Source organism: Camellia sinensis, chromosome 5 (genome assembly GCF_055761805.1).
Source record: "Camellia sinensis isolate YWXY chromosome 5, ASM5576180v1, whole genome shotgun sequence".
Taxonomy (NCBI): Eukaryota; Viridiplantae; Streptophyta; class Magnoliopsida; order Ericales; family Theaceae; genus Camellia; species Camellia sinensis.
In genome coordinates, this window is record NC_138965.1 from 194610090 (window position 1) to 194682178 (window position 72089).

Sequence of the window (72089 nt, forward strand, 5' to 3'; positions counted from 1 at the left end):
GGTAAGACGCGTAGCCGAGACCTCCAGAACTCAAGACGAACACAAACATGGATGATCACCGAGTGTTCAAGCGGTGACGTCCAAGTCTTGAGGACGGTCAAAAATGGGGTGTCTACAGGAGGCAAGGACAATAATGGTTGATTATTTGTCAGACCCAAGTGTGGAACCACTAATCACAGAGTATGAAGCAATGTGTGTGGAGATGGATGCAAGTTGGATGGATGCAATAGTGACGTTTCTTAGGGACAGCAAGTTACCGGATGATCGCAAAAAGGCGCACAAGACCAGACTAAAGTCTGCAAGGTATAGCCTAACAACAGAAGGACATCTCTACAGAAAGTCTTTTACTGGTCCCTTTTTTAGGTGTGTGCATCCCTCCCAGGTTAAAGACTTCTTGTATGAAATACATGAAGGGATATGTGGCAACCATGCTGGGGGCAGATCGCTTGCTCATAGGGCCATTACTCAGGGGTACTGGTCACCCTACATACTGAAGGATGCTGAAGCCTACGTTAGAAAGTGCGAGAAGTGTCAAAGGTTTGCACCTTTGATACATCAACCAGCAACTAAGGGTGTGCGCGGTGCGGTTTGGGCGATTTGAGAGTAAAATTACAAACCGAATGGCGAGTTAGCGGATTGGCGGATTGAGAAATTGCAGTTTGGGCAATTTTTGGCGAATTGGCGGATTGAAGAATATTCTAACTAATTATCATACATTTGCATAATATATAACACTAATTTGTATAATATTTTTTAGATATAACACAAAGTAATTTTACAAAATATGTTTCATATATATAACCACTAATTCGTAATAAATTTCATATTTTAAATCTTTTTCACACTCATTTGTACATTGATATTTCATTGAAAGTTAAAATATATATATGTATTAACTTTAGCGGAGCGGAGCAGTTCAGTTGGCGGATTATAAATTTTAAAGTTTAAACTGCAATTAGCGGTTAGAGCGGTGCGGATTGATGCGGATCGGTGCGGTTTTAACGGATTGAGCGGTATTTTGCACAACCCTACCAGCAGCAGATTTAAACCTAGTGTCCAGCCCTTGGCCATTTTCCCAGCGGGGCATGGATCTTGTTAGACAACTGCCCCAAGCAACTGGGTAAAGGAAGTTCCTACTGGTAGCAACTGATTATTTCACAAAGTGGGTAGAAGCTGAACCCCTTGTGAAGATTCGAGATATTGATGTAAAGAACTTCATATGGAAGAACATAATCACCAAGTTTGGGATCCCAAGGGCAATAATAGCAGACAATGGTACATAGTTTGATAGTAAGCTAATCAAAAATTTCTGTGTAAAGTACAAAATCAAGAACTACTACTCTACTCCAAGTTTCCCTCAGAGTAATGGCCAGGCAGAAGCATCCAATAAGACTATCTTGGATGGAATCAAAAAGAGACTGGAAGCAGCAAAGGAAAAATGGGTGGAGGAGTTGCCCAATGTACTCTGGACATATCGGACTACACCGAGAAGATCAACTAAGGAGTCTCCGTTTGCCATGGCTTATGGCACTGAAGCAGTTATCCCACTAGAAATCGACATTCCAGGGATCAGAACCCAGAGAGTGGAAAATGGTACTAATGAGGCATTTCTAGCCCGAGATCTAGACCTACTGGAGGAGAAAAGAGAGAGAGCAGCAATTGGGCTGGGGGTCATATCAGCAACAACTTGCTAGGACTTACAACAAGAATGTCAACCCAAGAAAGTTCAAAGTGGGGGACCTTGTGCTGGGGAAAGTGATCGGCAAGAAGAAGGATCCTAGGGAGGGTAAACTAGGCCCAAATTGGGAAGAGCATTATAGAATTATCTCGGTCGCCCGCAATGGGGCATATCGGCTTGAGGACAATGATGGCAAAAAGTTGTCGAGACCCTGGAACACTTGCAACTTGAAGTTTTTCTATCATTAAATTTTTGTTTTTTGAAGTTTATGTCATAATTTTATTAGCCGAAGTAATAATAAAATTGTAATTTCATAAATTTGAAATTTGTATGATAGGACTGACCAGTCCCATGGCGATATTTTTGAATGAAACATGACGAATAACTTAGACTTATTATATGGCAGAGTTGAATTATACTTGCATATAATAGAGTTGAAGTAAGTTGGCGATGTTTCTAAATGAAACATGACGAATAACTTAGACTCATTATATGGCAGAGTTGAATTATACTTGCATATAATAAAGTTGAACTAAATTGGCGATATTTCTGAATAAAACATGACGAATAACTTAGAATTATTATATGACAGAGTTAAATTATACTTGCATATAATGGTGTTGAACTAAGTTGACAATGTTTCTAAATGAAACATGTCAAATAACTTAGACTTGTTATATGGTAGAGTTGAATTATACTTGCATATAATAAAGTTGAACTAAGTTGGCGATGTTTTTGAATGAAACATGACGAATAACTTAGACTCATTATATGGCAGAGTTGAATTATACTGGCATATGATAAAGTTGAACTAAGTTGGCGATGTTTCTGAATAAAACATGACGAATAACTTAGACTTATTATATGGCAGAGTTGAATTATACTTGCATAACTAAGTTCGCAATGTTTCTAAATGAAACATGACGAATAACTTAGACTTATTATATGGCAGAGTTGAATTATACTTGCATGTAATAGAGTTGAACTAAGTTGACGATGTTTCTGAATGAAACATGACGAATAACTTAGACTCATTATATGGCAAACTTGAACTACACTTGCATATAATAGAGTTGAACTAAGTTGGCGATGTTTCTGAATGAAACATGACGAATAACGTAGACTCATTATATGGCGGAGTTGAATTATACTTGCATATAATGGAGTTGAACTAAGTTGAATTTACCTGAACTTGCCATATCAACAGAGTCAAACACAAACTGAACTAAGTTTATTAACAGAGAAACCAAGGTTCAAACACCTCGGGAAGTCTTTGTTTGAATCTGACTTTGGTGAAAGACCATAGACACATGTTTAATGTGAACTTAAGTGAAATTTAGGTTCACATTAGAGGGTAAGAGACTGGAGAATGGTGAATAAACTTAAAAGTTTAAGAGCTTGGGACCTGCTAAATTTGTTACAAGTTAGAATTGGCTTAACACTTGTTGAAATTTCAGGAAAATTTACAAGTTAAAGTTAGCTGAGGTAATATTGAAAGAATTATCCGAGTTATATATTGGCTGAAAAAGTCTTGGCAGAAGATAGTAAGTAGAAGTAAAGAAGCAGTACTAGACTGAATGAGTTTAAAGAAACGAGCATTTGTAAAAATATTTCAAAAATATTTTTAAATGTTAGCCGAAGTATTCTAAAACAAACAGTCAAGGTTTATATCCGAGGTGATCATATGATAAGTTATGCTTTGAGATATGCAAAAAATATTTTAAGTACAGAAACATGCATAGAAGAAAATGAGGCATATATTCAACATTTAGAAGCAAATATAAGACTTGCACTTAGAAGTTAGAACTTGTTCACAAACAAAATGGCACTTCAGCCTAGCAAAAAGACAACTTGTTTGGGTGCAAAAGAGGGCTCATCGGCTAAAATGAAACTTAAAATTGTTCACACAAAATACAACTGAAAGAAGAAAAGTTCAGAATTAAAGAAAAAAGTTCTAAATGTTGGAGGCATGGGCATCAGCTTTAGTTTGCTCAACCTCAGCTGTTGGCATTGTGTCAGCCTCGGTTGGCATTGTGGTCTCTTTCTCCGCCACTATCTCGGGATCGATTTCTCGCAGGGTTTGGTTCAAACTCTTCTTAGCTGCCTGGACCTCGGCCTCAGAAGTGGTTTGTTTTGAAGAGGCTGTCATGGAAACCAAGTCTTCCTCATCATGAGTCAAGTCCAGGACTTGATCATTCAAAGTTGGGGACTTGGCCCCCTTAGCAGTATCCTCCTCTTTTTCGGCGTCGTCGGATCCGGATTCCTCTTCCTCAGCTTCCTTGTCTGACTCTTTGGAAATCAGTGGCGAATGGCACTTAGAGTTTGCTTATATCTCGAAGGTCAGAGTCCATAGGGACAGATAATTTATTGAGGGCTGCAGTCCAGTCGAGATAGAAACCTCGGTTACAGGTTTGGTTGACTTGATCTTTGTACGCGTCGCAGACTGCAGCTTGCCTTTCTGAGAAGGCCTTCTCATCGATCGCCTTGATCTCGGCTTCCTTCGCAACCAGCATTTCTTGGAGCTCCACCTTGACCTTGGCAATTTTCTCCCCAGCATCCTTGATCTCGGATCTCAACACTTCGGCTACAATCTCAGTTGCCTTAGCTTTTTCCTCGGCCTGATCCTGGGCCTGTCTGGCTGCCTTAGCCTGATCAAGCAGAACCTTGACTTTTGCTTCAGCGTTGTTTAGAGAAAAGAGAAAACCAGTAGCTTCCTTGGTTTTGTACACTAACTCCTCTTTGAAAGCCTTGGCTTTCGTGGCGAAAGAATGGGCATGTTGGATAGCCTGCAAGAATGCAAAGAAAATTCGTTAAGTATGAAATCCAAAGTTAAAACAAGATAAAAGAATACCAAGTGTTGGGTGCTTACCAAAATGGAGTGCTGCACCACTAGAGCAAAATTTGCGTATTCATTGATCTCGGCCATACGAGTGAGATCAGTTGGAAGGAGCACGACTCTTGAAAGAACGACGCCGACCTCAATACTGTCGATAACATTGTCACTAGCCTTCACTGGCCGATCCCTAATCATGATGGCTGTAGACACCCAATTTTTGACCATCCTCAAGACTTGGACGTCATCATTTGAACACTCGATGATCATCCATGCTCGTGTTTGTTTTGAGTTCCCGAAGGTCTCGGCCGCGCGCCTTGCCTTAGGATCTCTCAACTCGTCTGTTTTGTGCTTGGTTGTGAACCAAGGACTTGTGGTTTTGCTTCTGAGGGAAGAGGGTGGCTTGTTGGCCATCCCTACAACCTATCGGCCAAGGCCTTGTGCCATCAACCTTGTTTTCTTGCCATCGGCCATAAGTGTTGGCCGATCGGCACTCCTTTTGGTCGATCGGCCATATTTTCTGGCCGAGACCTTTCCACCTACTTTTGCAGATATTTTCATGCTAGATGTGACAGCTGGCGAGCACAGTTTTCATCCTCCATACATTGATTCAAGTCCTTAGCTTGCTCAACAAGCTTAGGAATTGAATTTCTATAAGAAGGGAGACCCCTCTCCCTTTCCAGAGGTTCTGAAAAATTGAGATAGAAGTTATATATCTCTATATATATATATATTTCCTCTCTCTCTCTCTCTCTCTATATTTGCTCTTGTTTGTTCTCAAAAGTGTAATTTCTTCACACTTTTGTACTAAAGCACCTACTAGAACACCATACTCTTGTTGCTGAGGTACTTGAGGGTTTTGTTTGAACTCTAAGTTTGGTTTTTAGCTCAAAAAGTTGCTAGAGTTGCCTCCTTGAAGGTGTTCTACAAGGGTGAGTCCCTAACCCTCTTTTAAGCTTTCTCTTCATTGCTTACTTGGCCTTATTTGCATGCTTATTTTGGCTTAACTATTTACTGTAAAAAGCTTCATTTTCAAGTGTTTGAAATGATTGTTTAAGATCTTTTTGGTGTTGGGGGTGATCTACCCCCTTTGATGCCTTGTTTTGCCTTGTTTTGAGCCACCCCTTTAGGCTCTTGTTTTTGTCTTTGCATGACCTTTTTACCACTGAATTCTAGAGGAATTTCAGTGGTGGAAAGTGTATTTTGAGGTCATAAATAGGAGAGGATCATCTCCTCTCCTTGTGTCATGTATGCTTGTATAGATGGCTCATCAAAGTAGCATGTTTGTCTAGCATGTTTTGGTTCCATTTCAGCAAGTTTTTGGTGTTATTTTAGCATACCTCAACTCTATTTTAGGTTGGTTTGATAGCATCTTGCATGCTTCACATACTTGTAGTGCAATCTTGCATGCTAGCATAACATGCATCATGTGTTTGGACCATCATTCTTGCATGTTTTGGCTAAACTCCAAGAAACTTTTAACCTTGTTTTACCATGCTTAAGCTCTGATTTGTGTTGTTTTGGTCATGCATGCCACCCTTTGTATAGCCATAGTGCATTCTAGCTTGTTAGCTTTGAGTTTCCAAGCCACTAGCATGCATTACTTGGACTACTTTCATGATTTGGCATCATTTGAAATGTGATTTTAGTACATGTAGTGTGGTCATACACTTGCACTTGTCACTATTTCAATGCTTTGGAGAATTGGTGTTTCATGCTTTAAGAATGGGTCATTGTGCATGCCACCATACTTAGGTCTTTGGACTATCATTTCAGTGTATTTTTGGTCTTGTTTTTCCATAATATAGCTCTGATTTTTGTTGGTGAAGCCATCTCATGATTGGTTTTGTTGGGTGTAGTGCAATCCCCTTTGTTCGCCTTGCATACTTCATGCCTCATGTCCTTCATGCTAGCATGTTTTAGCCTTGGTTCATGCATGTTTTAGCATCATTTTGGTATGCTCTAGGACTGTTTTGGGTAGCCTTGTCCATATGCTTCATGTATTGCATAGCTATAGTGCAAGTGCCTATGCTAATTTCGAGCTTTGAGCCTTCTAGCATGCCATGCTTTTGTTGTTTGAATGATTTGGCATCATTTCATACCTGATTTCAGAGCACTTAGAGTTGTCACACTTCCATGTTTGTCACTCCTTGCTCATGCTTGAGAGTTGTTATCTCCATGCCTTGTTTGTGAACCAAAGTGTATGCATGTTTGTATATGCTTTCGTACTTCATTTTCATAGCATTATGGCCACTGATTTGGGCATGATTGAGATCTGTCCACTTTTGGTTTAAGTCCATTGAGTATATGGCTTGCATGTTGTTGCATGCTTGGTACATTACATGTTGTTGCATGCTAGTTGTATTGCATGTTTACATGCTTAGGTTGCATTGCATGACATTTGCATGCTTGAGTTGCATTGTATTTGGCATGCTTATGTTGAGTTGCATTACATTTCCATGTTGTGTGCTTTACATTGTGTTTGGTTTGGGTGTTAAGCCAAACACGAGAAACGAGGGACGTTTCATACTTGGAGTGATGAAACGTGCCTCAATTCTCGGTCGTCGACCCTCTTGACTATACATGATAGAGTTTAAGGCATTTATGTGTTTTTGTGCATTCATTTGCCATTGACTTGTGCAACTCAGCCTCTTTGGCCACCATGCATCGAGATGCGTGATTAATGGCTCGAGAGTCGAGCACTACACTCCTTTGAGCATTGAACATGATAAGGGGTGTGGTGGCACACACATTTTCTTGCAAATACATTGTCATGCCTCTATTTGTGCTCTGTTACAGCAAAAAGGAGAGTTTGCAGGAAGCAGTGGCCGATCAACCAGTTTGTCTGCCAATCGGTTATCAATGATTGGCCGATAGCCTCAAAATTTGGCCGATGACCTTTATCCTTTGGCCGATGGCCATACCTCTTGGCCGATGACCTCTCAGAATGTCCATGAGGTGGATCAAAAATGCTTTGGAGATTGGCACAATTTTCAGAAGTCTAAAAATAGTGCAAATAAAGGCAACATGAGGCATGGTAACGGATTTCCAAGCGAGACGATCGAGCATGCATCTTCGAACTCTTAGAACTGAGCTGAGGCTTTGTAATTTGTTATTAGCTTTACTTGATTAGTTAGCTTTTGAATTTGTAATTAAACTAGTTAATTTGTGTAAGAGGAGCTAAGTTTGAGCCCACTAAATTAATTAGGCCCAATAGTCCAAGGTTGAAAGGCCTGAATTTATCGCAAGTCCAAGACTGGTGGGCCCGGATTTATCGCCATCAAACGGGCCAAATCGCTCTAAGCCTCGAAAGGGTTCAGATCCAGGAACTTAGAGACTTACTCGGGCTCGGACTCAAAAGGGTTCGAATCCACGAACCTAGAGATCCGAAGGACTTGGCCTCGAACGAAGCACTTGTCTTTGAACGAAGCACTTGGCTTCGAACGGATTCAAACGCAATCTAGAAGTCGCTCCATTAATGAGTCCCAAAACACTTGCGGACTCGGAGCTTTTCGGGATCTACGCACCAGAACCATGGGCGTAATGGAGTTCGAACAAAGGACTCGACCCCGAGGACGGTGAGTGGAGATAAATTCACTCTTTGGTTAAACTAGCCTATATCCGGGTTGAGGTGGCACGACTCCGGGGGGTCCATAAGACTCGGCAATATTTAGCGGCGGAGGGGTCCTCTAGGACTACCTCGGCCCTTTGGGATGATTGGGGATCATTGGTTAGGTGTGGCTAAGAAGAAGGGTTCGCCGAGGGGTTGATCTCCTCTTCGGGGTTTTTTTCTCATCCTCGGAGAGGTCACCTTCTCGGACAAGGTGGTTAGAGAGAATATTCCCCATGTGCCTTGCACATGGGCTCCATCCTACATCATGAGGTGCCTATAAATAGCACCCACCCATAGCTTTACAAGGGATGGATTTTGGAGAATTAACTCTTGGGAAAGAACTAATTTCCCTTCTCCATTATCAACCTTGAGAGTGAAAGTGGGAGATCCATGGGAGAGCCTTGCCATTATTTTCTCTCTAGCCATTTTGCCTTCTTCTTCACCCAATCTCTTATCTCCATCATCTTCTTTCTTTTGTGTTCTTAAGTTGAGACTATTGAAGAATCTAAGCCTCTCATCATTTTCTAGAGAATTCAAAGTTGTTCTTCAAGGATCTTCGAAGATATTCGAATTTTCCAACTCCTTTCTTGAACCCTCTCCAACATTTGGCAACTTCACTGGGGAAGGCGGATTGGTTAATGGTCTCAACGAGATCTGGAATCCACATAACTCTAACAAGGATGGCGGGAGAAGGTGAAGTTCACCAACAAGGATCCTCTAATGGTGGTGATGACAGGACCATGGCTCCAGATCAACCACTTTTGCTTAAAGCCATTCAAGGACTTCAAAATACTCAGCAGGAGATTCTTACCACTTTTCAGAATCTCACTCACACCATGTTGGTGATGAGTTCTAATTTTGCACCGGCGCCAAACGGAAATCAAACGGGTGGTGGAGTTATTCCCGCCGAAGTGCAAAATCAAATCCAAGGAGAAGTAGGCCCCAATCTACCTATGGCTCATGGCAACACAGCCACAGTAACACATGCTCAAACCACAGTAGGCGGCAGCAGTTTGCCCATGCCCGGGCTCCACAGCGTGCCAAGCCAAGATCCAGTGGTGACTAGGGGAGGTTCTGGTGTAATGAATGCGCTCCGGCAACTGTTGGTGTCCAGGAAAACATAAGGGGCATGATGGCGCAAAATGGAGCTCTACCCGTACCTAATCTTGTTACGCCACCAGTAAATGTTACTCAAGTACCAGGCGGGCCTCCTTTGGTGCCAACAACAAATTTGCAAGCACAACCCGGTATAGCGGCGCCGTGCAGTGGACTTTACGAGCCTCAATTCAATGTCCCATCACCAACTGGCTTGTCTATAGGCGCTGATGGCCAGTATCGTCAAATGTCCTCACCAATGATGAATTCACAGCACCAGAATGGCCAAGTCGCCCCTAGCTCAGTCTTCGGGTCCATAAGCCAAGTTCCGGGAATACCACCATCAAACTCTCTGCCTCAACAGTTTCTCACTCTCGCCAATGTGCAAGCCATGTTCGATCTCGAACGGGGCAAGAGGACCTTACCCTCTTTGCCTGATCCAGACGTCAAGTCGCCTTACCCCATTGAGATGCTAAGCTATCCACACCCTGAGGGGTATACAGTGCCGAAATTCATCAAGTTCGATAGCAAACAAGGAAATGCTCGAGAACATGTTGTGCGATTCATCGAGACTCTGGGTATTCATGGTTCAAACCACGTCCTCCGGTTGAGAGAATTCTCTAAGTCCCTCACTGACCGAGCATATAGTTGGTATGTTAATTTGGCCCCAAACTCTGTCCGAAGTTGGGAGGAAATGGTTAACAAATTCCACTCCAAGTTTTTTCAAGTGGCGGAGAAGGTGACCACACTTACATTGTGTAAAGAGAAGCAGCAAGAAAGTGAAGACATCCTTGGCTACGTCAAAAGGTTTCAGGACAAGGCCGTGGATTGCCATGAAGCAGTGGAGGAGAGTTATCTGGTTCAAATCTGTCTAGAAGGGGCATTGAGCCGGTACAAAATGTTTCTAGTTAATCACAAGCTACCCAGCTTCTCGGCATTAATAGAAGCAGCTCGGAACATTAGCATTCCTCAGGCTCAGGAGTCCGGATTTAAGGCCAGTTATGAGACTAGCTTCAAATCGTCTCGTGGACCTATTGTTGCTGCTGTCTCTGGCCCAGATACCCGAAAGTCACAAGGAGGAGGTCACAGAGGCCAGAAGAGAAAGCAATATAATGGTGAAAAGGGGAATGTTTCTTATCCATGTGGAATCGAGGAAGTAAAAGCTCTAGTTAAGGAATGGGTGGCCGACGGAGAGCTAAAATTGCCTTATGTCAAAGAAATGCCATAAAAAAAGGACCATGAGAGCCCTGAATTTTGAAGAGACCGAGGCGATGGTTAACTACAAGCCTCCAAGAGTGGAAAAAGATCCGGATCACTATGCCAAAACCTTGCAAGACTGTGTAAAGTTCAAGCAGTTCTTTGACCAACTTGGACTTTCCAGGGAGGCAAGAACAGAAATCACCAAGTCTATCATTAATATAGCCAAGGCACACCATGAGGAATGCATGTCGACTGAGGGATCTATCCCGAGGAAGGCAAAAGAGCAATCTAGTGCCATTACTTTCTCTGAGGCTGATCGGAAGTATCCTTTTTCTCACAATCGCCCGCTTTATGTGACTGCTTTTATTAACGGGGTTGAGTTTAAAAGGGCCTTTCTAGATAGTGGAGCCTCTGTCAACATTATGACTCGCGCTACTCTAGAAAAGACCGAAATCTCTGAAGAACGCATTGTGAAGCAGCCGATAGTCATCACTGGCTTCGGTGGAGAAAGGAGAGTTACTATCGGATGCGTAACAGTTGATTTAGCCATCGGAGAGATTCGCTCGGCCACCAAGTTCCATATTATCGATTCTGAGGCAACTTATCACATCATTCTAGGGAGGACCTGGATGCATAGATATGGGGCTGTACCATCAAGTTATCATCAGTGTGTTAAAGCTAAATGGGGAAAGAAGACGGTGACAATTCAGGCTACAGAAAGGCCTTTCGAGATCCATGAAGCTCATTATTCTGATGTCATCTACTTCACCGAGCTGGCTGTCGAAGAAGTTCCCACCACCTCTAAGCCTCGGGGGGTCAAAATTCCTCGTTGGGAGGATATCAAAGATGACAAGGAGCCGATGGCAGAATCAAGTAAGCGGGCGATGTCTAGACCAGAAAGTCCGCCTATTCCTCAGAAGGTGATGAAAGTCCGAGAAGGAGGCAAGATGGTGTACTATTAATGAAGGTGCGGGGAGTCGGTTTCTTCAGTCACCAACTCCGAGTCAAAAGAAGAGCCTCCTGACAATGACATAGTAATAAAGCCTGAAGTGGCTCTAGAATACATGCAAGATGAGCCGAAGCCTCAGCCTGAACAACTTATTAAAATAGATCTGAGTGATGGACAAGATGCTCCAAGGCTGATATTCATAAGTTCGAGCCTTAGCCCAGAGAAGCGAGAACAGTTGTTAAAGTTGATAAGCCGGTATTCAGATGTGTTCGCTTGGTCATATAAGGAAATGCCCGGACTAGATCCTGACCTAGTCTCCCATTATCTTGATGTGTTCCCAAACTCCAAGCCAATTAAGCAAGCTGCTCGAAAATATCATCCAGATCTCGAAGAGAAGATAAAGGAGGAGATTGAAAAACTTCAACAGGCTGGTTTCATCCGGCCAATACAGTACCCCACGTGGTTGGCAAACATAGTGCCAGTAAAGAAGAAGAATGGTCAAATCAGAGTATGTGTAGACTTTCGAGATTTGAACAAATCTTGCCTGAAGGATGAATTCCCTCTTCCTCACATCGACACCCTCGTGGATGCCACCTCGGGACACCAAATGTTCTCATTCATGGATGGATTCAGTGGATAAAATCAGATTAAGATGGCTGAAGAGGACGCAAAAAAGACTGCTTTTAGAACACCTCTCGAAAACTTCTTTTATACAGTCATGCCTTTCGGACTCAAGAATGCCGGAGCAACTTACCAAAGGGTTATGACTGTAATTTTTCATGACATGATCCATCATGAGGTAGAAGATTATGTTAATGATCTAGTGGTGAAATCCAAGAAAGAAGAGAACCATCTCCGAGACCTTGAGAAAGTATTCAAGAGATGCCAAAAAATCAAAATGAGGATGAATCCTCTCAAATGTGCTTTCGGGGTGACGGCTGGGAAGTTCCTCGGGTTTCTTGTACACAGACATGGTATCGAGGCAGATGAAGACAAGGTCAAATCTATCAGAGCAATGCCTCCCCCGCATTCTCAGAAGGAGTTAAAGAAGTTCCTCGGGAATGTGTCTTATATTCGGAGGTTTATCCCAGCGCTTGCAGAGATCTCTGCCCTTTTCGGCTCATTGTTAAAAGGAGATGCCAAGTTCGAGTGGAACCAGGAGCACCAAAAGGCCTTCGAGAGAATCAAGGCGGCCTTGACCTCGCCTTAGACCATGATAGCCCCGTAGCTCGGGGTGCCTCTAATGTTGTACTTAACTTCAACCCCCAAGTCCATAGGGGCATTATTGGTCCAAGATATAGATGGAGCAGAACCCCTGGTGTATTACATCAGCCGGAAGATTCGAGGAGCAGAAGTCCGATATACTCCGATAGAGAGACATTACTTAGCTCTGGTATTCACCGCCCAAAATCTCAGACATTACTTCTTAGCATATCAGATTCAGATTGTTACTAAAAGTGATCCAATCCGATACCTCCTCAGCAAGCCTGCTTTAACCGGGAAGGTGGCAAGATGGTTGTTAGCACTGGGTGAATTCGAGATCACATGTGTAGCCCCCAAGGCGATCAAAAGCCAAGCCTTAGCTGACCTCCTTGCTCAATTTCCAAGTGGTGACTATGAACCAGTGAATGAAGAATTAAGAGGAGAGGTGCATGCAGCTATGGCTTTCGAGGAAAGCTTTTGGACATTAAGCTTTGACGGAGCAGCAGCCGGAGGTAAAGGAGGAACCGCGATAGTCCTTACAAGCAAAAGTGGGAAAAAGTTATATTTGTCTTATAAACTGGATTTCCATTGTTCGAATAATGAAGCCGAGTATGAGGCTCTTATTTTAAGCTTGATAGCAGCTGAGAAGCATAGTATCAAGAAGATTCGGATTCAGGGGGACTCAAAGTTGATAGTGAAGCAAGTTTCAGGACAGTTCGTTTTGAAGGAGCTTGCCTTGGCCACATATCGAACAACAGTCCAAAGGCTTCTTGACAAATTTTAGAAGGTCGAAATAGAGCATGTTCCTCGTTCCAACAACAAGTTTTTAGATGCCCTCGCAACATTAGGGGCAAGAGTTGATATCCCAAAGGAGGAGGCGACAATTATTATCAAGAAAAGAACAGAGCCTTCAATAATACCCGAAGACAAAGACCTTCCGGAAGATTGGAGAGGAGAAGTCCTCGAACAACTCAGAAGCAAAGTTGGAAAACTGACTATGGCCAAGCTTGCCCAATTCATGACAATTCAAGGTGAACTTTACTTCCGAGGAGGTACCGGATTCCTAGCCCAGTGTGTTAGCCAACAAGAAGCAAGCTTCCGACTACAACAGATTCATGAAAAATCATGCGGAGATGGGGATATCAGTCTGTATAGAAGGATCCAAAGACAAGGCTATTATTGGCCCGAGATGGTGAAGGCCTCGAATCAACTACAGAAAGAATGCCCCGAGTGTCAATCATACATCCGGGAGGATGAGAGTTGCTTTGAAATTGATACCCCTGACTGAAGGCAAGTCTACATTGACTATCTCAAAGAGGGAACACTACCTGAAAGCCCAAGGGACATTGCACACCTCAAGAAGAAAGCAAGGCGGTACTTTCTTGATCAAAACAAGCTTTACAGAAAAAGTATTGAGGGCACTCCCCTGAGGTGTCTCTCCAATGAGGAGTCAGATCTAGTCCTCGGAAGAGCCCACGAAATTGAGCATCAAGGAGGGGCTCGGCTGTTCAACCAACTTATACACCTTGGGTATTACTGGCCGACCATGGAGTCAGATGCATCCCATCACGTAAAGAGGTGCCAAACTTGTCAGAAACACGGAAATTTGATCCATGCTCCAGTTGTAGACCTGCATAGTATCTGAACGCCATGGTCGTTCCATACCTGGGCCTTTGATCTGATAGGGCCCATCTCCACACCTTCTAAGGGGTACAAGTGGATTCTCGCAGCTACAGAATTAAGCACAAAGTGGGTCGAAGCAATCCCTCTAAAGAAAGCTACGGGTCCCGCAGTCTCGAACTTCATCAAGGAAAACATCATTTGCCGGTTTGGAGTACCAAACACCATCCTCTCGGACAATGGCACTCCCTTCGTAAACAAATATGTGAAGAGCCTCCTAGAGACTTACCAAGTGAAGCATCACAAATCCACACCCTACTATCCAAAAGGGAACGGGCAAGCGGAGGCCACAAACAAGACATTGATAAGGATTCTGAGCAAGATGATGGATGAGTTTGGGGGGACTTGGTCCGAACAGTTGATAGTAACCCTATGGGCGTATCGCACTTCAAAGAGAAAGCCAACTCAAGCAACTCCTTACTCCCTTGTGTATGGGTCCGAGGCAGTGTTACCTATAGAGTTGGAAACACCATCTGCTCGAATGGCTCTCGCCTCAGGGATGGTACTGGAGCCTCGAACCACCAAATTGGAAGCATTAGAGAAAAAGCATGACAGAGCTGCAAAAGTCATGGAAATGTATCATGAGTCCATTGCCCGAGCCTATAATCAGACTGTGGTGCCAAGAAAGTTTGGAGAAGGTGATCTAGTATGGAAGATTGTAGACCCAATCATGCGAGGACAACCCTTGCCCAAGTTTTCTCCAAAATGGGAAGGACCATACAGGGTGGTTCAGGCAAGCTCAAGCGGGTACTACAAGCTTGTAAGGGTTGAAGATGGCTTCCGAACTGGCCCGCTCAATGCAAAGTTTATCAAGCATTACTACCCGTAGTTAGACTCGTCTATGTTGAAATTCATTTTCATTTTTCCTACTTTGTCTAAAAGTTGTATTCCCCTTTACGTTATGAAGAAGCTGGCTTTCTCTATAGTGTATGCTTTATCCCATCACTTGCAATGAATCCGTTATACTTTTGTCAAGAAAGTTAAAGAATTAATGAGAATATTTCAGCTCTTATAAACATGTGCGTATGATTGTTCTTTCCATTGTATCATTCAAAATAAATATTTTATCAAGTGGAATAAGAAAACAATGTGAAAATATACAAACAGCAAAGATTTTGTCATTTCATTGCATTGTCCTAGATAAAACATTTTTTATCAAAAGGGGCAAAAAAGTAATAAAAAAAAAACTTAATCTCTCCTAAAGACACCCTCGAAGAAGCTGCCTGTCACATCTACATCCGGAGGACAAACAGTAGAGTGTGCCTCTAAAGTCTCCAAGGGCCGAGCATAACCCGACTCAAGTTCACGAAGAGTTGCCTTTGTCTCATCTATAGAGGTCCGATAGGAGGCAATCACAGACATAAGTTCCACCCGATGACTGGCGTTCGAAGCTATATCCAGGCGCTTCCAAAGCCATGATAAGTCCACTTGGTGACGCTCCATGTCAGAGATCCCCTGATACGCCGTATCGACTACTTTCTCATTAAGGTCACACAACCGTTGCCTGTCCAAGCTATATAAGATAGTGGCAAAAGACTCGAGAAGAGCAGTCTGAATGAGTGGACACTGGCAAGCAAATGATGCAAAGGTCTCCGGGTAACTCGAATGCACAAGCTGTAGAACTGAGGCAAACTCAGAAGCTACCAATAATGGAGAAATGATACTTTGCCAGAAGTCGAAGGAGGAATTGGAGCCAAAAAGCTGCTAGTCTCAGGAATCTCCCCAATGTCTATCGGGTTAGATGAACCACCCGGAGGGGTAACTCCCGGCAGAGGTCCCGAGCCTGAGAATGCGGAGTGATAAGGGAAAAGACCAAAAGCATCACTATCAAAGTGGAAATCACTGAGATTCAAATCCAAAATATTCGAAGGCACTGGCGATGAGGAACCTTTAGCAGTCGTCTCAAAGGCAGGTGTCCCCCCTTGAGAAGGAGAACTATGAGGAGTCACAAAGAGAGTCGGAGTAGAGTCCGAGGCAGGTGAAGGCAGGACCCCGGTAGCAGCTAACACTGGAGCAGAGTCTGAGGCAGGTGAAGGCAGGACCCCGGTAGCAGCAAACACTGAAGAAAAGATAAGGAAGTCTTATTAGGGGTAGGGAACAGTAAAGCCATTTGAGTAAAGATTTCTCACAGATAGAAGTAAATGACAAACTTCAGAAAGAAAGATTACCAGAGGGAGAATCAATATGCAAAGCCGGAGCAACTGAAGGACTCCTAGCATCAACAAAGTCACTTGGCCGTATAGGGAGCACCTGATCAATCTCAATGTCTGATGAAGCCTGAACAGTAGCAGTCATCCCTGAAGAAGGAAGGAGGGCCGGAGGATGAGAATCACCATAGGTGCACCTCATCTCTACATTACTTCTAGAAGCATGACATACGGCATCAATTTCTATGGCATCAGTCCCTTCAGCAATCTCAACATCAGAATGGCGAGCCCCGACAACCTCGACACCAAGATAGCCCTCCTCCTCAGTTACAATAGGACGGTAACGACGCATGCGCGGGATAAGGTCACAAAAATGATTGGAGGACTCAGCCTCATCATCATCATCATCATCATCTATAACCGCTATACGAGGGGTGCACATGTTTACAAGTCTTGTAGACAAAAGGAGGGTATCGTCCAAGTCTGAATCCAGCCTGGTGGAGGAAGCATGGCCAGTAGCCACGGTACCGAGAACGCCAGCAGCCGTAGGGTCCTACACAACAAGGGAAAATAAAAAGTGTTCATTTTAGAAGGTCCAGTCGCAAGAAAGAAAGTAACTTCAAATCAAAAATTTTGGGTACCTCATGAAGCCTTTTGGAAAAGCGAGGAGCGGAAGGACTGGCATCAAAAGCCCTCTTGTGAGCCATCTTCTTAAGGCGGGTCGTCCGAGGACCAGAGGCCTTATTCAAAGGGACTGGCTCTGGAGAAGTAATTTCCAAACTAGAAGTAGATGCCTGAGCAGAAGGGTCAGTTGGAGCAGATGAAGTGAAGAAACCCTTGTACATGTGATCAGATTTCCGTCTCTCGGGCAGCTGAAGAGAAGAGTCCTTCTTATAAGCGGAGGCAAACATACGGTCAGTCTGCTCTGGACAAATTTAATAAATGCATTGATAGTCTTCCGCCAATATCGCCTGAAGGAGGGGGTGAAAGCCCCTACTCAGCTTAAGCTTGGCATCGTCAAAGAGCCGGATATGGGAAGCGTGGTGTGTACAAGCCCACGACTAAAGCGTCCGTAGCTCTCCGAAAATGATAATAAAGGAGGTGCTGGCCCCGGGGCACATTGATCAAACCCGAATTGACAGGCTGCATGATCAGGTCTATAAATGGCACTATCAACGTCTTCCTCATGCCATACCGGTAATGAAGTCAGACGGGTCATTATCACCATATCAACAAAGTGTGCAGGGATGTTCTTCGGCAAAGGAAAGGACACCGAGCGGGAGGAACCATGATAAATAAGTAGTGTTGCCACACCCACCGGTGGGCATACATACGGTCGGGCCACAAAGCGTCAGGGATCATCCACCAGAGTATTCAAGGATAAGGTGGAAATGGTACGTGACCAACGCGTGATCAACGGCTGGCAAGACTTCGCTTTCTCAAATGTTTGAGACCCATCAGTACCGAGCACGGGGATACCATCTTTATCCACAATCTCCAGAAGAACCTCTGCCTCGAATACAGTCGGAGTGGAGGCAAACTTCAGGAACCTCTCGAAGAAAAAACAAAGCAAGAACTGGCTGTGAATAAAGGAGACAGGCTCATATCGACCCACGGAACGAACCATGTCTCGATGTAGTAGATCCAGCCGGTAATAAAGATTCCCAAGAAATAGCGGAGCCAAAGGGATCCGATCTCCTCTGAAGAGCCTAACTGCCAAGGGGAAGACAAAGGGATTGAGAGAATCCGGAGGTGTGCTCGGAAGAATGAAGAATGAAAGGAAGCAAGCCAGAAATCCCAAGAAATAAAGCCTAGAGCCATACATCGGGTTGGCCTCATACTCCCGAGAATCGGGGTCAGCATCTCTAGCCAAGGGCTGAAGATCCTTGAAGAAGTGGCGGATCTATGCAGTGTAAGAGGCACGGTCCGTCCTTACTTGACTGGTCCTCCTCACTGAACCATCAAATACAGAACTCCATCGACCGCAAGCTTGAAGATTTAGCTTTAGAGATTGGATCAAAGAGTCATCCTCGGGGGGTGTCTGCTCAGGGTAGAAGGCATCAGGGCCGGTCACTTCCAGACGCAACAACATGAACACATCCTCGAGGGTGGGCCCCATCTCGTGCTGGCCAAGTATAAAGGTGTGTGTCTCGGTGCTCCACCGAAGTGCCATGGCCTCAAGGCTAGCATTGTTACACCGGATGGATAGGGATCGGGATATTTTCACCGGGATCAATAGCCGGGCCTCCTGAAGCCGCTGACAGAGGCTCCTGTCCGAGAGGACACCATCGACCCACTCCTGCCAACCAAAAGGAGGGTTTGAGAAGGCCTTGAACTGAGAATAACAGTATGAAAAGTCCCCCCGCTCAATCCGAAAGCGTAGCACAGAGAAAAAAGAAATGAGGGCCTCATGTCCGGAGTCAGTGTCCTTAGTAAGACATAATGGAGCCCCCTTCGGAGATAGAAAAGAAGTGGTGGAGGTAGCCGCTCGCCAGAACGGGTCTTTCCGACCAAAATAAGGAGATTTCCTCCATTCAGATGCCGGAGGTACATCCCTCTCTTTCATGAGAGCCGGTTCTGATGACCCCGGGACAATGGGTTTCTTTCGAGAAGACATATGGCTGAAATAACATGTATAAATAACAAAGAGTTGACCGTACTAAAATTCAGAATATTGGAATTGAAGCAACACATTCGAATGAAATTTCGGCCTCAACTATTCGTTTCTCAGAGAATCCATGAATTCAACAAATTCTACGAGGAATTTTTTTTACACCAAGAATTCAGGCACAATGTCTACTATGCTAAGGGTCGCAACAATCAGTTATTTGATAATGAGATTTACATGCAACATGATGGGTTCATCAACAAATTCAACCTCGGATGTCATCAACAATTCAGTTTCTCGGGGTATCCACTAGCCTGATGAATGACCATATATGGTTCTAAGAGTTATCATGACGTAATTATTTCAAGTAAAGTGTTTACAAGATTCAAAGTGCTGGAGTATTATTTGGTCAAATATATATGGTTAGAATATTTCATTATCTCTCTCAAATGATCAAATACTCGGTAACAAAATTTATATTCAATATTATGAGTCTCATTACTGAAATCATTCCAGCGAGCATCAACAACAACAACAACAACAAAAATTTTTGTTTGTTCTACTCCTTTCAATACTATCAAACATGGAGTGATAAATATATATATATATATATATATATATGTATATATACATCAGCAGCAAAGCTACAAAATCTGAATTATGGGTTCAAGATTCAGTGGATCGTTATGCAAATTACAAGAATGTCCTTTCTAAAATTCATATTCATAAGCCTACGGTTTTCTCTCTCCATGTCAAAAATGGAGCTCAAATGCTAGTCAACAAGTTATATTCGGCCTTTTCTCAGTGATAAAGTTCAACAAATTGTGTTCAAGCCAAGCCCCTCAATAAGGTTTCAAGTGCCAATGCATGTTTTCATATGGCCAAAATCACAGTGCTTGAGCTAAAAAAATGTCATTGGGATTGCCACAAAAATTGAGTCCATATTCAGATTCAGATTTTTTTTTTTCAGATTGCTTAAGCCCTCTACATTGCCACAAAAATATATTTATATATATTTAAATATATTTATATATATTTAAATATATTTATATTCGAAAGAGGGAGCCGAATTTCATACTCACAAATTTGGACCGTTAGAGGGGGTGAAGTCCGAAGCCGATGTTGGAAATTTAAGTTGAAATCAAAGAGGTTTTACAGACTATATCACCGAAGCCGTGCTAGGCCGAACCACACACAACGCGTTGAGTGGGCGGCGTGTGTGAGTGGCGTTGGACAACCCGAAGCCAGCAGAACAACCACGCACGTCACGTTGAATGGGCAACGGCGTGGTCAGCACTAGATGGTTGAGGACGAAGACAATGGGGATGTCGTAGCGGAGTCGGCAACCACACACGTCACGTTGAGTGGGCAACGTGTGTGGTCTGCGTTGGAGCCGTTGAAGCCAACAGTAACCGGAGGTGGAGCAGAGAGAGGCCGATGACGGCTTGGTCGAAGCTGAAGCAGGGAGAGGCCGACGGAAGCTGGGGCCACGGCAATGTAGTTGTGTGCAAGTAGAACTAAGATCTGGGAAATCTGAGCTCTAAAAAATTTTATATATATATATATATATATATATATCATAATCAATATATATATATATATGTATTTGAAATGCCAACCAAAAGCAGAGATGAGAAAGAAAACCAGTGGCCACGAGAATCAATTGCGAGTTGTGCCGGTGTTGGTGCGCAGTAACGACAGCTCGGGTCGCGTTGCCGGCGGTGCCTAGAGCTACGGTGCAAACCACACACGACGCGTTGAGTGGGCAACGTGTGTGGGTGGCGCTGGACAACCGAAACAGGAGGCAAAGTCGCAGCAGAGAGAAGCCGACAGTGGTTGAGCTCGACAATTGAAGGGCAGAAGCGACTGTAACGTCGTTGAGGAGTTGGCGTTGGTGCTGGTCAGCGAGCTTCGGAATGTCTGGATCTGGGTCGCGACATACACAATGGTTGAAACTGGGACAAGTCAATGGCGTTGCTCGGAGCTGCGACGACGGATGACATGCAAGTGGCGATGGCCTTCAGCGTAGGTTAGAGCCTCTGTGTTGTTGAAAAATGAGAGCACCACAGTTTGCTCTAGTATTGTAGAAGCAAAGCTTTCTTGAGGATGAAGCTGGGTCTCTCGATATAGAGAGAGAGAGAAAGTGTATGCCACTGGTTTCAAAGAAAAATAAAAGAAAGAGGAAGATTAGTGATTTCGGCGGCTGAGGCAAAAAAGTTGGTGAAATAGGGTTTTGGCCTTTCTTTAAATAGAAAAAGAGAGACGTCATCTTGGCATATTCGTTCAGATATTCTAAATATATATGCGTACATATAATGGGCCTGTGACTCCACTGACTTGCCAAACAAAAAACGAAAAAAGGCATGGTTTATGGCCTCTCAGACTAACATTCTCTCTCTATATATATTTATATATATATAAGGCCTAGTATATTTTAAGATTTGTTTGCCCGTCAAAAGGTGGATTTTGAATCTGTTTATTTTATTTTTCTTGACTCCACAGAAGAGAAAGAAAAAGGTGTTTGGCAAAAAAGGAATAAGGACAATTTTTTTTGTCCTCTGGTTGAAGCAAAAAAATTTGGATTAGTGGATCTCTCATATTATTCTATATATATAAAATGAGGCCAAACTTTTGAAGGCTTGTTTGCTTTCCAGGAAGAATTTACTTTTTTGATGGGTTTGTAGCTACGTAGGCCCAAACAGTACAAGATGAGATCAAAATAAATAAATAAATAAATAAATTATGCTTGTCAATTTTATTCATAAATTATAGTGCGTCATGAACTTTATCTATGGGCTCTATCAAGGTAACATTTTTTTGGGACGTGATGCGAAGCAGGGCCGAAGAAATGACAGTATGCATGTCCGAGAAATTTAAAATTTCTCATACACGCAAGGGGCAAATGTAAGAGGAGCTAAGTTTGAGCCCACTAAATTAATTAGGCCCAATAGTCCAAGGTTGATGGGCCCGAATTTATCGCAAGTCCAAGACTGGTGGGCCCAGATTTATCGCCATCAAACGTGCCAAATCGCTCTAAGCCTCGAAAGGGTTCAGATCCACGAACTTAGAGACTTACTCGGGCTCAGACTCGAAAGGGTTCGGATCCACGAACTTAGAGACTTACTCGGGCTCGGACTCGAAAGGGTTCGAATCCACGAACCTAGAGATCCGAAGCACTTGGCCTCAAACGAAGCACTTGTCTTCGAACGAAGCACTTGTCTTCGAACGAAGCACTTAGCTTCGAACGGATTCAAACGCAATCCAGAAGTCACTCCATTAATGAGTCCCAAAACACTTGCAGGCTCGGAGCTTTCCGGGATCTACGCACCAGAACCATGGGCGTAATGGAGTTCGAACAAAGGACCCGATCCCGAGGACGGTGAGTGGAGATAAATTCACTCTTCGGTTAAACTAGCCTATATCTGGGTCGATGTGGCACGACTCCGGGGGGTCCATGAGACTCGACAATATTTAGCGGCGGAGGGGTCCTCTAGGACTACCTCGGCCCTTTGGGATGATTGGGGATCATTGGTTAGGTGTGGCTAAGAAGAAGGGTTCGCCGAGGGGTTGATCTCCTCTTCGGGGTTTTTTTCTCATCCTCGGAGAGGTCACCTTCTCGGACAAGGTGGTTAGAGAGAATATTCCCCATGTGCCTTGCACATGGGCTCCATCCTACATCATGAGGTGCCTATAAATAGCACCCACCCATAGCTTTACAAGGGATGGATTTTGGAGAATTAACTCTTGGGAAAGAACTAATTTCCCTTCTCCATTATCAACCTTGAGAGTGACGTAGGAGATCCATGGGAGAGCCTTGCCATTATTTTCTCTCTAGCCGTTTTGCCTTCTTCTTCACCCAATCTCTTATCTCCATCATCTCCTTTCTTTTGTGTTCTTAAGTTGAGACTATTGAAGAATCTAAGTCTCTCATCATCTTCTAGAGAATTCGAAGTTGTTCTTCAAGAATCTTCGAAGATATTCGAATTTTCCAACTCCTTTCTTGAACCCTCTCCTACAATTTGTTAATTAGTTAATGTGTTGTAATAATTAGCTTAGTGTTAGCTAGTTATTCAATTTGATTATGTAATAATTAGTCTAATTAGATAATTAGATTAGTTGCTTAGCTTAGCGTAGCTAGCTTAGTGTATTTATTCGAACCCTCCGTCGAGAGAGTGAATTTTGTAATAAGTGTGCGTGAGTGCGTGAATGTCTTCCAACATCTTTCTCCCTTTTATTTACCAGCTTTTGATGGTTAGTTTTAGGGCATGTTTCAATTAGCATACTTATGCTTCACATGTTTGCATTCATTCATCTGTCTTACATGCACCAGGCTCGGCGCATCATACAAACCGCATTATATTGCAATACATTTACTTGAATACGTGTTCAACAGTATCCTATCAAGTTGCATCTCATATGCCATCTTAAAATAGCCGAGCCTATTTCTAGTTGCATTTTGCATGTGTTGCATTAGCCATCTTAACATGAACTAGGGTCACGCATGATTTCTAACTAGTTCTCTATTTTGGCTCGGAGTACACTATAAGTGTTTATGCTTTAGCATCTTGCATGAGTGTGAGTGTTGCCATGATAGCATGCTTGCCATGAGGCTAACTGCTTAAGTGTTTAATTGCATGAATGCCCGTGGATGAAGGTTGGATTGCTTGAATTGGACATCGAAATGCAAGTTTTAAGCCCACTTGAGGTGGCAAAATCATGTTTTCTAAAGCCCACTCGAGGGTGGCAAATCCACGTCTTAGCCTACTTGCGAGTAGCACCTTCAAACCGTTTTCAAACAAACAAACATGAAATGTTTTGTTCTAACTTAGGCGATTTAGTCTATACTTATGTGCTGTGCGCATCACGTAGTAATGATAGATTAATCAACCGGAATAAGAACACATGTGCTTTCAAAAACAAAATATCATGTTAGTAAAGGTCAATCCTTTGATCGGGCGAGCGGGGGTGCTCATTGCATGACCTTCCCCTCTCGTACCCAAGTTCCCGAGCCGAGGCAACTTTGGTGATGACGGACACGTGGCCTTAGGCATGAGTCAGGGTTTCCTAAATTCCCTAAAATAAAACATTTAGGTGGCGACTTTTTATCTAGCAAAGCAGTTCATGTTTGGCCCTTCTTTATAAAAATCAGTTTTCCAAAACGATTTGCCAGATTTGGACTCTTTGGTGATTTATCAGTCTTGCATTGCACTTTGCAAGATTAGATTCAGAACCGTGACATTGAATCCAAATTGTAGTAGCTTAAGAACAAAACGATTTCGCGCCTTCGCGTACGGAGCCGTGACGTTCGGGCATGTCTACAATGGCTGGGGACCAGGGCTCATCGACTTTAAACATACCCGAGGTTGTTGCAGCTTCGGACCTCGACTTCTTTAATCAAGCGGTATCAATTGGATCGGCCTCAGCAGGCCTCTTCTCTGCAACAGGGGCTGTTTTCTCGATCTTGGTGAACTTCGAGATTGGTACTGTATCTTCCGATTCGACTTGGGTGGCAGAGGCTTTTGCCTTAGCCCTCTTTACCCTTTTTGTTTTGGTTTTTGTTGAGACTGAGATGGTGAAGAAGAGGCAACAGTGACCACTCCTGGCAGGTCGGCCAAGAGGTCCTCAACAACTGTTTTTCGGCGCATGTCTTCAGCAGTAGCAGTAAGGGTGACTTTGGTTCCAAAATGAATGGCTAGTAAGGCAATTAGTGGGTTCGCTAGATTGTAAGTCGACGCCTCCAAGTCCTAACGTTTACGACTATAAGTCTTGCTTACTGGAACGTTTGCTGGGGCACGACGTCGACGTCGGCACTGGGATGTCGGACTAAGTTAAGGGGTAGATATTGATGGCAACTCAACTGGATCAGAAGAGGAAGCCTGATCAGTTCTTGGTAAAGAAGTAACTAGAGGGGTTGAGGCAGATGGTAGAGTTAGACTTCTCTGAGGGACGTCAAGCAAGGACGACTTGTACGTTGGGATGTAATTGAGTAGTAGAGGGGCTTTGCACTTGTCGATGGGCAGGCCGAGCAACTTTTTTAAGTCCTTGTTGGAGAAAAAAGTTTGTCGAAAGTCCTTTGCCAGCTAGGGAAGAGCTGCAAAAAAGAACAAGAAGGAAAAAGTATTCAGACGAAGATATAGGAGTCGACAAGTCCTAACAGAAATATGATTAAAAGGATGACTCAGTTCTTATAATCACCCTTTTTAAACAGCAATCGGCGCAGAGAGAAGAGATAAAGATCATCATCAGGAGCAAACTCCCAGTTACCCAAAACGATGAGGTAATCATCTTCAGTACCCTTGTTGGAGTCTGGGAGGTTGACTATGATTTTGTATGCAGTGGATCTGGGCTTCAGGTAGTAAATGTAGCCTTTTCAGACTTTAGGCCACACATGGTAAAACAATACTGAATGTTGGCCAATGCTATCCTAGCGTTTTCTCGACGAGCTAGGGCAATTATACCGTTAATAACGCTGTAGGAATTGATGGCTAGCTGCATAGAGTTAAGTTTATAGTAGTGAAGGATTTCCCTGAAGAGAATGTCTAAGGGAAGCCGAAGTCCGCATTCTATGAAGGCCACAACGGGAAAGGGCATGGAGTCTCTATCTGGCATGATGGAGTCCTCCTCTCCGGCTAACCTAATCTGGATGTCGGCGGGGATAGAAAACTCTCTCTTAAAATATTCGAGCTTTTTTGGGGTGTTAACCCTCCATCTGAACATACCCATTATCTCGAGGTAAAGGGGTCGGGCAACAGGGTGATGGATATAGGTTTGAATACCTCAGCTAAAACCTAAACTAGCACTGGGGCTAAGGTTTTCTCAGATCTAAGGGGAGTTTGTTTCAGTTTCTCCTACGTGTTTGGTTTCTAGGCAAATCCCAAACCTAAAAGCTAAAGCACAAAAACAAAGGTGCAAGGGCAAGAATCTGGAAATCAAGTCAAAGAGAAACAAAAAAGAACATGATTCAGACTCAAGAACGAAACAGAGATTCAAGAACACAGAACAAGTGTGTGCAAATGTGCCAAGGTCAAAAGCAGTGACAAATTGTTAAAACATCAAACACTTGAGTAGTGCGCATGTGTGTGCAAAAACCACGAATAGTGTATGTAGACACAGAGATAAATTGAACAGCACAAATTGCAAACAAACACATTCGACACTCTGAATGATGAAGTTCAAAGCACAGTGAAAATTCAAGGAACCAGAAATGACTCATGATGACCAGAACATAAGAACAGATGAAGAACAGTACAAATTATTCGAAAATACGAACAATAATATCAGGGACTTACCGATTGAAGCCAAAGAAGGAGACGCCGGAGTCAAATGACTTGAAAGATGAAAGTCAAATGATAAAAAGGTCGCCAGAGGAGGTAATCGGAGCAAGTACAGAGCTTCGAAGGTATAAAAATAGTGGAATCTAGAGAGCGAAAATTTGAGCACAAGAGAGGGAAATGCAAGAATGAGAAGTGAAGAGGCAGATAGAGAGTAAGAGTTTTGTCAAAAATTTGAAAATGCGGCAAACCATAATGACATGCCTTGGACGACGTCCCTATCAAGCGACGTGCGCAGAAGCTACTCGACCTGATGGCGCGTATCAAGTACAAATCAATGAGAGAAGGACGCGTGGCGGAAACGGTTGAGAAAACCGTGCGTGACAGCTCATGAGTAGATAAAACTCTTGGAGTTCTTAATTTAATGAAGCAAAAACCTCGGCTAGAGGAACGATCTCAGTTAAGATACTTAAAGAACTTGTGTCACGACCCAAACCCGCCCCTAAGGGTTTAGTATCGTAATCGGCCAGTAATCCGTGATTACCGAAGGCCGGCTTAACAGTAAAGACAGTAATACAGTATAAAGAGGCTGGCGAAAGCCAATCAGTAATAAAAAGATGTCCAATGAGCGGTGGAAACCTGAAATGGGAAAGACTTGTATAGACAAAACTACATTCATAACCATAAATATATATACATGACAGATACACATAACATCCAAGTTAGGGACCTAATCCCTTCACCATAACTATACAATCAAGTCTTATTCAGTTGGTACAAAATAGGGACAAAAGGGTGAATCTGAAGCACCCCAAAAAAAGCCTTAGCTTGAGCAGACTCGGAACCTCGAAGTGAGGCACAACGGTTGGCTGGAAAAAACATGAGCTTAACTTGACGCTTCTAACTTCGGTCCGGTGCCTGGCCACCTACACACATATATAAATTGTGAGCTAAAGCCCAGTGAATAACAACTGTGTAAAAGGGTTAAGAATGAATGACCTTTCAGTAATTAAAACCGTCATTTGCATCAGTAGATCAGTTATTCAATCAGTGGCTCATATTTCATGCCATATCAGTCATTTAGAAATCATAGCGATCATACGTGGTACATCCAATAGCAGAACAATACGGTAGGTCTTAATCAACCGAACAGTCAATTGATGGCCATCGAAACAGTAAACAGTATTGGTTCCAATCATTGGAACTAACAGAGATCTCTGTAACAGTAGCAATAACAGTAACAGTACAGTAACAGTAACAGTAATAGTAACACTAAGTTACTATGGATGCCACGAGTACAGTTCATAAAATAGGACAAACATTCATTCGGTAAACAATGTCACTTCAGAAAGCAGTACGGTCGATCGTTCAAAAAATAATTATAATTGAATATATCTTTATAACAATGTTACTCACAGATTACTGGGCTATAGGCAGGCTAATCAGCGTCCTCGGGTGCCAACCCTACACAGTTGCAGAACGAACACACACTAAATTACACATTCGGGATTAATAACTCAGCCCCTATCTTGACTTGGTGTGGTTCTATAACATTATCCTCATTAAGATGCTTTAAACATGGTCTAGGAATGCCTAAGATGGGATGAGGATGCAAAAATGCACTTAACAACATTTTTCGAAATTTGCTAAAAATAGGGGTCTCGCTCGAGCATGGCTTTCTCCGCTCGAGCGAGCTTACCGAACCAGAGAGGTCGCTCGAGCGGTCTGCAAAAATATGAAAAGTACTGGATGTTGAAATTCTCTGCTCGATGCTCGCTCGAGCGTGAGACACAGTTCCTCGCTCGAGCGTAGGTATCGTCGCTCGAGCGTGCGTCTGCACACACAAAAACTTGAGAGCTTGCAATTTACGCTCAAGCCAGCATTCCGTCGCTCGAGCGGAGTTCTGAACACAAAAGTGGTCGCTCGAGCGTGGAATCCTTCGCTCGAGCGTGGAAGCCAAAATCTGGGTTTTCCAGATTTGCTTCCAAAGCTCAAACCAAGAATCAAACATGCCAAAACTCATCCTTTTGGGCCAATTTTCTGGAAAACACTTAGAAACTCATAATACAACATGTTTTGAAGATCATTTCATAAAATCAAGCCCAAAGGTGTAACAATTGAACACAACTTTTAATGTAAACTTGAAGAACAATGTAAGAACATAACATGCATGAGCTCCTAAGAACTCTAATGCTCCAAAGCATGATCAAATGCAAGATTGAACTCAAAAACATGGTGAATTTCTAGAGTATAACCATAATATGGACATGCATGTGGAAATTCACATGAAAATGATCTCAAGATTCAATGATATGGACATGCATGCAAACATTGTTTCTCAATTCAACTCTTTAGACTATTTCTTAACTCTAATCACCAAATTTTCCATGAACCATGCACGTAACAACTTAATTTCACAATTAAGAGAATAAATTTCTTACCTTAAGTCTTGAATTCCAAGTGTGGTAGCTTAAACATGCAATTCTCCTTCAATTCCTCTAAATTTGCAAGCCAATCTCTAGATGAATCAATTTTTCCTCCAACACTCTCTCTCTCTCTCTCTCTCTCTCTCTCTCTCTCTCTCTCTCTCTCTCACGTTTTTGTCAAGAAGATGGATGAAGAGTGGAGTGCCAAACATATATGAATCAAGATTAAAATAAATGGTCTTGTAAGGCCCACTAATAGCAAATATGTAATTAACCTAGATTCAATTAATTTAGCACTATTTATTCTAATTTAATCATTCCAAATAGAATTTTAGTTAAACCTGCCATAAAATTCTATAAATCCTAATTAGCATGTAACACTAATCAATTTCTGAATTGGTCGCCGATAAGGCTTTCAATTCGCAGTTCGAAATTAAAACATGTACAGATCATTCAATAACAAACAGACAGAAATGTGTTTAAAACAACACACTCATGTAATCAATTTAGAATTTCATCTTAATCAATTACTTATCATGCTTAAACACAAATTAACTCTAATCAGAGGTAAGGGTTGTCACAACTTGGTTCTTGGTTCTTGATCCCTGATAAGAATAGACAGTTAAGTGCTAGGCACTTGAAGCCGACGAGTAATGATCTCGGTCGATGGGAAGGAATGGATTTTTGTCCGACATAATACATGAACTAGCGATGTAGGTTCCATCACCTTAGGTTGCCGAGGTAATAGAACCTAGGGGGCAAGTGGGGACATATTTTGTGAATGACAGCACGTGGCTAAGGTGATGCCGAAGTATCAGCCGAGGGACCACGTGGCCTGGTCATAATGCCAAGGTGATCTCGGCTAGTCCGAGGTTATCTGCAGGGACATTGGAATCCGGGATAAGCGGATAAGGGGCAAGAGTCCTATAATTGGGGAGGATCTCAGTCTGGATAAAGATAAAGCTCTTAGGGAGTTTATCCCTGTCTAACTGAGAGTCCAAGATGAGCATTGAGTCTGAATGCACAAGAGTGAGGCTTCTGCAGGGATCAGGATAGAGCTGGCTATAAAAACAAGGCACCCTCGTAGGTCTAAGGTATGCTTTTTAGGTTCTGTCTAGTGAGTTAAACACTATTGGTTATCTTTGAGAGATATTTGATTACTGACTTAATCATCGAAGTGCCCCCGAGTGGATGAACCACCGCTGGATTCTTATCTTTCTGTGACAGGTTGTTCGAGCTCTATCTATTCTGCCGGTGCTCTTTAACTGAGTTCTCTGTTTAGTTGTGTGGTCAGAAATTAACACCCACAGTATATATTATATATTTTTGTGACAAATATTATGTATTTTGTAACTCTACCAAGAAAAATATAATACTTATCACAAAAATATGCAACATGTACCACAAAAAAACATAACAAATGTGCATATGGTATGACAATTTTTGAGGGGAGTGTATTATAACATTACCTCGCTAATAATCTTTGTGTTTTGATCGTGTATCATTTTAATTTCTATAATTTTAATTAGCTTAATTTAATTCTAAATTTATGATTTTGTCTCAATTTATTCTTATTGATTATAATTATTAGTGTTATTTGATAGAAAATGCACACATGAACTATGTGTGTGATCATTTTTCTTTATAATTTTTTGATAAATATTATCAATTGGACTAAATTAATACAAAATCTAAAATTAAAAATTAAAATTGAGTTAATTAAAATTTTACAAACTAAGGCCAAGTTTGGCATATTGCAAAAAAGTCAAAAAGTCAAAAAGTTACACAAAAAGTTAAAAAGTTAACACTATTCACCAAAAGTCAACAATTACAGCTGCACAACTCTTAATCCTAATTTTTCCTTACAAATCAATTTTTACAATTTTTTATTACACATTTTTTCATAAAAGTCAAAAAATTAACCCAAACATTCATATTTTCTTTCTCAATTTTTTAGTCCAAAAAGACAAAAAGTGCACGTATTTAGGACACCCCAAACAACCCCTAAAATGACACAAAAACAAAATACAAAAACTGTAATTAGCTATACATTGGGGGTGTTTGTTTGGGCTTTTTTGAGTCAACTTATACCTTCTAGCTTTCGAAAAGCTATTTTGGACTGTTTAGTTAAACTTATTTGAAACAAACAACTTATTTTAACTCAAAAAAACTGATTCTGAGAAGTTGCTTATCCCTTACTTATGATTGTCAGCTTCTGGTGTGAACATATTAATTTACGTTTATACACTTAGATTTTTTTAAAAAAAAAAATAAAATAAAAAAAGATCCAAATAGACTATAGATTATTATTATTTTTTTTAAGAGAAATATAGACAAGTAGTGAATAACAAAAAATATAGACAAGTAGTGAATAACAAAAAATAAAAACTAATTAAAAAAGATACTTCACAACTTATTTAACAAACACTACTCAATAACTTAAATTTATAATTCAACAATTATACCAAATAGATTAACAATTTCTAATTAAAATTATAATTTATAATCTATTTTAACAAATGGAGTCATTAATGCGGCGGTGATAATTGTGACCCATTAGGACCACGGACGCAACGGCTGTACCTAGCAGTGGTTTTGCAAACAGCAGGTCTTTTAAGTGTTGCATACGATAGTTTGGGCATAATATGGCCGCCATCGTTACCGCTGCTGCCGCCGCCGCCGCCGCCGCCGCCTCCTATTGCTGAATGTGCCGTAGGTGTGGCGCTTCCATGCACGTCAACCTTGCGTTGTCCATCTACAACAAACCATATGATTGATTGACTGATTGAAATTGGACTAAACTTAGACGTAAAAGATAAAATTACAATGGAAAATGCATGAGACCCCCAGTGGGGGTACTGGGGGTCTCTTCCTATTAGCCCAAAAACTGTTTTTTTTTTTTTTTTTTTTTTTTTTTGATTTCAGCCATTACCAGCCCCCAACGTGGAGGTGGGGGTTGCTGGGGGTCTCCCTTGCTGGGGGTCTCCAGCAGGGCCCAATTACAATTTCGGTCCAACTATAAAAATGAAAATTTTAATTTATATTATATTGGTCCTATTTGGAAATAAGATTTTGGACTAAAATAGTTAACAGAAATAAAATATGCAAAAATAATTAATTAGATAAAATATCACATTTAAATTATAATTTTTTTTTTTCACAATTATGAAATTAGCTCTAAAAAAAATTAATTATCTTTTCAAGCACAATTTTTTTAATCAGGTTAAAATAACCAAAAAAAACTAAAAACAACTACAATAGTCAAACTTTTCAAACCAGCTCATTATAATATCATATATTTGGAGTTATAAAGTGAATTAAAAAAATGGCCATATATTTCAAAAGAGTGACGTTATCAAAAATTTTATACAGGATTTTTCACTTCAAAACAAAATATTATTGAAGAAGAATTTATTTATAATAATAATATCACATTATTTTTGTCAAGTTTTTGTATGAATTTTATATGTAAATAGAATTTTCTTTTTCGAAGTTATATTATTAACTTGCTAATTTATGAATATTACTATGATATTTATAGAAAGACTCCTCTTAAAATTTTAAAATTTCTTAGAAAAATTGCAAAAATAAATCTGAAGATTTGATATTTTTAACAAAATAAATTTTTAATTTTGTCATTTTAAACTATAGTCTTTTAATTTGTTTTCAATTTAAACTATTTACCTATTTTCGTTAAATAAAAATTGACCCCAAAAAGTGATATTTTAGTTGTTAAACTCAACAAAAAATAGTATTTTAGATATTTTTTATACACTTACATTGAATTTAATGATTAAATATTAATTTTTATCAAATTTACTTAACGAAAATAAATCGATGGTTCATGTTGAAAATAAATAATAAAAAAATTAAAGTTTAATAAAATTCAAAATTTATTTTGTTACAACAATCAAACTCTAAGTTTTTTTATTTATAATTTTTCAAAAAAAAATTATTCACCTTTTAATTCATGACTATACATACAATTTTACATATTATGTAACAACATCAATATATTAATAGATATTTTTTTAATTATATAAATTAATAAAATATTTTAAAATCACAATTTAATATCTTAATTATATAGTTCAAAAATTGCATGAAATTGATGTAGAACCCACCAGTGCGAATGGTTCATATATGAGACCGTCTATGAAAGGTCACTGCACACATATGATAGGGTAAGCAATATTCAAAATACTAAATTCATCTTTTTAATATCATTTTTAGATTTTGAAGGTGTCTAAGATTATTTAAAATATTTTTTTGAAAGTGTATAAAAAAATATAGAGATAATTTAACCAAAAAAAAAATGTACTTCTATAGGTAATGTCAAATAGTGCCTTATTATTCTGCTCCAAGTTAGCTACCTTAATTATCGGAGAAGTTTTCGATTGACACCACACCCGTGTACACCCAAGCAGGGATCATTGGAGGGGCAAAGACAAATAACTTTTTTTACCATATATAAAAACCAACATGTATGTATAATATGATATATAAACTATGCATATACATATTAAAAAAATTTAAATATTATAGAAGTAATCTCTAATGGGATAAAAAAAAATTGGGTAGAAAATAAAAGGAGAATATAAGATGGTAGAAGAATATGAGACCTATCTTTTATAATGGGAGACTATTTTATTTATAAAATAAGATATATATTTTAAAAGTATTAATGGTAAATATAATTTTTCACAGGAATAAAAACACCATGGCTACCATAGTGTTCTCTTAATTCGATCCCTCCACCAAGGCTCTTCTCTTCTCATGTAGGTCATGTGGGTATCAAGAGCGAGCCACAAAAAAATTATCTTGATAAGAAATAATTGAGATAAGTATTAAGAAAAATCACTGATATAAATTTACAACAGAGAGAGAGAACTTACAGCTAGTTAGTTTTCTTGCTGATGTTATTGGTTGGAGTATGATGAACATCAACAATATGAGCCAGAAGAAGAAGAAGACGCTATAAAATTTTGAAGAAGAGGCTTTGCCCAACATTTTGAGAGAGAGAGAGAGAGAGAGTAATTGGAGAGAAAAAAGAAGTGCCCAATGATTATGGTTGTAGAGTGAACTTTATATAGAATCATTTACTATACACACTATAGAAATAGATATAAATACGTATATATCTATTTTCACAAGTAGGAGAGCTACAAGACGAAAGTCTCAAGAACTTTGACAAATTCTGTAACGTGAAAAAGTGTAATGCTACGTATCATGAAATAAATATCATGAAAAACTTCATGAAACTAATCTAATGGTGAATGCATAACATACAATAAAACACTACAAACATTATAATCTAATCCAAGGGTGGAGAATCTTCATGAAAACTTTTCATGACATTGTTTTCATGATACCTAGCATTATTGCGTGAAAAATACTTGCAGGGTGTTAACGGAAAAACAAAAAAAGTCTATTTAAAACCAAAAAGGGAAGAAAATATATATATATATATATATATATATAAACATAAAAAAAAATCATAATTTAATTCTTATAACAAAATAAAATTTTAATTTTATCAATTTAAATCTTAATCTTTTATATATATATATACATATATATTAATCATTAAGCTCAACATTAAATAAGATTCAATTTTGTATATAAGATATACTGCATGGGACCTACCTCTACTAAAAAGGCATAAGGTAATTTATAATGTTTGTTTTGAGAAATAAATTAAAAATTAATTTTTTAATTTTTTGATTAATTATTTTTTAAAAAATATATAGAAATTAAAGAAATAATATGATTTAAAATAAATTTCAAATTAAAAACTAACTTTTAACTAAATCTCCAAAATAGGCCTAAATAACGATCGAAGTTTATTCTACTCCAAATCAATTTATGCAAGCATCATGAACTGCCTAAATAACCATCGAAGTTTATTATACTCCAAATCAATTTATGCGAGCATCGTTGAATCTATTGACCCAAGAATATTAAAGGTTATGGAAACCAAAGTACCGTAGAAGTTGAGTCAAAGTACCGTAGAAGTTGAGTCAAGGTGATATGATATGACCAAGTCAATTATTGGGCCATCTTTCGATAAAAGAAGTTAGATTAAAGTAAGGAACAAAACTAAAGTAACCTAGCCAAATTAAAGGTAGAATTAACCCCAAAACTAGTTCCATTAAAGTAGCCAAATTAACCCCAAAACTAGTAAAGAACAAAACTAATAAAGCTTCCTTGAACATCTAAAACTAGAATTAATCATCCAAAACTAATCATCTAAATTAACCCCAAATTAAAGGTAGAATTAACCCCAAAACTAGTTCGACTAAAGTAAAGAACAAAACTAAAAACAAACCTTGTCATTTTCCATCACAATGACAAGGACAGGCCCATCAGAGACACAATCTATACTATATATTAAGTAAAAAAAAAAAATTTAACCCCAAATCTTGTAAGAGTTCCAATCTTTCAATCTAAATTTCTTGATTTTTTTATTTAAAAAAAAAAAAACCTTAACATTTATTAACTTCTCCCAACCCCCAAGTTTTACCATCATAATAACACTTTAATACATTAAGAACAAGCATAAAAATAATTCTTTGAAATCCAACACATATAAATTCTTTGAAAAGTCCCAACACATATGATTATTATCCTTCATAATAATACTTTAATACATTAAAAACAAACATAAAAAAAAAATTCTTGAAAAGTCCAACACATATGATTATTATCAAAATATTAAACTTTAATATAATATAATATAAAAAAAGACATTTAATTTCTTGAAAAGTCTAATACATATGATTATTATCAAAATATTAAACTTTAATATAATATATAAAATAAAATAACAAAGGCATTAAAAAAAAACATTTAAAAATTACAATTTACATTTAAACACAATCTATGCATAGCACGGGTGATATACTAGTTCACTTTATAGGAATATGAGCAATCTTCAGAATGAGAAGGGAATGTGCAGGGTGGTCGTTTGATGGAGTCTGTGTAGCAAATTATTGATCGATCCTTGGTCATCGTCTCACACTGCCACGTGACAACCCAACGGGCCCACTCAACCATTTGAAGCACAAAGGAACAGTGTTTACAATCACCTTCCTTGTATCTCCAATGCGCTGCAAATCCAAACTCTGCTTGTAAATGCATGTCTTTCATTCGAATCTGAACTTCAAGTGGAACCATGCCCTCACCCATCACTACAGTGTGTAGAGATTGGTATCTACAAATTAAGATCAAATTTAGAAGCAAAATAATCACATACGCGTTTACGTGTTCTCTGAGATATATATAACATACCCATTAAACTTGGGTTGATTTATGTAGTCCTGAACTTTCCGGGTACTGCGGACCACAACTGGTGAACAACTCTCAATGCCTTGTGACAATCTTCTTCTTTCTCAACAATCAATCGTAGACCGTGAATATCATGAATTTCATCCATGGTCAGTTTCTTTCTGCACAAGATCAAATGCTATTATCTCCTCAATCAATTTAACTAATTTAGAAAATGCCACGACAAAAGGATTAATGATATGCACCAAAATTTCCAAAAGAAAAATGCCTTAGACCCCCAGCTGGGGGTGCTGGGGGTCTTCTCCTATTGGCCCAAAAAACTGTTTTTTTTTTTTTTTTTTTTTTTTTTTTTGATTTTCGGCCATTACCAGCCCCCCACGTAGAGGTGGGGGTGCTGGGGGTCTCTCCTGCTGGGGGTCTCCAGCAGGACCGATTTCCAAAATTCACCACAAAATCAACACAACCATAATGAGGTAATAATGCCACTTTTGTTAACTATAGCAGTGGTTGTTGTTGTTTCTTCTTTTTTCTTCTTCTTCTTCTTCTTCTTCTTCTTCTTCAATTATTATTATTATTAGATCCCAGCCTCATTGAATTATTTCGGCAGTCAGACAACTGAAAGCAACCACTTATGTCTGTCACATTATTCACTCAATAGAGAGCCCCACTAAATGTTTTTCAGCAACTTTCTTTGAAGATGTGCGTGCATTTGTGCTTGGAGAGACAGAGAGAGAGAGTAAGTACTTCATCATTTTGACATAGATGCTATACAAGCTTTTGTGCCTCCCTGATAGATCATGGTAAGAAATGGCTGCATCCTCGAGAACTTGCTCTGGTTTCTCTACAGCTGAAGCAACCATTGCCTCGTCAAAGGACTTCATAAGGTTGGAGGAGAGGTCTTTGTGCTCATCTGGGTAGAGATATTTGAAGCATAGGTTTTCAAGTTTCTCTTTCCAACTAGAGATCCCTAACCGATTGGCCAAAGGAGCAAAGATTTCCAATGTTTCTTTAGCAAATCTTTGTTGCTTGACCAAAGGTAATGCATCTAGTGTCATCATATTATGCAATCGATCAGCCAGCTTTATGTGGCTTGGTTGAATTGAATTGATGGGGAATTTTATGAAACCCTAAGTTATGAATTATGTATGTACAGAATAAATCATGAATTGGTAAACCCTTTAAAGAAGGAATGTGAGGGAAAGGAAGTGGAAAAGGTGTGAGAATTTGGAATCAAAACAGTTATTATATACAAGGGTCTGGCTTTGGCGGACTGGACTGTACTGTTGGACCCGTTGGGGGTTCACTACGAGTCCCTTTTTGAAAATCTTAATCGTTCAATATTTAGAACTCGTCGAGTACTATATTCTAGTAAAAAATCATGTTGATCGGATATCGATAACTATGTGATCAAATCAGTTTTGTAAAAAAAAATAGACGGTGAATAAATTAACGGTTGATAAAAAAACTATTTTGATCACATAGTTATCGATATCCGATCAACGTGATTTTTCACAGACATATTGTACTCAACGAGTTCTACACATTGACGGATCAGATTTTCAAAACGGAACCCGTAATGAGCCCCACGAACCCAACAATACAGTCTTTTTATTTAAGATTTTTTTAAAAGAAATTATAACATTATTTTAATTATAACTTATAAATTCTTTAATTATATCTCATATTTGGTTATAAATTCATTAGTTATATCTCATATTGTATTTAGTTATAATAATTTTATTTATTTTTTAATTACGACTCAAAAAGTATAAAATTATATCATTTTCTTATTATAAATATGGGTGCAACTCGGGCGAGCTCAACCCAAGCAACCCGTGCCCAGCCCGAGTTTTTTTAGGGCTTGGGCAACAATATCTTGTAATCTGGACGGGCCTGGGCAAATTTTTGATGCTCGAATTGTAATTCGGGCGGGGCCTGGACAGAGTCAGTGGCTAACCCGAGTAACCCGAACTCGAATTGTATTTAATATATTATATAAATTATATAATATATGTATAAAATAAATTAAATAGCTGGCCCTTCATTTTATTTTATTTTTTTGGTTGGTCTTTGGCCCTTGAATTAGCATCTTTTATTTGGACCATCAAATTAAAACTAAATAAAAAAACCCTACCTCATCTGTTCTTTCTTCCCTCTCTTTAAGACTCTTGTGGCTGGGATGATATTTAAGGTTGTTGTATGGACTAATGAATTTATGTATATAATGAAGCACTGTTTGTTGTATGGAAAAATTCAGAAGCTGTTTCTTGCCTCGTGAAATTCGGGCAATTCGGGCTAACTCGAGTTCGAATTATGAAGCTTGGTCCGGGCATGGGCAGCCATGCTCGGGTTGATGGTCAGGCTTGGGCGGGCTTGGGCACTGCCAAATATAATTCGGGCTGGGCTTGGGTAAACCTCCAACCCGCTTGAACCTGCCCGAGTTGCACCCCTAATTATAAAGCATATAGGATCCTAATTAAAAAATAAAAATACATATAATATACATTTTTTAAAAGATGTGTACATAATATTTCCCTTTTTCTCTTTTCTGAGACAGAAGGTAGGAGTGGGCGCGGGTCGGTTACGACAACGGAACCTTCAATCCACCATCCGCCCGCCAGCTTGGCGGATTGGAGAAAATCAATCCGCATCTGTCCGCCAATTCGGTAGATAGGGATTGAGCGGATTGGCGGTTTGGCGAATAGATGGGAATCGGTTTGGCGGTTTAAAATTTTATAAATTTTCAACATAATTCAACTTGTGCACTTCCTCAAAAAAAAAAAAGACAAGAAGAAAATATTACAGTTAATGATTTTAAAAAATATTACAATCACTGCATGCCTCATCCAAAGTAAGAAAGTTTGAAACTTTAGAATATCACAATCACTGCATGCCTCATCCACATACTACAATCACAGCATGTCTCATCCACATTAAGTACTACAATCTGTGGTTCTTAAAATATAAAAACAATTCAGACCACCAAAGCCATGAACAGAGCAGTAGTAGAGATTGTATGTCTCTGTATTGTTACATCTATATCTGTTTTTGAAAACAAAAACCAACTAACATATATCATATTTTCTATTTATTATTTTTAGAGATAGATTTAAAAACAAAAAAATATAAATAAATAATACGTTTATTTTTTTTAATTCAAAAAAGATATTCAAGTTGAAAATTTTTTTTCAACATAATATTTAAATTTTTTTTAATTGAAAACACAAACAGAATATTTAAACAAACTGAAAACACAAAGTCTTATAAATTACTAAGGGTGTTCGCGGTTTGGTGATTCAGTTGCGGCCAAAGGAATCTCAAATCTGCCATCCGTCCGCCAGATTGACGAATTGGAGAAAATCAATCCGCAACCATCCGCTCGTCATCACGCATCCGTCCAAAACACGACGGATCGGTTCGGTTCGATCAATTTTGACGGATCGATATATCCGTTACTCACCCCTGACAGAAGAAAAGAGTCGCTAATTCATCACCAGCCAGCTCCAAAATGCTGTTACGCAGCATACATATAAGAAATTGCTTATAAAAATTGCATACATATATAAATTGCATACACCAAACTTGCATACGTATAAAAAAAAATTGCTTATATCGAGAATGTGTTATTTTATTAATTTTTAAAATTTTTGGATAAAATATAAGTTAAAAAAATTAGGGACGAATTATACTAACAGCCTCTATAATTTGAGATTTATGTCACTTTGGTCTTTAATTTTTCAATTGTAACATATTTGATTTTGAATTTTGAATCTTATTCCAAATAAAGACAATTGAAAATACCATTGCTCAATTTCAAGAAAGTCATCAATTTAATAAAATACAAACTAATTTGACAAAAATAAATGTCAAAAAAAATATTTTTCAATTTTAAAAATAATTTCTACCCACTAAAGATAAAATTATGTAAAATAGATAAATTTTTTAGACATTAATTTTTTTCCCAAATTAAAATGTTCTATATTTTTTTATTATTATTAATTATGTGAATCTGTGGTCCTAAACCAATTCAATTCGTGTTTAAATAGATTGGTTTGGATTGGTTTTAGATATAAACGGATTGGATTTGTTCCAATTTTTTAGAAACCGTAGATAATGGATTGATCTTAGTTTTATCCCAATTCAAACTAATTCAGATCATGCTCACCTCTATATAAATTGATCCTAACACCCCGCTATCAAAACAAAAAAAAACAAAAAAATCTAACTAAAATTAATCTTAGATCTTTTTTTTTTTGTTTTAAAGACATAACATAAAACAACTAATTTTGATCTTTCGTTTTGAAAGTCGGATTATTCCCGTCGCTAGTTTCTGCTATTCTCTACCAGCTGTGGGAATCAAATTTTGCTCACCATAAGTACTCATACTTGGATTTTATGTATTTATTTATTTTCTTTGCATGGTCTATTGGACCTCATGATCTATAATTTCAAATTAATGCTCTTTCTTTTATCCTTCTTTTTTTTTTTTTTTTTTTTTTGGGTTGTTGTTGTTGTCTTTACACTAATTTATTGCTCATGATCTCGGGGAAAAGATATGGTAATGGGTATGGTTTTTTTTTTTAAGAGAAACCAGGATGAGATATGGGTAATTCATTCATTTTTATCACAAACTTAACCATGGGAATTTTTATTTATTTATTTTTTTTTAGTGGTGATACTACATATATCAATTAATGTACCAACTAATGTACTAACATATGTTATGACATTACTACTGACCTCACCATTATACAAATTACAAATACTCAAAACCTCTAAAATTATGTCACATTATCAGTTAGTACACTAATTGGTATATCAATTGGTGTATACAACATTTTTTTTTTCCCTGTTAAGATTAAAAGTACACACAAAAAAACAAAAAACAAAAACAAAAACAAAACAAAACAAAACAAAAGAACAACGGGCAATGTTTCCCAGTCAAATTGCATGGAGAGAGCATTTCACTTAAAAATATGAAGGAAAAAAAAAAATGGAGGACTGAAAGATAATTCGTTTGAACAACAGGAAAAGAATTTCGTATTCACAAAACGGGAAAAGATACAATTTGCTACTACGTCACATTCCAGTTGTTCTCTCTCTCTTTCTTCATAAGAAATTTAAATTTCAAGAATCATTACTCTTTTTTTCGTGATATGTACAACAATGAATGGATTAATAGGTCAAGAAAATAATGGAATTGGGATATCGGTAAGCTGATCTGAAAAAAAAAAAGAAAAAAAAAGAAAAAAAAGAGAGACTAAAATGGGCTGACACTATTTGCTAACTTCAACATAAACTCAGGTACAAGTCGTTTTCTTGGAGGTGCGACTGCGTCTTTGGCGCGGGCCTCTGAATCTCCAGCATGAGTACGGGAGACTATATCTTCAAACATTTGATCTTTTCCTCCTCTCATTGGATCCTAAATGACATACAGTCCAAACAATACGGGAAAAAAAAAATGATAAAGCATTTTCCCAGGTAAACAGAAATCACAGAGAAAAAAGCGTATGAGAATTATTTCAAGATAGTAAGTACAATGTAAAAAGAATATGAATAAATAAATAAAAGCAAGTGTTGAAACATGCAATTGATTACCTGCACGAAAATATCTGTGTGAGTCCGTCCATCATACAAAATTGATTCAGCTTTCCCACCAACTCTTTGAAGTGTGCCTGCGAAATTCTTGCTGCACACAGAAAAATTTATGTAGTTATTTATGTAGTTATTTGAGAAGAAAAAAATTAACAAAAGATGGTGAATCGACTTCCCTTTTACCAGAATCATAGTAAAATGACACACAAATCAATATTTGCTGATGCATGAGTTAATTATAATTTAAATCAACCAATCTCCACAATATGATCTAATTCTAAGATTTTTTAAATATAAAGACTTCATATGATGCAAAATTGTGTGAAATTTAAAATCACTAGTTAACAATAGGCAATTAAGGTCAAGTTTGGCATACACAAAATAATCTATCTTTTTATCTTTTTATCTTTTGTCCATCACATCACTTATCTACTTTTCTGCACATCTTTTTGTAAAAAGACAAAAAGTACACTTATTTAGGTCATTCCAGACAACCCCTAAATATTAGGTTGAGCAATCAAAATAATAATAATAATTGCATGATTCATGTACAAAATGTTAAGGATGTTTAGACAGATGAGTAGAAATCAATAAGATGATACCAAAATCGTATTGATATGCAGTTTCAAATTCAACAATCTCATGCATGATATGTTCCCTTTCTAAGTGTAAAACTAAGCAAGCATTACCCAGTCATTCTCATGTTATTTTTTCATTAGTACCCAAAACATCACAGAGTTCGAACTTCCAAACTTTGTTGAGCCTTCATACAGAGTCAACGGATTCAATTTTATTTAGGGAAAACTTATATTTGATTTCTCATTATGCCAAAACTGATAGCTTCTTGGAGTCAAATTCATATTTAGGCCAAGTTTGGCAATTGCAAAATAATCCATCTTTTTATCTTTTTTCCATCACATCACCTCTCTACTTTTCTACATATCTTTTCGTAAAAAGATAAAAAGTGCACTTATTTAGGTCATCCCAAACAACCCCTTATTCGAGTTTAAACACACAACCACCCCCCCCCCCACCCCCAAAACCAAAATATATATATATATATATATATATTTATTTATATATACAGAGTCATTTGGGATGGGATGCAGACCTGGCATCTGATATAATGGAATAATCTCCAGTGCCATGAAAAAGGACAACAGGAGGTAGGAGAGAGACTGCATTTTTAACGTTGGGGTCCTGTACCATTACTTCAGGAGAAAATCGTCGAATAGATTGCTCCCCCTCCATTATGCTGTTCAGGTAATAGAAATCATGGGGTCACATGAGATGTCAGGCACGATGTAAGTTATTTATTAAAATAGTTTGTCCACCGCAAACTCTTTGGAATGAAGAAGATGGGTACCTCAAAAAGATTGAACGGTACAGACCTCGACTGTGGAAGTGATCTACTAAGTTAAACAGATTGTACCTGTTGACATTTGTCAATCAGTATATTTGTTGAAAAAAAATTCTAAGACTTCTGTTGTACAAATCACACACACACGGAAAAATATATATATATACGTAGATATATCTTCTAACTTGAACCATCTCACCATGTTAATTTCTACCCCAAAAACAAAGGGAAAAGGTTCTACTCTAATTTCTTAGAATTAGACATAAACTTACCCTCCAGATAAACCAAAATAAGCCTTTAACTGGGACACACTCCAGGAAGTACTCTCTACATCACCAGCCTCTTTAATCGCCTGCTCCAAGAGAGAACAAGCAGCAATATGGGCACCAGCTGACTGTCCCATTAAATAAATCCTACAGAAACCATAATAATAATAAAAAATTAAAAATATGGCATGCTTAGCAAAAATGAATTCTCAATATGATTTCATTGGGGTATTAAAACAAGATGACGAAGAAGTTTATGAAGTTACTACCTGTTGGGATCACCTCCATATTCAGCAATATGATTGCACACAAATGAGATACCTTCAGAAGAGTCCTTTATCACATCACTCATAGTCCCCTGGGGGAAATTTCTGCCAGAAGAGTGTTACAGGTAATTAAGTTTTATGTACTTATGCATGTGTAAAATGCTCATTTACAGGAATACCGCGTAACTAGAGAAGCAATGCTGAATGAAAACATGCATAGGGATGACATCCATGAAATCGTTATGAAATGGGTAAATCAACAACAGAAATCTACCCATGAAATTTATTTGGACTATGAAGATTTATTTAATTCACATCTAGGACAGAAAACAATAGAAGAACAGTTCTATGAGCCAAAGCTGGTTATTTAGCAGTGTAAACTATTAACTGTGACGAAATGTGATTACGGTAGAAAATTATTGAAATCAGCTACAAGCGGCTTCTGATGAAAAGAAAAGAAAGAAAAAAAATTACATCGTTTTAACTTGTGTTACACAGTTTTTGGAGGGCAGAGATGTCCTGAGCCCATCATTATGTAACGAAAGGGTGATGAAGGTTACGTTTTGTTACCTTAGTGTGTTTCACATCACTACAACAAAAAGCAGTTTTGGCGACCAAAAATGTAAATTTCGTCGCTGAAAGTAGGACAATTGGCGACTGAAATTGAATTAGTAGCCAAAAGTGTAGACTTTTGGCGACTAAAACAGTTTAGTAGCCAAATGTGTACTTATTGGTGACTAAAAATCAGATTAGTCGCTAATTGCATGGGTTTTAGCGACTAAAACAATTTTAGTAGCCAAAGGTGAAGGTTTTTGGCGACTAAAAAAAATTAGTAGCCAAAAATATAGGCTTTGGCGACTAGAAAATGGTTTGGTCGCCGATTGTAGGTGTTTTACCAACAAAAAAAAATGTTGTAGCCAAATGTAAAGGTTTTTGGCTACTAAAAAATTTTTAGTAGCTAAAAGTGGACAATTGGCGACTAAAATTGAGTTTAGTCGGCAAAAGTGGTGGTTTTGGTGACTAAAAATCAGTTTAGTCGCCAAAAGTGGTTATTTTTAGACGGAAATTAATTTTTTTAGCGACTAAATTATTGGTAGTAGCCAAAACTAAGGTTTTTGGCGACTAAAAAAAACTTTAGTCGCCAAAAGTGGCTCCCTTTTTTTTTAATAATTAATTTATTTTTTACATAAATTAATATTGAATAAAAATAATTATATTTATATATATAGGTTTAAATTAATACGGGTCAATATACTATATAAATAATATATATTGCACATATATTCATGTGATCTTGTGGTGGCATAGTGGAGGGAGTGTTGGTAAAGGTTTACAAAGTAGAAGGTCCGTGGTTTGAATCTCAAAAAAAGCAAAAAAGTTGGTAATTTTTTTTTTTTTTCACGGAAGCACCGTTGGCGACTAAAATTATTAGTCGCCAAAAGTCTTTATTTTGGCGACTAAATGGATTAGTTGGCGATTCAGTGAGTATTGGCGACTAAAGGATTAGTCGCTAAATGTATGATTTTGAAAAGTGTAAATCACTATTAGCAACTAAAATGTTGGTCGCGAAAGAGATGCTTTTTGGCGACTAAAAAAGTTTTAGTCGCCAATACCTCTGCCGACCATCTATACGCGACAAAACCAGCGACTAAAAAAATTAGTCGGGGAAAGTAAAAAGTCGACTTTTGGCAACTAAAAACGGACTTTTTTTAGTCGCCAAAGGTGCTTTTTCTTGTAGTGCATGTTGAAGATGTAATAATCCCACTATTTGCAATTGCCATTAAATACAAATGTCAATATGTCACTTTGGAATCTCAAGAATCCATTACTCTAAATAAGTGTTGTATCAATAAATTGAAAAGAAAAGAAGATAATGCTATAAGACACAAATAGACTTATTTGAAATTCCATGTATATTCAAATGAAGTTCAATTCTAAGGAAACACCCACATATCCCAGTAGTCATTAACAAAAAATGTGGGCTTCCCTTTGCAATATTAGCAGTGCTTTGAACACAAAAACTTCTTTGATGGGTACATACGGTACAAGGTCATATCATAAAAGAATCCTAATGTGCCCATCAGAGAGCTTCATCCAAATGGAGAATTGAAGATGATAGTATGTACTATGAACGCAATAATTTATGCTTGAAGTAAAATCATATCACCTGTAATCTATGCAGGCCACTATAATGTCTCTTTCTGATAACTGTTTCCCTAAAAGACAACCCCATGCTTTATAACTGCATCAGCAAAAGGCTTCAGAACTTGTTGAGAACAAATAAGCATTCATACAAGAGGCATTTCAAAAACTCTCCAACCAGCTGGTAAACCTATCTTTCTTTCTTTCCATTAACTCTCAACTCAACTCAATCCATGTATTATATGTAAAATCTCTTCATGGAAAAGCTTCGAAGTTTTACTTTGATTCCAGTCTGCTTGCTGACTTGCTATTATAAATGTTGTTTTGTCACGTTCCATATGCATGAGATACATTTTCATATTTCATTACAAATAAACATCATTCAAAATTACGTGTAATCTAAAATGGGGGCATTAACAGCGGAGGATTCATCCGAGTTGGTAAATGAATATGCTCCTCATATGGGGTTCAAATCTCCTCGAATTAAAGGTTCATTTTGAAATTTGTCTTTTTAACAGCCAATTCATGCATCCAAACACATTGCAATCGCTTACCCAATTATCCAGGCTCCACCTGTTACAAATGAAACAACTGGCTTCGGGCCATCAGTATTTTTAGGTAAATACAGATCCAGCCTGCACAATTACATTTTGATTAGTGATTCATCCCATGAGATTCATGAGAGAGAATGTGCACAAACTGATTCCAATGTTGCATCCAAAAGCACAAGAAATAAATCAAGTAACAAAGCATTTACCTATTTCTTGGTTGATCACCATAAACTATACCTCTACGGAGTTGCCTTGAGAAGAAATAGTAGAACGCAACTACACAAACAAGTGAACTTAGCTATCAATAAATCTGATAAACATGACCTTGAGCACATCTATAAATACAAACAATTCACAAAAGCCAAAACTAGTGGTAGAAGAATACAATATTAAGCTATAGGATGTTGAAGCACGGTAGAGTTTGTGTAACAGATCAGAAAACTTTGCAAACCTTGAATAAAACCAGGGAAAATTAGAAAAGCATAACAGCCAATGGCAAGTAATCTTGTGATGCCTCTGTAGCCAACCCTGAATAAAAATAAATTATCAGAGACATCTAAACAAAAAAAGTTGATAATATACTGGAAACAAGTGATATTCCAATTCAAGAATATCATACTAAAAATAATGCGAAACAAATTCCTGCAAGTTATTTTCCTTATTTTCTTTCTTGTTCTCCATTCTTTTCTTTTCTTTTTTTCTTTTCTTTTTTTTTTAAAAAAAAAATTATGTCTACATGTTAGAGCATTTTTAGTTACTCTACATTTTAAATGTCACATGTATTATAGCATTCTAATCCAAATATATATATATATATATATATATGTATATAAATATAAATAAAATAGCAAAACTGTAATCAAAGAGGAGTGAAATCTTCTTAATGCAGCATTGCACATACGCCAATGTTCTACTCACATCTATTACTCCTCTTTGAAAGGCTTTAAGTCATGGATTTTCACTCTTCACATGTCCTATTGGTTACATAATCTCCTGGTCAAATCACTATTATTTATATGTTACTTTTAAGCAGTGTTTGGATCATGGATTTCGGAAGGAATTTGAGAAGGGAAAGAAAAAGTAAAGAGGAAAGTGAATAAAGTATAAGTTTTTCTTTTCTTTTTCATTATTCCCTTCTCTTTTCCTTTCTCTCCACAAATCATTCCTCAAATCCATAATCCAAACACTGCCCTAGTTTTCTCCAAATGCACACGTGATATAAAGTGATTTGTGTTGCAAGTGTTGGGCTCCACAAATGTGACAAAAGTGGAAACCCCCAAGGTTCAGAGATGTACATATAACTACTTTGTGTCTTTCATTGTCCCTCATTTGTATCCCCTAACTTAACAAAATCACTCCAAAAATCCTAGAACTACTTAGAATAGCATATATTGATTCTCAAGCAACTATCATAGTGTCAACTTCTAGAATTTATTTTTCCTCTAGCCTCACCAACTTGAAACAAGCAACAAATACTAAAAAAAATCATCCAAATATGTTCAACTGTCATTTAAAAACCATGACATGACAGATTGTGACTAGAAATTCATTTTCCCCTCCTATTATAGTTATGCCAATATTTGCACTGTAAATTATGTCTCTGGAAAATCAATACATCTGCCAACTACTTGATACCCCAACATATTTTAATAGTGATAATAACCCCAATGATAGTACACATTTAGGAATTGTAAGTCAATAATAGCATATTCTTGGCTTCTGGAAAATCAATATATTCTTGGCCTTTATGTGCTTACAAGTTACAAGATATGTGCCTACCACATTAATGATATGATGTCAAAATTTTTTCATATTCAAGCCATATTACTACCCAATCCAATTTGAAACACCAATATAACACACAAAAAATAAGTAAATAAATCAACTATGCCTTAAACAACTAGTCAATATGCAACTGTGACAACATTGGGAAAATTACGGTGTGCCCGTTGTCACTTTCCCCTCAATTAAAAATTCCTACATTTTACTTCTTAATCTTATGATATATTATAATATCAACCTTCTATTAATATTCTGTTATGAAAATATGACGAAAAATTGGTATGTAAATTATAAATTCCAATTTTACGACCAAAATGGTCATGTAAGAATTGGTTTATATACATATATATAAGAAATTATTTATGACCAACATGTAAAAACTTTTAGTTGAGCAGAGAAAACAACGACTGTTCACAATTGAGGGTGGTAAAGTGTAATTTGCACTTTTTCATTTCAATACCTTAATTAAAGGGGTTAACTACACTGTACCCTTCAATTATCACTAAATATCACCTTGACCCTCCTCCATTTTAAAACAGTACATTTAGAACCTTCACCTATCAAAAATTATTTTATTTTTCCCTCTAAGGTGGGTCTTTGTACAGTTTTTGATAATAGAGAGTCTAAATGTAAATTTTTAAATTAAAATAATATTTAATAATAGTTGCAGAGGTAAACTGCAATTAACCCTTAATTAAACTATTAAGATATCAGGAAAAAAAAAATGGCATAAATAAATAGATAAAACCTAGAGCACATGTTTGATTAATCGGATTATAGCGTATGATTGCGATTATTAGTCCATGGTCTCCCAATCTCATATTCAATTGCAAATTTTATTAAGAAGATCTTTTCTTTTTTTTCTTTTTTTTTTGAATCATACAAATATATTAACAGGATTACATATATGGCAGACGTTCAACCAGACAAAATTGACGAATTTTTAATATTGAGATGAGCTGGGAACATAATTTCAAATATGAAAAAAAAAAAAAAAAAAGAGAGACAAAATAAATTGTTATATCACTAATTCTATGCTAATTCATGGAATTATTAATATTTTCGCTATTAATTCTGTTAATCAAACAACGCAGAGAGAAATGAGAATACTTACCCGAAATATCGCAAGAGGTTGAAGCCAAGCCGAGTCATGAGATTGGTCTCCGACGCCGCATCCCCAATGCCCTCACCAAACGACGTGCCACCGCCGCCGGCAAGAGAAGACTCGCCGGCGGTCCGACGCCGTCGTTTCTGGAAGAATTTCGAACCACCAGTGGCAGTGCTTATATAGCTGGAAGCACTAGGAAAAATGGGTTTGACTTCAATTGCCCTCTGCCCCTCAAATTGTGGAGAAATCAGAAGCCGAGTAACCGACACATCTTCCTCCCCGATCTCAGTAACATCTTCTCCACTGCCATTGTCCCACATGGGTTTGACAGAGGAAGGATCTGTGACTGCATTTTTTGATGAGAGAGAGAGAGAGAGAATGAGGATGAGTAGAAATAGCGAGCAAGCGATTTTTTTCCTAGAAGGCTACGTTGTGTTTTGATGTGACTTGCCAATAAATCTCAACCACACAATATAGTACTCTAGGAAACTTTAGAGAAATTTCACTCTAGAGGATCCTTGGTGAGAAATAGCAACAGCTAGCTGGGTCTCTTCTGGGCCTGAATTTTACTTAAAATACGAATTGTCTCTTATAATTTGAAAAATTACAAAATTTTCTCGTCAAATTTTTTTATTTAATTGAATTAATTAAAAAAGTAAAATTTCTAACTGGTCACCTATATAATATTAAAATTATATGAATTATTAATTAAAAATTAAATTTTGACATTATTAAAAATTAGAGTAAATTATAATTTAACCCCCTGTGGTTTACCCTAAAAATATGGAACCCCCTTGTACTTTCATTTGTAACACTTAAACCCCTAGACTTTATACCATATTGTAATTTTTGACGGACATAACAGAAATGCACAAAACGACGCCGTTTTGTGCACCGCCTGATAAAAAATAAAATAAAAAATGGTAAATTACACTTTAACCCCTTGTGGTTTTTCCCAAAAACAAGGAGCCTCCCTGTAGTTTTATTTGTAACACTTAAACCTCTAAATTAAATATCAATTTGTAATTTTTGACAGATCCGTTTATTTAACCAGACCGTGAGATTCACGAGCATAAAAGTGTAAGCAGCACCCTCTCCTGCCAAAAACATTACACTTTTGGACCAAAACACCATTTCTCTCTCCCCTCATTATATAAATATGCAACAAACACATTGAGGCCTCTGAAATTGCGCAGATTATCTCAGGATTTCTTCCTCACCGCACAGCAAAACTAGCCTGCAATTCTACACCACCATCCACCCTCCATCTCCTTCTCATTTCTCTTTCCTTATCACTCGCTTCATCCAACAAACCAAGGCGATACCCACTGCACTGCCACACCATTCCCATTTAGCAGCACTACAACTAATATATATACACATATCTTCAAAAGCAAATCTCCAAATAAATTTGTCAAATGAATTGAACCCAGTTAGAATTAAAGGAAATTATTTTTTTGAATTGTTCGATAAAAGTTGCAAATTTTAATACAAAGAATAGTTAGAACTTGAAATAGTTTTTACCTCACAATTTCATATTTTTTTGGTTTGAGGTGTTGTATGTAGGTGGCTACTTAAACTAGGACAACCATGGCTACTTTCATAAAAAGGGAAAAAAAAAAAAAAAAGTGAGGAAGAGGGTTAAAAATTTTTTTGATGGGATTTATACCAACAAAACCCACTTTATCTTTTCCAAGGTGATGTTGAAAGCTAGTGGTAACATGTGCATCCAGCTATATATAGAACTAGTTTGTGAGTATTGAGTTTTGGTGTTGTTCCAATGCATCATTGGTTCAGCCATATGGTGTTCAAACTATGGCTGGAGTGTTATTCTATTCATGGCTGCTCTATCCAGCTTGGGTCTTCAAAATGGGAAGTTTAGATCATGTTGTGAAGTTGGTGCCGCCAGTCTTGGAGGATATTGGCGTTGCCGGTTTACTTCTTGTCGTTGGTGTTAGTGGTCTCAACGCGCATGGTGGTGGTTGTATTTGAGCTTAGTCCAGTCTGGTTTCTTGGCTGGTTAAGCTTACGGTGTGTAGCTCATGTTGCAAAGAGTCTCTCTCTAGATTTTCTCTAGAGAGAGAAAGTTCCAATCATGGTGGTGAAAGGAGTGGTGGGTTTAGAGCTTGTCGGCTTGTTTTAGTACCTGGTTGTTGTTTTACTTTGTTTGTTTCTCTTATGCACCAGTGTGTGTCTTTTTCTCCGGCGTTGGACTAGTTTTGGTCTCCGGTAACGGTGCTCTCCATGTCTAGGTTGTCTGTTTTGTGTTGATGTCGGAGGTGGTAAGTCACTGGTTCTGGTTACAAGGGTCCCCTCTGTGATATTTCTGCTCTGGTTTGTTCTCATCCGGCGTTAGTTTCGCCAGCGTGATTGTGCATGTTGCAAATGTTGTATTCAAGCTAGCACGTCTGCTGATATAGCTTGACGTGGTATAACTGGATGCATATGTAGGCTTGGTGTTGAAAGGTGGTGGTAACATGGAGCTCACGGTAAAAGAGAAGATTTTGAGAGAGAGAGATGGAAATAGAGATACGAAGTGATACAAATAAAATGAATGAGTGGAAAATATCTAAGGGCATTTATGACTTTTTATTACTTCTGTTACATCTATCCAAAATTACAATTTAGTATTAAGTTTAGGGGTTTAAGTGTTACAAATGAAACTATAAGGAGGCTCCGTGTTTTTGGGACAAACCACAAGGGGTTAAAGTGTAATTTACCCTTTTATTTTTTATCAGGTGGTGCACAAAAAAACGTCGTTTTGTGCATTTCTGTTACGTCCGTAAAAAATTACAACATGGTATAAAGTCTAGGGGTTTAAGTGTTACAAATGAAAGTACAAGGGGGTTCCGTATTTTAGGGTAAACCACAGGGGGTTAAATTATAATTTACCCTAAAAATTATTAATTAACTTAATGAGTTATTAATAAAATGACATATTTGTAATGAAATTAAAAATATTAAGAGACATAATGTAATTTCTACAATTACATAGAATAATTTATAATTTAAATAAACTTCAAAGGTATGTTTGTAATTTTCTCTAATTTGTGAGCTTGGTTGGGTTAGTTGTGATAGATGACAAGAGGCAGAAATAGAGGAAGAGTGGAAAATTTTGAAATGGTTTTTGTTTTTTTTTTTTTGGGTTACAGTGAAATATTTTTGAATGGGTTTAAATACGTATACAGATAATGATTCTCTGTATTTGAACTCTTTGAAATTGTTTAATTCAACAACAATGATTTATCCCACTAAAAATATCATCACTAATAGCACTAATGCATTAAAAAAGTAAAAAAAAAAAAAAATACAACTCCAAGACCAAAACATCACATCATTAATAGCGGGACCCACTGCCACCTAATTAGTGGGAGCACTAATTAGTTCTCCCAGACATTTTTCTTAATTCAATGGTCCATAAGTGTGTGTTTTTAACCTTATTTTATTTATTTTACTTCGGCTTGACCAGCTGACACGTGTTTTGTACTATAAAAAATAGAGTAAACTGCAAGTTTGGATTGAGTGGTTTGAAAAAATGAGATTGGGTCACTTTCGAAGAAAAAGAATAAATGATTTTTTTAATTTTTTATACAGAGTAAATCGCAAGTTTGGATTGAATGATTTGAAAAAATTAAATTGGGTCGCTTTCGAAGAAAAACAAGAAGAAATGAATTTTTTTTTTTAATTTTTTATATTCTGGTTTGAATAAGTAAAGGTGATGAAAATGAAACAAATTAAAATAGACAGAATCATATTTATATCATAATTCTCATTTTGAATCTCTTCAAAAGAAAAGAAATTATAAAAGAAATAATACCAAAATTGTCTTTTTAGATATAGAAAAAATAAAAAATAAATCTTATAAAATGTTATTTTGGTAATATAATATGAAATAATTTATTTTCTTTTCTTTTATATAGTTTAATCATACAAGATAACAGGTAAATATTTTTTTCCCAATTTTTTCTCTTCTATTTATCCAAACCAAAAAAAGAAAATTCACAATTTTTTTTTTCTTCTCTATAATAACTTATGCAATTTTTTTTTCTCTCTCTTCTAATTTTCCAAACATAGATTACTGTAAGAAAAAATATAGTAAAAGTCTAGGTAACAGAAAAGTTCCCAAAAATTTGACACATATTTTTATTCATAGTGTGCATTTAAACTCTATATTGTAGAATCAAATCATGAGCGCCTCATTTATTTATTGATATATTTGTCCTCTTAATTATAAAATTTGTACAAATATCTTATTAAGTAAGCTATTAATATGGAAGAGTTTATCGGCAGAATGGATAAATAATAATAAGTGATTAGGTTTTTTTTTTTTTTTTTTTTTTTTTGTGCCAAATGATAGAATATTAGTGTGTTAATAAGTTAGGTTATAACAAAAATCTCGCAATTGTTCTATCAAACATTGAATCTCTGATCTTTTCACAATCTAAAAAATAGGCTTCATTTGGGAAGCAAAAATTGGGATTTTTTTGACTATTTTAACTATAAAAAATAAAATATGCTTTTAACTTAATAAGACAAAACATCACATTCTACTTATAATCATTACATTTTTTCTCTCACAAAAAAATCAAAAATCCTTTCCAAACACGGCTTTTTAGTCCCAGACTAAAATAGTTAAAAAAGTCAAAAAGTCAATCCACTTCGCAAATGAAAACTATATATAGATTATTAGACCAATTATCTTAACGGAGATTTTCATATAATTATCTTTATAAGATGTTAACAAATATAAAATTTGATCAGAGAATCAATCACAATCCTTTCAAATAAAATTTATTTTACATTTTTATAAATCTCATAATTATATGTGAAGATTGAATAATTTTGTGATTAATTTCTCCATATTAACCTTGCTTGCATTGCCGGGACGGCGGGAGATAGAAACTATAGGACCGTTGATTGGGTGGCAGGACAAGGGATGTGTAGGACCGGCCAGGTTGGTGCCACATGGTTTGTTATGATAAGCTTTACAACTTTCTTTGAGACGTTTGGATTTGTGCTTGCCTTTCTTCCCTTTTTTTTTTTTATTATTATTTTTATTTAGGTAAATTATTGCAAAAATTATAAATAAATAGAACAATTTTAAAATAATTACATTATAAGTAAAAAAATTATTTGTAGGTTTGACCCACAAGAAAAACTTGTACCAAACATAGAAAATATTTGTACCATACACACAAGAGACTTAGAGGGTGTTTGGGAAGGATTTTTTTGGTTTTTATTTTATTTTATTTTTACTAAAAGACAAATTGGTTATAAAATTAAAAAAAACAAATTCAAACAAAATATTACATTAAACTCCGTAATCATTTCCCTTTTTTTTTTCACAAATATCACATCTAACCGCAAAAAAAATCCAATTATCTTTCTAAACACAAAAAAAAATTTCTCCAATAATATCCTACAACAAAAAAACTTACAAAAAAAACCCACTTCCCAAACACCTATCTAGAGGTTATTTGAAAAATACTATATTAGTATTTTTTTTTTACTTTTTACGAAAAAATATAAAATGTGGATTGGGATTAAAATAATTTGGTAAAGAGATGACATGACTAAAATAAAAAGTGATGGGATTCCAATAAGATGATTGTGACGTGAATAAGATGTGATATTTTAACACATGCTAAACAATATCTTACACTACATGAAATGAAATTATTTTCTCACAATCCAACTAAAATGCAATTTATTCTAAATTATATTAATCTCTTTTGGAACTTGAAAAAAATACAACAAGTTTTATAATTTTAGCATAATTATATTAACTCTGTTTTTAATATAGTTAAATAAATCAAAACTAATACAGATAGCTTAAAATTATAAAGATAAATAAAATAAAATATAAATTTTAATATAAAAATATGATAATATTATTTATTTCATTAATATAACTAATAAATTATTGTTAAATTTAAGATAGATGTTATATGTATTAAAATGTTAAAAAAATATAATATAATTATATTAAATTTATAAAATTTATTACAACACTGCTACAGACCCCCACTGAGGGTCGACCCCCAATGATGTGGCGCAGTGCCATTCGCCAATTTTTTTTTTTTTTTTTTTTTTCTTTCTTGCCAATTACCTACAGTCACGTGGGCTGGAAGTCGCTGGGGATCACCCTTACTAGGGGTCGTCCGCATTTTCCAATTTATTATATTTATTTTCTCCAAAGCATACTATTTTTTATTCTTTCATGTATACTTTATCTTTCGTATGATATCAATGCATGACACTTGTACAACTCATCATTGTCATTCGTTGACTCGTGGCAATTCAATCCGTAAAATGTGTTCACGTTTGGAGAAGGTTAGGTTGGATAGAATTGTTAATAAAAGATGATTAGTAAAGAGATTAGTAATTTAAAAATTATTAGGGAGGAAATTAAATTAAAGGGCATTTATTTTTATAATAATATGTGAAATGATTAGTGATAGAATTGTTAAATTATTTTTATATTAAAAAAATTAAAATAAATATTAAAATAAACTAGTACACTTGATAAAAAAAATATATAAAAAGGTAAAAAAGTAAAATTTTTATATAAAATAGACTCAATTTACTTATTATTTTTTTAATTTCATTCAAAATTTACCCAAACTAATCATCTTACTAAGGAAGATTACTAAGTCTTCCATACTAATAATCTCTCCTACCAAATCAACACCAAATAAGCTGGTGATGAGACCCACAACCATATTAATCCAGTCCAACCACCTAAACACATGGCCTAAACGCATTTTTATTCAAACCTTTAAAATTGATATGATAATTTTTTTTAATATGTTTTTAACTCTTTTATTTTATTATTTTATTTGGAGAAATTTAATTTATTAATTATAATGAATTTCTTTTTGAAATGGACTATTCAAATTATGAAAAGAAAAAAAATTAGCATCTGCATCATTCGGCATCCAATTGAAAAAGCAATTTTTTTGAATTTTTTTTTTTTTTGTCTATAGTGATTTTTTTTTTTTCAAATTTATGCTAAATCTATACTTTTTCGGTCTGTCTACTATAAAAGTATTTAAAAACAAAATCCAAAAAACTTCACTAAAGACCAAAAAACTAAAAAAAAAAACAAAAAAACAAAAAATGTCTATTGTTTTTTTTTATTTAAACATTTTTCATCTTTAGTGGATTTTTTTTTTCAAATTATGTATATATTTTATTATACTTTTCTAGTTCGTCTAGTCGATTAGAATTTTAAAATATAATTTTTTTTTTATTATTATTATTCTAAAATTGCACTAAAGGCTAAAAAAGATCAACAAAAAGTCATTAAAAAACTCAATCTCAAACACCTCACTTAAAACTGAAATCTATGCCAATTTCACATAAGATTTAAGCATATGAGATCAAGCATCTTTTCAAGCCAATTTTGTGTTGGAAATGGTTATAAAATTCTGGATAAAACCAGAATTTTTTCCTAAGTTCGGTCTATTTTTTAGGTGGGCCTCGAGTGTCGATTTATTCGGGAAAAAGTGGTAACGCGTTCTATGCCGCGTTGTGATTCACGTGGTATATTTGGTTGCTCAAAACCATTACCGAGTGAATGGGAAATTGAAGCCAAAGTGTGCTCCATGGAAATGGAGTTTTGGTGGAAATTCCTTAAGGTTGTAAATTGGCTTGTCCCACATTGATTTGGTGGGAAGGTTTGAAAGGGTTTATAAGGCTTAGGGTGAGATACTTGGGGTGTGCCCCAAGGGGTACCCAAGTGTTTTAGAGGGAGAGGTTATGGGCTAGACCCATTGGACCCAAAAATCACCACACGCGCACCGCCGTCCTGTCGGGCGGGCTGTGGTTGGGCTTCTAATCTTTTTGGGCCAAAAACAACTGTTTTGGAATTAGTGCACACCCAAACAGAGCCCTTCCCATAATTGCTATCTGTTTGAAATTCAAAACCCAACAGGTATCATACATGTTCAATTCAAATCCAAGAGCCACCTTCACATCTATAAATAGGACCACCCTCATTTGATGTTTTCGATTCAGAAATTTCGTATTTCACTTCTGCTATTTATATTCTTCATCTTGCTGCATTTTATTTCCGAAAGAAAGAGTGTAAACACTTAGTGTGTTCGTAAGGCAAACAATTAGTAGTGCTGCTATTGTTTGTGGTAGATCATTTCATCCTGGGAGATAGACGTCCGAATTCTGAAAGCACCGTGGAGAGAACGAATCTGTCTTAAGGACACAGTGTTAAACACTGGACTTGATCAGAAAATAATTCGAAGAAATTAAATCAAGTAAGTTATTTAATTTATTTTCAGTGTTGTTTTTATTTATTTAAATCAGATTTTAATTTTGTTTTTGTAACAAAATAAAATCTGTGTTTATTTATTTATTTTTATTTCGAGTTTGATTTTTGTAATCAAACAAATTCTCTCCTTTTTCTTTATTTCTTTAAATTCTATTTGTTGTTGTGTACACAATAGAATTAAATCTTTTAAATATAGTGAAGATTGTCCAACAATCTTAAGACAGACTCTTTTTTGGGTATCTTCATTGTATTTAATTTTCTGTGTTTTCAAATTAATATTCTGGTTGGAAAAACAAATAGTGATTTATGCTATTTGACAGATAGTAGTAATATACTGTTTCTTTTCTTTGACAACATCTAGTAGTACGATACTGGTGTCATTAACAATTCTGAATATTATTTGGTATTACAGAAAATTCTTGTGATATTTTATTTTTCTAGTTTTAGTAACAAGGGAAATAAAATTATTTTGTTATTATAATTATTTTCTGGTTTTAGTAACTAGAAAATTAATTTGTGTTTTAATATTTTCTGATTTTTGTAATCAGAGATTATGGCTACTACAACTGAAACTGCATCTGGCAGTGGTACTCCTATTGTTACACCTACATCGGTCCCTATCCAGAACCATGTTCATGTACCAATCAATCATGGAGAAAAACCGGAAAAATTTAACGGTACCGAGTTTAAGAGATGGCAGCAGAAGATGCTGTTCTATCTTACAACTCTTAATTTGGCCCGGTTTCTCCATGAAGAGGCTCCAGCACTTAAAGAGGGTGAAAGTGATCGGCAAGTTGTTGCCGCTGTAGATGCTTGGAAACATTCAGATTTCTTGTGCAGAAACTACATGGCCTTGACAATATGCTGTATAATGTATACAGTCCTCTGAAAACAGCAAAAGAATTGTGGGATTCTTTGGAGAAGAAATACAAGACAGAAGATGCCGGCACGAAGAAATTTGTCGTCGGTAAATTTCTGGACTTTGTTATGGTAGACTCCCAAATGGTAATATCTCAAGTTCAAAGTTTTCAAATAATTTTGCATGATATTCATTCAGAAGGTATGTCTCTTAGCGAGTCATTCCAAGTCGCTGCTTTAGTGGAAAAGTTACCACCGGCTTGGAAAGATTTCAAAAATTATTTAAAACATAAACGCAAAGAGATGACTATGGATGAATTGATTGTAAGATTAAGAATTGAAAAAGATAACCGAAAGGCTGAAAAGAGGAATGGAAAAATCCCATTGAGTCCAAGGCAAATGTGGTTGAACAAGTTCATAAACCACATAACAAAAAGAGAAAGTTTACTGGAGATGGTCCTAAACAAGGCGATAGTAGCAAGAAGTTCAAAGGAAAATGCTATAACTGTGGCAAAACTGGACATCGAGCTTCTGACTGCCGCCGCCCTAAGAAGAATCATGGAAGTACAAGTAAGAAGACCACCAATCAGGCCAATGTAACAGAATTGGATTACATCTCTGACGGAGTGAATGACATCAACCTCTCTGCTGTGGTGTCTGAGGCTAACTTGGTTGGAAATCCCAAAGAGTGGTGGGTTGACACTGGAGCAACTCGTCACATATGTGCGGACAAGAAGATGTTCACTACCTACAATGAGGCAGCAAATGGTGAACAACTTTTCATGGGAAATTCTTCTACTTCTACTGTGGCTGGACAAGGGAAAGTGATCTTGAAGATGACATCAGGGAAAGAACTGACCCTCAACAACGTACTGCATGTACTTGACATCCGGAAGAATTTAGTTTCTGGGTCTTTGTTAAGTAAAAATGGTTTTAGGCTTGTATTTGAGTCTGATAAATTTGTATTAACAAAGAGTGGTATGTATGTTGGTAAGGGATACATGAGTGATGGTCTCTTTAAGTTGAATGTAATGACAGTTGTACCGAAAGTTGCTATGAATAAGAATAACACATCTTTTGTTTATATTCTTGAGTCAAATTTATGGCATGGTAGATTAGGACATGTGAATTTTGATGCTTTGCGTAGATTAATTGGTTTAGATTATATACCAAAGTTTGAAATTAATCCTAATCATAAATGTGAAATTTGTGTAGAAGCGAAACTAACTAAGGCTCCATTTAAATCGGTTGAAAGAAAAACCGAACCTCTAGAATTAATTCATACTGATGTATGTGATTTAAAATTTATTCAAACTAGAGGAGGCAAAAAATATTTCATAACATTTATCAATGATTGCACAAGATATTGTTATGTTTATTTACTTAGAAGTAAAGATGAAGCCTTAGAAATGTTTAAACTCTACAAAACAGAAGTTGAAAATCAACTTGGTAAAACCATTAAAATGGTTAGAAGTGATAGGGGTGGTGAATATGATGCACCATTAAATGAATTTTGTGCACAACATGGCATTATTCACTAAACTACAGCCCCTTATTCTCCACAGCAAAATGGAATTGCTGAAAGGAAGAATAGAACCCTAAAAGAAATGATGAATGCCATGTTACTAAGTTCAGGTTTACCACAGAACTTGTGGGGGGAAGCAATATTGTCTGCTAATTATGTTCTTAATAGAATACCTCACGAGAAAACCAAAAGCATTCCTTATGAATTGTGGAAAGGTCGACCACCTTCCTACAAATACTTAAAAGTGTGGGGGTGTTTGGAAAAAGTAGAAGTACCTGTTCCTAAAAAGACTAAGATTGGACCAAAAACAGTAGATTGTGTGTTTATTGGTTATGCTCAGAATAGTAGTGCATATCGGTTTCTGACTTATAAATCAGATATACCTGATATAAATGTGAACACTATTATAGAGTCAAGGAATGCTGTGTTTGTTGAACATGTCTTTCCTTACAAGAAAGGACAGGAATTAAGTTCACAAAAAAGAACTTATGATTGTACACAAAGTCAAGAGACTAATGACAATCAAACACAAGAGACTAGTAATAGTCTCGACCAACAGGATTTAACTAATGATGAACCAAGACGAAGTAAGAGAGCAAAAACATCAAAATCCTTTGGTCCAGATTTTCTGACATACTTGTTAGAAAATGAACCTCAAAGCTTTAAGGCAGCAATGACAGGTCCTGAAGCACCTTTGTGGAAAGAGGCTGTTAATAATGAAATTGAATCAATTATGCAAAATCATACTTGGGAATTGGTGGATCTTCCACCAGGTTCTAAACCTCTTGGATATAAATGGATATTCAAGAGAAAAATAAAAGCAGATGGTTCAATTGATAAGTATAAAGCAAGACTTGTTGTTAAAGGTTACAGACAAAAGGAAGGTCTGGACTATTTTGACACATATTCCCCTGTGACAAGAATAACATCCATTCGCATGCTTATTTCTATAGCAGCATTGTTTAATTTAGAAATACATCAAATGGATGTTAAGACAGCTTTCTTAAACGGTGATCTAAATGAAGAGATCTATATGGAACAACCCGAAGGGTTTGTAGTATCAGGGCAAGAAAAGAAAGTTTGTCGACTTGTAAAATCCCTTTATGGATTAAAACAAGCACCTAAGCAATGGCATGAAAAATTTGATCATGCAATGCTTACTAATGGGTTTAAGATAAACGAATGTGACAAATGCGTCTATGTTAAAAACACTGACCAAGGATATGTCATAGTTTGTCTTTATGTGGATGACATGCTTATCATCGGAAGCAGTCAAAACATGATCAAATCAACTAAGCAGATGCTTAACAAAAGATTTGATATGAAAGATATGGGGGTCGCAGATGTTATATTAGGAATGAAAATTACTAAAACATCTGACGGATATGCATTATCTCAATCTCATTATATTGAGAAAATTCTTGATAAATTTATCAAGGATGATTTGAATTTAGCTAGAACACCTGTAGACATCAATCTTTATTTATCAAAAAATAAAGGTGATGCAGTGTCTCAGTTAAAATACTCCCAAATCATTGGAAGCCTAATGTACCTAATGAATTGTACTCGTCCTGATATAGCTTATGCTATCAGTAAATTGAGTAGGTACACTAGTAACCCTGGAGAAGACCATTGGAAAGCGATCATTCGAGTTCTTAGATATCTAAGATTTACTCGTGATCATGGTTTGAACTTTACTCGATATCCAGCAGTACTCGAAGGTTATTGTGATGCCAATTGGATATCGGATACTAAAGATTCAAAATCCACTAGTGGATATGTCTTTACTCTAGGCGGCGCTGCTGTTTCTTGGAAGTCCACGAAACAAACTTGCATCGCACGATCCACAATGGAATCCGAGTTCATTGCTTTAGACAAAGCAGGTGAAGAAGCAGAATGGTTTCGTCACTTCTTAGAAGACATTCCAATGTGGCCAAAACCTGTGCCAGCTATTTGCATTCATTGTGATAGTCAATCTGCAATAGGCAGGGCACAGAATCACATGTATAACGGTAAGTCACGACATATACGTCGTCGACATAATACCGTAAGGCAATTGTTGTCAAACGGAATAATCTCAATAGATTATATAAAATCTAAAGAGAATATTGCGGATCCGTTAACAAAAGGTTTGACAAAAGAGCTAGTGTATAGTTCATCGAAGGGGATGAGATTAAAGCCTATTACATAAGAGTCGTCATAATGGTAACCCTACTTATATGACTGGAGATCCCAAGAACTAAGTTCAAAGGGACAACTAAGTTATGTATGGCTCACCAGAAATCACCAAGGGATTAAAAATTCCTACCCATTCCTATGGTGAGAGTGATATCTGCAACATATGTTGTCTGCAGGGGTATAAGGATAAAGCTTTGCTTTTAATGATTACTTATATCTTGATTAAGACATAAAATCAAGATGAGTATAAAAAGATACTCACAATAAGAATCACCTATATGAGTGTTGAACTGGGGCCGGTTCTATGAGAATGAAAAGGCTAAATTCTCTAGAAACACTTATGAAAACCAGACGCGTTCAAGGCCAAAATGAACACAACAGTGAGAACCACGATGTATTAGAAGATATTTTGTGTGAAATCTATTGTCTTGGCTTACACAAACGGCTGAACAATTCAAGGCATCGCGTCCATTGGTTAGCCAGTAAGTCCGATAGGTTATCACTAGGGAAGGTTCAAAGCCGAAAACTACCTATCCTGATGCAAGATATTTTCGACTTATACTCTTTCGTTAAAGTCTGCATATTGTTGCATTTCCGTTGTCATCAAATTCCATTCATGTGGGGGATTGTTGGAAATGGTTATAAAATTCTGGATAAAACCAGAATTTTTTCCTAAGTTCGGTCTATTTTTTAGGTGGGCCCCGAGTGTCGATTTACTCGGGTTAAAGTGGTAACGCGTTCTATGCCGCGTTGTGATTCATGTGGTATATTTGGTTGCTCAAAACCATTACCGAGTGAATGGGAAATTGAAGCCAAAGTGTGCTCCATGGAAATGGAGTTTTGGTGGAAATTCCTTAAGGTTGTAAATTGGCTTGTCCCACATTGATTTGGTGGGAAGGTTTGAAAGGGTTTATAAGGCTTAGGGTGAGATACTTGGGGTGTGCCCCAAGGGGTACCCAAGTGTTTTAGAGGGAGAGGTTATGGGCTAGACCCATTGGACCCAAAAATCACCATACGCGCGCGCGCGCCGCCGTCCGTCCGGTCGGGCGGGCTGGGCTGGGCTGGGCTGGGCCTGGACTTGGGCATGGTTGGGTTGGGCTTCTAATCTTTTTGGGCCAAAAACATTTGAATTTAATTTTATTTTTTATTAAAATAAAATCCAGAATTCAAATTAAATTGGTTTGGATTTTTTGTTCATCCAAACAGGGCCCTTCCCGTTTTCAAACAGAAATAAACTGTTTTGGAATTAGTGCACACCCAAACAGGGCCCTTCCCGTAATTGCTATCTGTTTGAATTGTTGAATCTGTTTGAAATTCAAAACCCAACAGGTATCATACCTGTTCAATTCAAAACCAAGAGCCATATACCTGTTCAATTCAAATCCAAGAGCCACCTTCACATCTATAAATAAGACCACCTTCATTTGATGTTTTCGATTCAGAAATTTCGTATTTCACTTCTGCTATTTATATTCTTCATCTTGCTGCATTTTATTTCCGAAAGAAAGAGTGTAAACACTTAGTGTGTTCGTAAGGCAAACAATTAGTAGTGCTGCTATTGTTTGTGGTAGATCATTTCATCCTGGGAGATAGACGTCCGAATTCTGATAGGCAAACAATTTTGATGTTTTCGATTCAGAAATTTCATATTTCACTTCTGCTATTTATATTCTTCATCTTGCTGCATTTTATTTCCGAAAGAAAGAGTGTAAACACTTAGTGTGTTCGTAAGGCAAACAATTAGTAGTGCTGCTATTGTTTGTGGTAGATCATTTCATCCTGGGAGATAGACGTCCGAATTCTGAAAGCACCGTGGAGAGGACAAATCTGTCTTAAGGACATAGTGTTAAACACTGGACTTGATCAGAAAATAATTCGAAGAAATTAAATCAAGTAAGTTATTTAATTTATTTTCAGTGTTGTTTTTATTTATTTAAATCAGATTTTAATTTTGTTTTTGTAACAAAATAAAATCTGTGTTTATTTATTTATTTTTATTTCGAGTTTGATTTTTGTAATCAAACAAATTCTCTCCTTTTTCTTTATTTCTTTAAATTCTATTTGTTGTTGTGTACACAATAGAATTAAATCTTTTAAATACAATGAAGATTGTCCAACATTTTGTATGTTATGTTTGATATAGAGTTTTGGATGAAGATGCCCTTAAGGCTCATTTGACAGCAATTTATAGATTAGTTTCTAAGTTAATAAATAAATCAAGAAGATAAATCATATTATTTCACACACTTATGTTTTGTTTAACTTTTGATGTTATTTGGTAATCTTGATAGTTTTCAGGGTTTTCATACATTTTTTTTTTTACTAAAATAAGCCAACCTTTTAGTGAAAAAATTTACTTATTTTTTTTTAAAAAAAGTTATTTTTTTACTTTCTTGATATGTTAGAAGTGACAAAAATAACTTTAATTTATTTAGTCTAAAGTTCTAAATAAATACTTTGTTATAAAAAAAAATTGATGTCATAAATGACAAAATATTTTTTAAAATTCTTTTAATTGAAATGGCTAAATAAGTGCAGTCTTTAGAGAAATGGAACATTTAAGCCTCTTTTTTGGCATCCAAGAGACAATGTCACCTTCAGAATCAACCCATACATTGGCTTATAAAAATGTTTTGTTTTTTGAGATGTGATAAATGACTACACAATTTTTTAATTTATTTAATTAAAAAACCTAAATAAAATGGCTTTTAATAAGTGGAGCCATTAGAAAAATGGAATGTTTAAGCCTATTTGATGGTATCCGACATGAATGCTGCTAAACGCTCCTTATTTTTTCTTAAGATATATCTTTCACTTTGGACTTTCATTATTAAAATTATTCTCACTTTGTTTTTTATTGTACCCGCCATAATTTTATAAAAAATAATAAACTATCAATCAATCTTAATAGTTAAATTTAATTCTCATCAAATGTTATTGAAAATAAATTATAATATAATCGTCGCTATTTTTTTTTATTTTTTTTGACAATTTTTTGCATATATCGTTAAAAATTGACAATTAGTGACTTTTTTTTTGTCACGATTTTTATAAATTATTGCTGAAATTTACGATTAGTGACTTTTTTTGTAACGAATTTTTCAAATTGTAATTGAAAGTTGAAAATTAGTGATTTTTTTTAAACTGTCACTAAAACATATAATTAGTGATATCAAACTGTTGTTGGAAATTAACAATTAATGACACTTTCTAATAGCATTTAATAAAAAATAACATGAATTATCATAAAATCTATTAAATAATAAATCAACTTATTAAAATTTATATGTATGTTCTCCTTTAAATCCTATGGAGCCCCATTCCACCATCCTTCCTCTAACAACCCCCCACCACCTCTAGCAACCCTTTGACAGCCCCCCTTACCTCCAACCATCTTGTTTCCCTTCAAAGCTGGTGATGACAGGAGAGGATGCCTGTCGGAGTAGAGTTGGAGGTAGTAGTAGGTTATGGTTAGGATTTGATAGGATAGAGATGAAGACAAAATTAGAATTTGCTATCAAAGACAAAATTGGAATAAAAGAAAAATAAAAGAGGCAAGGGTCCTAAAAAAAGGTGTGGGTAGAGTGAGTTTGCAAATGGCTTATTTTTTGATTTTTCATAAAAAAGCAAATAAAAAAATAAAGAATTAATGTGACAGAAATAACTAATAAATATTAAACAGTTTATTTCACTTCTGGCCCAACCCACACTTAACAATTGAGCTCGCCTTTAGATCGACCCAAACATGCCCGAGAGAGCGGACCTTAATTGGAGACTGCAAGGACTGGTGGGCGAGATATTAGGTGGGCTGTTGGCTATGGCCCAGATGACTTGTGGGCTTTGCTACCACAAAATTCCACTCAAATCAAAACAACAAAGTGGATTGGACAGGTGGATTGAGATCATGGGCCTGGCCCATCTATATGCTCAATTAAATGGACATAGGTGCCTCTCAACCAGTTAAATGTTATACGTGAGAGAAGAGAGACCTAGTTGTCCCAAATACGCAAGTGGACGTGTGTTTTGGTATGGCAAGTGTCATCAGCTCCAAAAATTTAGAAACAGAGAATTCTTGATTTAAAAGATAAGAGAGTTTATGTCCCTAACCATGTGTTTAGTTGGGAATTTAGAGAAAAATTTTGAAAGAGAAATGGAATTGGAAAATGAAATGTGAATAAAATATATTAAATTTCACTTCGTTTCACACACCTTTTTCCTTTTATTTTTCAAATCTCTTTCCAAATCCCTCAACCAAACACAATATAAGTGTTCATTTGGTATGTGAGTTGGCTTTTTGACATTTTGGTTATTCTAACTTGGAGCTAAAAAGTCTCGTTTGAGATAAATTTTTTGGCTTTTTTAACTTTTATGACAGAAAAAATAAAATGATTTTAGGTTGAATGTGACATTTTGTCTTATTTGACTAAAATAGCCTATTTTGTCCTATATGACTATTTTAGTCCAAACACTCATCCCAAACGGGGCCTAAATTAATTTGTCATGTTTTAATATTTATTACTTAGAGATTTTTACATAATTTAATAGTTTTTTTTTTTTTTTTTTTGAACGTGGTAAAATCCATGAAGGAGAAGCCAAACAGCACTTACAAATAGACTTCATGCCACAACAGATAGAACTTACACTAATCAAAGGAAAAAAGAGAAAATAAGCACACAAGTAAAGCTAAAATAGTATCAAAGACATGATTAAATACGATCCTAACCCGTACTGCAACGCAGAAGCGATCATAAGAGATCAACACTAGGGCTAGTCAGAGATACCACAAAAGCATACACCCCAGAGAGAGTAAGCTACCAATGAACACAGTCGTGGAGTCCAAGTATCACAAACAAACTAAAAAAAACAAACTGACTGAAGAAAATAAAGCTCAAACAAATGAAACTGAAGCCGTCGATCTAGAGGGTGGAAGCTATCAGATTTGGTGGAGGATGGCTGCGGCGTGGAAACGGTGGCTTCAGCGGCGTGAGAAGGCGAAGGGTGGTATAGATCTGGAGGAGGGAGAGAGTTAGCAGATCTGGTGGAGGAACGGCAGTGAGAAATGGCGAAAGGTTGTAGAACTGGCGGTGAGAAACGGCAAATTATGCTCCGACATGAAGGGGGAGGAGAAGGAAACTAAAAAAAAACCACCTGAATGGGAAGAAACACCTCAAAAAGAGGGTGAGATTGGGAAGACAAAGCTCCCAAAGATTATTTTACAAAAAATAGAAGAGAAAAGGGGGGGGGAGAGAGGAGGGAGGTGGCCGGAACCCCCTCCCCTAATTTAATAGTTGAGAATGCATTAGAATATGAAGAGAGAAATTTTGAGATTGAGGATCCGCTATATTATAGTAGTTTAAGAAATTATAACTACTTGTGAATTTATTTCATCTATATTTGTTTGAGATTTTTTTTTTTTTTGAGAATTTCTTTGTATAAATTATATATTTATAGTATTTAAAATTTATTATGATTGTAATTTCTTAAGCTTTATTATCATATCATATACTACACGTCCAGTAGAAAATACATCTTACCTCATCCACCAGATCAACCCTTGATCTCTCCCCTATTTTTTATTATTTCACCATCTGTTATGTTTCACAACCAAAAATGCTCAAGCAATATCCTTTCTCAATTAAAAGAAATGCTACCTATATTTAATTTGAGCTATGGAAATATATTTTTTAATTGATTTAATTAAAAGCTAAGTGCTTTTCAAAAAAATTAAAATAAAAGCTAAATAAGCCAGAGACTTGGACAAGCCACAATGCCTATGAGTTTTGATGCAAAATCTCACCTAGAAAGCAATCTTTTTAATTAATTATTTATTATCTTTAGTTATATTTACAACAAATTAAGCACACACTTGAAAATGAAAACAAAATGAGAACACGAGTGTTTTTTATCGTTTCTAATTTAAAACTGTATTTTCATATTTTATTCATTATTAATTTTGTATCTACCTATTTTTTCTCATCTTTTTATTTATTTAATTTTTTAATATGGGTGTTTATTATAAGTCTCCACCACTGATTTTGACCTTATATTTTTTTTTGTTGTTGGACAGTTGGACATATTACATGTAACTATTTCTTTGCAAAAATAGACATACATTATATTTCTCGCCCCTTTATTTCTACTTTTTCACCATCGTTTTCGATGCGCCCCTGGTATTTGTTCAAATATGATATAGTCAAGTATAAATTTGTTGTGTCTTCAATTCAACTTGTTTGCGATTAATTATTATTATCGGATATTCCTAAACTATTTCAACATTTTCAAATATTTTATTATTATTTTCCGAAAACATAAAATAAAAAAATAAAAAATAAAGAAAACGAAAATATAATCAAAGATTAGGGGTGTAATTTTGGCCTGGCCCGGCTCGGCCCACAGGCTAAAAAAAACTAGGCCCAGGCCCAGGGGTATTCGGGCTTTGGGTTGGCCAGCGGGCTGGGTCCCTGGGCCTGGGCTCGAGCTTTGAACGGGCTTGGGTAGGTGTAACAAGCCCGTGGGGGACCTCGCTACAGCTCGGACTCGATTTGTAGTCACGGTTCTAAGTCTGAACCAAAGAGTCCAAATCCGGCAAATCGTTTTGAGAAAAAACAGATTTTTGAAAGAAGTGCCAAACATGGACTGCTTTGCCAGATACAGAGTCGCCACCTAAATATTTTATTTTGGGAAATTTAGGAAACCCTGACTCGTTGCCAAAGGCCACGTGTCCGTCATCACCAAAGTTGCCTCGGCTCGGGAACTTGGGTACGATTGGGGAAGGTCACTTCGTGAGCACCCCCGCTCGCCCGATCAAAGATCGGCCTCTACTAACCATGATATCTATTTTTGAAAACATTGTGAGTTCTTATTCCGGTTATTAGCCTAGGTTACTATATGATGCGCACAGCGTACAAGTATAGAGTGGGTCGCCTGAATTGGAACAAAACATTTCATGTTCGCTTTTTGAAAATGGTTTGCTACCCGCAGGTAGGCTTGAAACATTTGATGATTTATTCCAATTTAAGTAACCCAACCTTCACCCACAGGCATTTAGGCAGTTATATCACATAAGCAATTAGCCTCATGATAAGCATGCTATTCATGGCAGTCACTCACACGCATGCAAGGATGCTAAAGCATAGAACTTACCGAGTACTCCAAGCCAAAACAGAAACTCATTAGAAATCATGCATGAATCCTAAGTATACAGAAATGCCTAATGCAACACATGCAAAATGCAACTATAGCAGGCTCGGCTATTCTAAACATGGCATATGAAATGCTACAGCTAACATGTATTCAATTCGGAATTGAAAGTACAATGCAGTTAGTATGATGCGCCGAGCCCGGTGCATGCAATACAGATGAATGATGTAAACATGCTGTCATACTGTATGCTAATTTAAACATGCCTTAATCTAACCATCAAAAACGGATAAATAAAAGGGAGAAAGACGTGGGGTTGGAAGACATACAACACACACACGCACACTTATTACAGTTGTGCCCTCGCGCAGAGGGTTCGAATAAATAATACCGTCCCAAATAAAAGAATATTACAGTCCAAATATTACAGTCCGAATAATATACAAATTCCTAATTAATTAATGAATTAACTACGAAAGCTGTAAAACTGGCATGCAAGCCAGGGACTGCCTTGTTTCTGATGGATGATGCATGTCCGGGTTGTCTTGCGCGGAAATCCACCGGGATGCCCCAATTAGCCTCTGTTTAGCAGTTATTCTTGAAAAGCGTGCCAAGTCTGAAAAGTTGCTGATTCTTCATTTTGCTGCAACAGAGAGCAGGAAAGGGGCATAGCAATGTATTTTCACAGATATATGCATGCCTCGATCCTCGTGCCACCAATCACGCATACCGAGGCATGATGGCCGAGGAGTCGAATTGCACAATTTAATATGGGATGAATGTACATAAAAACACAGCTAAAACCTAACTCCATCATGGATAATCCGGAGTGTCGGTGACTAGGGAATTGAGATACATTCCGTCACTCGGAGTACGGAATGTACCTCGTTTCCCGTGCCCGGGCTAATTCCTATTCCGAACACGATGCAATATGTATGACATGCATGAAATGCAACTAAGATACAGCCTAGCATGCACAATGCTATGGAATGACATGCCTCGAAATACGTGCACACGGGCACGCAAACCAAGAAAATGACAGAATGCGATCTAAGATACAACCTAGTATGCACTATGCTGTAAAAATGAGATGCCTCGAAATGCGTGCACACGGGCACGCAAACCGAGAAAATAACATACGCAATGCAATATGGCTAAAATGACATATAGAATGCAACATGGACTTATACTAACATGAGAGAGCCTCAGCCACACTCACATAAGAGGCCGATAGATGAAAATGAAGTGCCTCGAAATGCGTGCACACGGGCACGCAAACCGAGGCAATGGCAAACGCAATGCAATGGCATGGAAATGACATATAGAATGCAACATGGACTTATACTAACATGAGAGAGCCTCAGCCACACTCACATAAGAGGCCGATAGATGAAATGAAGTGCCTCGAAATGCGTGCACACGGGCACGCAAACCGAGGCAATGGCATACACAATGCAATGGCATGAAAATGACATATAGAATGCAACATGGAATTATACTAACATGAGAGAGCCTCAGCCACACTCACATAAGAGGTCGGTAGATGAAAATGAAGTGCCTCGAAATGCGTGCACACGGGCACGCAAACCGAGGCGATGGCATACGCAATGTAAATGCATAGAAATGACATATAAGCATGCTAATGGATTTTCAGCAATGAAAATTGGGGGAAAACAGCCCCAAAACGAGGCGAAAGTACACCCGATGCACGGAATGGTCCCGAAACATGAATTTTGGCACCCGAAATGGCCTATAGCTATACCAAACATGCACAATTGGCACATGCAATGAATAGACAGAAGAAAGGCAGCCCCTAAATATGCACTTTTCCAGTTTATAGCATGGCCAAACAGCAAACCAAGACAGGGCAACAATGGCATGCAAGAAATGGCCCTAAACATGAGATTAAGAAGCAACTCACATCTGCTGTCCTCAAACAGGTTAGGGCCCTTCAACAAAATTGAAGAGGGGCCCAAAATATGATGTTTTCCAGAACTGTAAAAACCCCAAAAACAAACACAGGTATGGCTGCACTCCTATGCAAGAAAAAGGGCCAAAAGGTGGCCAAAGAGGCAAGTGGTATATGCAAAGCCCAAAATGAAAAATTCCCTTCTACAACATTGAAGAGTGACCAAAAATATGACTATTTTCAGAACTGTAAAAACTCCAAAACAGTATACAAACATACTAGAAATGCGATGCAAAATGAGGCTCAAAAGTGGCTATAACACAAAGTATGCAAAATATTCATCAAACAGCCAAAGACCCTTAATGAAACATGAAGAATGGGCCAAAATAAGACTATTTTTAGTACTGTAAAAATATCAAAAACCGAAGCATGATAGGCTGCCAAATCATGCAAAAATGGGGATTAAAAGAGGGATATAACATGAAGTGACATATGGAGGTCCCAAACCATGAAAGGCCCTAAATGAAACATGAAGAATGGACCAAAATGAGACTATTTTCAGAACTGTAAAATGGCCAAAAACAAAAGCATGATAGGCTGCCAAAGCATGCAAAAATGGGACCAAAAAGGGAGTATAAAGGAAAGTACAACATGGAAGTCCCAAACAGTGTTAAGCAATTCTTCAATGTTGAAGAGGGGCTCAAAATAATCCTATTTACAGTTTACATCATGCTCCAAAATAGATCACACACAAGCTAAAAAAATCATGCAAGAAAATGACATTTTAGAGGGATAATGAAGCAAGTGCAAGATGGAGGGCTCAAACAGGGTTGAGCCCTTAATGAGACATGAAAATGAGATCAAAAGAAGGCCACTTTCAGTTATGGACGGAGCTCAAATCAAAAAGCATAGATGGCTAAGAAATGTTGCAAAGAAAAGCTCAAAAAAGGGGAAATGGCAACTCACCCTTGGAGACAATTCTTTTGTTGCTTCTTGAACCAAATTTGCAGCACCTTTAGCCTTTGAGAAGCCCTCCTTGTTGCTGGAAATGAAGTGGTGATGGTGGTGCTTGGTGGTGATGAAGGAATGAAGTGTGGAACTTGAATGTTTTAGGGTAGAAATGAGAGAAGGA

The 72089-nt window shown here is 37.1% G+C and overlaps 1 protein-coding gene and 1 pseudogene across 4 annotated transcripts; both read right to left on the reverse strand.

Annotated features, from left to right (window-relative positions):
• Positions 1-35457: 35457 nt before the first annotated feature.
• LOC114261690 (putative GTP diphosphokinase RSH3, chloroplastic) lies at positions 35458-37509 on the reverse strand (annotated as a pseudogene). The gene is made up of 4 exons (XR_014331223.1): positions 37492-37509; positions 36735-37117; positions 35994-36151; positions 35458-35916 (listed from the first exon to the last, which is right to left on the reverse strand). The product of XR_014331223.1 is annotated as a putative GTP diphosphokinase RSH3, chloroplastic (transcript).
• A 3497-nt stretch (positions 37510-41006) lies between these two features.
• On the reverse strand, positions 41007-49453 carry LOC114261689 (isoprenylcysteine alpha-carbonyl methylesterase ICME). Of its 3 annotated transcripts, XM_082870989.1 has the most exons (11): positions 49067-49451; positions 46622-46698; positions 46377-46446; positions 46174-46254; positions 45645-45719; positions 43481-43582; positions 43218-43358; positions 42952-43017; positions 42697-42840; positions 41589-41679; positions 41007-41412 (listed from the first exon to the last, which is right to left on the reverse strand). In XM_082870989.1, the coding sequence occupies exons 1-11, from the start codon at positions 49378-49380 to the stop codon at positions 41251-41253; spliced, it is 1323 nt and encodes a 440-aa protein (XP_082727115.1). In that variant the 5' UTR covers positions 49381-49451; the 3' UTR covers positions 41007-41250. The 3 variants fall into 3 exon arrangements, with proteins under 3 accessions (XP_082727115.1, XP_082727116.1, XP_082727117.1); XM_082870990.1 differs by lacking the exon at positions 42952-43017 and having other exon boundaries at positions 49067-49453; XM_082870991.1 differs by lacking the exons at positions 42697-42840; positions 42952-43017.
• Positions 49454-72089: the final 22636 nt, after the last annotated feature.

Bases quoted from the DNA above. Each gene is read 5' to 3' on its own strand.
- LOC114261689 (XM_082870989.1), bottom strand. From the start codon at position 49,380: ATGTGGGACAATGGCAGTGGAGAAGATGTTACTGAGATCGGGGAGGAA. The intron at 43,018-43,217 runs GTAAGTTTATGT...AAATGTCAACAG, and splicing joins TATTTTGGTTTATCTGGAGG to GTACAATCTGTTTAACTTAG. The intron at 41,680-42,696 runs GTCTGCATCCCA...TTCTGTGTGCAG, and splicing joins TCCATTATATCAGATGCCAG to CAAGAATTTCGCAGGCACAC.